Source organism: Notolabrus celidotus, chromosome 15, assembly GCF_009762535.1.
Source record: "Notolabrus celidotus isolate fNotCel1 chromosome 15, fNotCel1.pri, whole genome shotgun sequence".
In the NCBI taxonomy this organism is placed as follows: domain Eukaryota; kingdom Metazoa; phylum Chordata; class Actinopteri; order Labriformes; family Labridae; genus Notolabrus; species Notolabrus celidotus.
Window position 1 is genome coordinate 31933858 of NC_048286.1, and position 72089 is coordinate 32005946.

The 72089-nt window shown below is 40.7% G+C and overlaps 2 protein-coding genes across 2 annotated transcripts; one reads left to right on the plus strand and one right to left on the minus strand.

The window, feature by feature from the left end:
- Positions 1-3114: 3114 nt before the first annotated feature.
- On the minus strand, positions 3115-19446 carry ca8 (carbonic anhydrase VIII). The gene is made up of 9 exons (XM_034703815.1): positions 19105-19446; positions 16845-17036; positions 16458-16582; positions 14001-14096; positions 12363-12425; positions 12214-12262; positions 11828-11940; positions 6598-6792; positions 3115-3162 (listed from the first exon to the last, which is right to left on the minus strand). Exons 1-8 carry the CDS (start codon positions 19175-19177, stop codon positions 6658-6660), a joined length of 846 nt encoding a protein of 281 aa, XP_034559706.1. The 5' UTR covers positions 19178-19446; the 3' UTR covers positions 3115-3162; positions 6598-6657.
- Positions 19447-23500: 4054 nt separating this feature from the next.
- Positions 23501-60494, plus strand: rab2a (RAB2A, member RAS oncogene family). Its single transcript, XM_034703817.1, has 8 exons — positions 23501-23720; positions 37511-37582; positions 41031-41098; positions 43943-44025; positions 46931-47023; positions 47903-48014; positions 54129-54197; positions 59330-60494. Exons 1-8 carry the CDS (start codon positions 23675-23677, stop codon positions 59423-59425), a joined length of 639 nt encoding a protein of 212 aa, XP_034559708.1. The 5' UTR covers positions 23501-23674; the 3' UTR covers positions 59426-60494.
- Positions 60495-72089: the final 11595 nt, after the last annotated feature.

Below are 72089 nucleotides of genomic sequence, written 5' to 3' on the forward strand. Positions count from 1 at the left end.
AGCTGAGACTTTTTGGCTCTCTTTTTCTGAAGGCAAGAATGAGAAACAGGAGACATAAGCTGTAGTCTCATTTTGCTTTCAAACAGATCTCATGTTGTCTAGGAGACATGAATGAAACCCTTTTGAGATCTCCTCTCTAAATTTATTTTCCTATGGGATCTGTGTTTTACAGTACCAGTCTTTACTGATGAATTCACTGCAGGAGGTTCAATCAACAGCTGGCTAAACTTCTCATAGTCATCTGATCTTCCAGTGTCACTACAAGAAAACAACCTCAATAAATGGGTGATATCATCTACACTACCAGTCAAAAGTTTGGACACCCCTTCTCATTCAGTGGTTCTTATTTATTTTAAATATTTTCAACATTGTAGATTAATACTGAAGACATCAAAACTATGAAATAATCTGGTTTTGCCATAATCTGGATTACAACAGTAGTCAAATAGAGCCATCCATTGTGTCCTAACCCTACCTCTGAACAACACACCTGATGCTCTCAAACACATTAGACTTTAGACTTTAGACTTTATTGTCCCCTTGGGGATATTCTTTTCCACAGCACCTTTCTGCATTTCCACAGACATAGACAAACACAAGAACATACACCGTAGGCTCAACAAACTGTCCACAAAGACACCAACACTCAGACAGAGTTGTGTAATTCAGCGAGGCCTTTTGTTCAGGCTCGCTATAACAGCAGGGATCAGGCTCTTGCCGAGGCGATCCCTTCAGCACCTCAGTGCTCTGTACCTGCGTCCTGAGGGGAGTGGGATGAGGTGGGTGTTTAGTGGATGTGTGATGTCCTGTTCTATTGAGGTTGCGATGCGTATGATGATCCTGTGGTTTAAGTCTGTGAGGTTTGGTGTAGGGAGACGGATTATTTTAGAAGCTGTACAGGAGGATGGATTGAGTCATGCTTTGATATAGCAGCAGAAGGAGATGGGGGGCGACATAGGGTCCTTTGAGATGGCTTGGGATGGCCGACAGTCTTTGATGGCTCCTACAAATGAACTCTTGACAAGGCTCATATTAATTAGAAACCACTCCAGGAGACCACTTCATGAAGCGGACTGAGAGAATACCAAGAGTGTGCAAAGCTGTCATGAAGGAAAAAAGGGGGCTACTTTACAGAATCTAAAATATAAAACATATTCTGCTTTGTTTAACATTTTTTAAACAATTAAATAATTCCATATATGTTCTTTCATAGTTTTGATGTCTTCAGTATTAATCTACAGTGTTTACAATAATTCAAATAAATACAAACCCTTAGAGAAGGTGTCACTTGAGAGAAGAAATATGAACATACTGCAGAGTAGTTGAGTCCTAAGGCTGCTGCTTGTGTTGAATTGAATGAGCCTCCACAGTTACAGTCATGATGGAGTTGAACATACTTACAGTGACAGTAGGAACTGTTTGGTCCTTCAGTACATGAGCCTTGTGATTGTGGGTGATGTCCAGCTTTGACAAAGAAACAAACAATAACTCTCTCCTTCTGTCCACTCCACTGTCTGGGTGTGAAAGCCTTGTGAGGTGCAGCTACTCAAACCAGGCAGCTGCATGATAGTTTATAATTTACAGGAAATAATCTTTGCTTGGTAATCCCAAATTCTGCAGCATTTAATCACCAGATCATGAAACACAAAGCTGGAAAAAGATATGCAAGGTTACACTGCCTTCAACAAAATGGATTTTATCAAAAACAGAGGCTCCACAGTTTAAAGGAGATGTCAGAGCAGCAGAGGCTTTTATTTCTGTTTTCCTCAAACACATCTGACAAAAAAAGAATAACACTTCAGAGAGTTTGTGTATAAAACCTTTATTTAGCACTTTAATGCTACATTTCCAATTACATGTTTAAGTGAAGTAACGCTGGCTCTTCTACCTCCACCTCCATCTTCAACTCTGACTCATCCATAGAGACGAGTTCACTTTGATTTAATATGAAGACATTTCCTCTTCATGCTGACTTCACTCTGACAGTTTGAGACTCAGTTGATTCAGACAAAAACATAAAGTTTGATAGTCTTCCCCAAAAAGGAACAGGTCCAGCAGTGGGACCGCAGGACGTTGAGTTTGATGACTAGCTTCAGGTGTTTACATGATGTGCATGTAGCGCAGTAAACACATGTCTGTTTGTTTTACAGTGTATGTCACATTACGTCCCAGAACAGTACAATTTTGAATCTGTGTGTGTATGTAGGTGTGTGTGTGTGTGTGTGTGTGTGTGTGTGTGTGTGTGTGTTTGTGTTTGTGTAAACATGTGCCTGTTTGTTTTACAGTCTATGTCACATTACGTCCCAGAACAGTCCAATTTTGAATCTGTGTGTGTGTGTGTGTGTGTGTGTGTGTGTGTGTGTTTGTGTTTGTGTGTGTGTGTGTGTGTGTGTGTGTGTGTGTGTGTGTGTGTGTGTGTGTGTGTGTGTAAACATGTGTCTGTTTGTTTTACAGTCTATGTCACATTACGTCCCAGAACAGTCCAATTTTGAATCTGTGTGTGTATTTAGGTGTGTGTGTGTGTGTGTGTGTGTGTGTGTGTGTGTGTGTGTGTGTGTGTGTGTGTGTTTGTGTTTGTGTAAACATGTGTCTGTTTGTTTTACAGTCTATGTCACATTACGTCCCAGAACAGTCCAATTTTGAATCTGTGTGTGTATGTAGGTGTGTGTGTGTGTGTGTGTGTGTTTGTGTTTGTGTAGGTGTGTTATTTTATGTGAGTGTGAGTTTGTGTGACAAGTTGATTGCAAAGTGTCCCACTATCTTATCAGGACCTTACACACACACACACACACACACACACACACACACACACACACACACACACACACACACACACACACACACACACACACACACACACACACACACACACACAAACACACACACTTCAAAGTAATACTTTGGTCCACACAAGCACCGGGAAATGTTACATTCATGTAGACGTGTATTAAGAAAGAATGAGGGAAGGTAAAAGAGCACACCTTCATACAGGTGGACACACACACACACACACACACACACACACACACACACACACACACACACACACACACACACACACACACACACACACACACAGACCACAGAACACATTAAACAGTTTCTCTGTCAGTCTTCCTCTCTCTCCCTCTCTTTGTTTCCTCTCTCCTCTTCTGGCCTCCTCTGTGAAAAAAGAGAGAAAAACAGATTACATGAAAAGAAGAACGTAAAACTTAAAAGTAGAGACCGATGAATGTTTTCCGAGTTTCTCAGGGGATGGTATGAGCTCCCCTTTCCATCTGATATTCACATCTGCAGTGCCAAATAGAAAACCAGCCGAAAGGAAAAAAACTGATCCCAAGTCACAGAAACAGATCATGTGGAGCTTCACATGAGTCCTCTGTTTGAAGGTACAGGATGTAATAGTTAGTCCAATGTGGAAGTGCTAAAAAACTGCAGTTCATCAAGGATCCACTTGAGGCTGGCTCAACTCCGCCTCTTTACATCACAACCGCTCGCCAGCTGCAATATGGCTGCCGCAGACGATTGGCCTCAAAACAGCGCTTCAGAAACAGATGGGTGACGTCACGGATACTACATCCATATTTTATACAGTCTATGGAACAGACTTGACAGACAATGAAGGGTTTACATTAAATAATTTTCTTCACTTCAAAGGTGGTCCTAACGTAAATAAAGTGGTATAAATGTATAAAGGTAGACTTTTAATGCTAGTGTCCAACCTCTATCCAGTCCCTTCTCCTCTTTGATTCTTCACCTCTTCTCTCTAAGTCGCTTTTCAACCATTAGTAACAGGAACTTTCAGTGCCAGGAACTTCTCATTGTTTCTGCGTTTCCACTGCGGCCTGAAGTCCCATACATTTAATGCAAATCAGCAATAAGCAATATATGAAATTTCACTACACCACATGACCAGTAGAGGGCGGTAAGTAAAAGGTGAAGGGCATTTAACAAAGATGACGCCATGGAGGGCGACAGACAGGCCGAAACTGGCATGTTCAACACTACAGTTAGCCTGGTGGCACAAAGGAGATTCTTCATGTGCTGCTTTTGATCGTGCTTTATGGCTCTGCAGATGGATTCACTGGATTAACATTTGGAAGGAGACAAGTTGTTACAAAGTGGATTCAAAATGCCCCAAATTCAGGACTTCAATCAAGGAGATGGATTTAGAAAGCCAAGGCAGAGATCGACCGGTGTTACAGTCTAAAGAGCGATGCTGTTAATTGGAGACTTTCAGCCAGATGCATCCCTCACAAACATCTTTAGATGATTATTAAATATCTGATGAGGATATTTGGACATCTTAATAAAACTAAACACGGATGGATTCGAACTCCTCCTGTGTTTCAACAGCTGTTGTAAACTCCACAAACACTGACACGTTCAGCTGAAGGTCTCCAGTTTACAGGGTCACTTTTAAAACTGTAACACCGGGAGCTGATGGAGACGCATTCACACTATCAGGTGGTCAGAAGATGACTGTTCAGGAGTTATTACATCAAGTGAATTAAATCAAGTGAGTGAAATGTTATTGTGTATGATTGGTGAAACAAAAACACCAATCAGAAACATTCAGCATTGCAGGCCCCGCCCCCAAAGTACTACCCTCTGAGCAGGAACTTTTCCAGGTTGTATGAACTACCATTGAACTAAATTTAGACCCTGGTTCCTGCTGTCACACACAGAGTTCCTCAAAAGGTCCCTAGTTCCTGCAGTCTAAAAGCAGCTTTACTCTGGTCCTGTCTCAGGTGGGTTTGTGTTGGTGAGACCAGATTAGTATCCCTTTACAGATACAATGGTCTTCTGTTCTGTTCTCCTTTTTTTCCCCTGTCCGTCTTCTCCTCTTTCATCCCTCTGGCATTCTCACCTCCCTTCACAACAGTAGCCCTCTTTCTTCCTCCTCTCACTTTTCTTTCACTCTGTTTTTCTCTCTTCATTCTAAGCTTCCTGCTTTCCTCACATCTCTGCTCCTTGACCATGAACCGAGTAGGAGTCAGTGGCGAACAGTCGGGTTTTATGCTCTGTAAAGTTTGCTCTTTAAAATGTCCTCTTCATTCAACCTCACTGCTGGAGAGTAAAAACTTGTTTAAATCCAAAAATCCTTTAAATGAAGCAGATACTTTATATCATTTTGATAAATGTCACATTTCATGGGAGGTGGAACCTTCAGTTATCAGGCCCCCACCAGTCAGGGTCAGCCTCTCTACTTTTAAGATTAGGCTTCAAACTTTCCTTTTTGATAAACCTTATAGTTAGAGCTGGATCAGGCTTGGACCAGCTCTTAGTTATGCTGCTATAGGCTTAGACTGCCAGGGTAACTGGTGTACTGACACACTGGGATCCTATCTCACCCCCTTCTCCAGCAGCAACAGCTTCTACTACTCGTCTCATCACTATCACCTCTCTCTCTTATTCTCCTCTATCTCTCTTTCAAGACCCAACTCAGTCGAAGCATGATGGCTGTCTAACATGAGTCTGGTCCTGCTGGAGGTTTCTGCCTGTTAAAGGAAGTTTGTCCTCACCACTGTAACTAGCTAAATACTGCGATGTGCAATGCTCATGGTGGATTAAGGTGGGGTCAGACTGAGTCTTACCCTGTCTTGAAGTTGGGTCTCTGTTCATAATTTGACATAGAGTGGTCTAGACCTCCTATGTTTGTAGAAGCGTCTTGAGATAACATTTGTTGTGATTTGGCGCTATACAAATAAAGATTGATTAATTGATTGATTGATATCTGAATGATTTCAGGAGAAACTGATGCAGCAAATTTCACTGAGGCAGTGTTCCTCCTGTCCTTGGCGCTGTACAGAGTCCTGAGGTTCCCTGATAATGACATGACGCTTCAGGGAAGGATAAAGTTCCCCTGAAATACCATCACACGTCTTTTATTGTTCACCTCAACACGCTGACATGTGGAAAATGAACACAAAGACTTGATATCCTCGACATTTAGAAACTATGAAGTTTGAAGGTCTCATCCATCTTTATCTCCCCGTCTCCGCTCTGAGCTCCAGAAGTTCTGACCCGTCCTCCTACTGCAGTGCTGATCTGGGATCTCGTTCTACACTACATACTTTATATAGGCTATACACCCAGATTAGACACTGAACTGGGTTAGTTCTTCCAGGGCTTGATCCATTACTTTCAGGTTTCAGAGGACCCAAACTCCTCAGGGACAGTACACCTACTTTCATTTAAAGTCTGTGTGCATAAAGAAATGTGCAGAAGACTACAGAGGAGAAGGTTTGGTGATAAGCTCTTAAGACTTTCTAGACGTTGTATTAAAGCTGCATTAATCATTGCTTTTGCAATATTAACGGATTAAACGTCAACATGTAACTTGATGTGTTAGTAATGAATACGAGCACACACAACATTATTACCACACTCAGTTAGCCTCAGCTTTACAGAGCATGATGGCATCTTCTTTTGAGATGAACCAACAGTAAGGTACCCATCCTGCACCAAACAGCAGACTGACAAAGTGAGTGACCTGACTCCAAATGCAGAGAGACGTTCAGAAGCTTCAGAGACACAGCAGAGGCTGTGTCAGCTGATGATTAAATGGTTTGAAGGAGACTCTGAATATGTTACCTTTTATATTTGTATCATTGCGTCCTATCAGTTTTCTGAATCTGCAGCGGAGAGTGAAAGTCACTGGAAGGCTGCCCGGACTGTTCGGTCACTGAGGGGCTGCGTGGGGCGGAAGTTGTCCCCCAACAACCCATCATTCCCCTCCTGGAGTTCTGCCCCTTTAGAGTGAGACCGCAGCCTCCGGAACTCCTCAATCTGCAAACAGAGAGAAAATACAACTTTTAAGAGGATGAGTTCACATCATACTGTCCCACACAAAGAAACAGACACACTTTTTTTAACACATTAAGAGGAATATTTGTGATGGTTTTCATTTATATTTATACTAAACATTAATATTTATATTTAACATTACGATTCATATTTAACACAATATTTTTATTTCAAATTTATACTTCAAATTTTACATTTAGATCAAAGATTTAACTTTTAACATTTAAATTTAACATTTTGATTTAAAAATCAACATTTAGATTTAATATTTAGATTCATATTTAACATTTAGATTTGAAATTTAAAATTTAGATTCATATTTAACATTTAGATTTAACATTTAACATTTAGATTTAACATTTAACATTTAGATTCATATTTAACATTTAACATTTAGATTCATATTTAACATTTAGATTTAACATGTAACATTTAGATTCATATTTAACATTTAGATTTGAAATTTAAAATTTAGATTAATATTTAACATTTCGATTTAACATTTTGTTTTAACAATCAACATATATATTTCACATTTAGATTTATATATTTAACATTTGTATTTATATTTAACATTTAGATTTATATTTAACATTTAGAGATAAGATTTTACATTTAGATTTAACATTTAACATTTAGATTCATATTTGACATTTAATATTTAACATTTAACATTTAGATTTAACATTTAACATTTAGATTTAACATTTAACATTTAGATTCATATTTAACATTTAACATTTAGATTCATATTTAAAATTTAGATTTGAAATGTAACATTTAGATTCATATTTAACATTTTGATTTGTAATTTAAAATTTAGATTCATAATTAACATTTCGATTTAACATTTTGATTTAACAGTCAACATATATATTTAACATTTAGATTTATATATTTAACATTTGTATTTTTATTTAACATTTATATTTAACATTTAGAGATACGATTTTACATTTAGATTTAACATTTAACATTTAGATTCATATTTGACGTTTAATATTTAACATTTAACATTTAGATTCAAGATGTAACAGTTAGATATAAGATTTAACATTTAGATTCATATTTAACATTTAGATTTAACATTTAGCATTTAGATTCAACATTTAACATTTAGATTCATATTTAACATTTAGATTTGACATGTAACATTTAGATTCAACATGTAACATTTAGATTTAACATTTAACATTTAGATTCAACATTTAACATTTAGATTCATATTTAACATTTAGATTTGAAATGTAACATTTAGATTCAACATGTAAAATTTAGATTTAACATTTAGATTTAGATTTAGATTTAGCATTTTGATTTAACAGTGATATGAACTTAAATATATTTTGTCACAACAAAAATAATATGAAGATCACAAATATTGCTCTTAATGTGATAAAAAAAAGGACTTTTAACAATTCACACTACAATTTTCTGACGTTCGGGAGCTAAACGTGGATAAATTCTGTTTTCAGTGTGCACAACTTTACAAAGGGCGCCCACAGGTTTCCAATATACACTATCTTTACTACTTACCACTCCTTCTCTACTCTCTGTGACTGATCACCAAAGAGTGCATCCCCTGAATTCTATTCTTTGCAGAGTAATAAAGTAACAAAGTGTTGGATTACATTCTGGTCCCTGCAGAAGGAGAAACGATAGCGACTTGATATCTCCCTTTTCCTGTCAACAAATGCACAGAGAGTTTAACTTCTTCATTTGACTTCAAATATTGACGCTTTACTCAGGGTTTACTCAGGTGATAACATGCTCTGCTGATGGGTGACGGACCTAAGGTGTTGAGAAAAAGGATCCTGGCTCTGAGGAGATAAGAAGACTGGGACCCTGATAACATGAAAACACATTTTAATGACATGATGATGGAGTTTTTTATTATCTAAAAATACCTTTAAAAGGTATGAAGTCCTCTTATCTAGTGTTCTGCTGATTTCAAGCAGAGCATTAAATAAAGCAGATGTTTGATGTTTGAAAGGAACAAACTTATTTTTGATGGTAATATATATTTCAACTGATCTGAACATCCTCATGCTTTGCAGCTCTTTTTTTTTTTCTTGCACACAGAAAAATATGAAATCAAATCTGTGACAGAAACGAGCTTCCTGTTCGTGTGTATCTGTGGCCGCTGATGCTATCAGCGTTACACACCTACCGTCTGACAAGCCGGCCAAAACAAACACACGACTGTTCCTGTGCTCTGGCTCACAGACAGAGGATTTACAACCTGCTGTCAGAGTGCATAACGTGTATGCGTAGCAACTGTTCAGTGACACACACACACACACATTTTGTATGCACACATGCACTGTGCACACACTCTTGGTCTTATAGCAGGCAAGCAATAGCCGGATGTTGGAGGTGTGTATTCTAGGTTAGCAGGACGCTGCTGTTGCGTAACACTTGTGGCGTTGTTGACGTTTAGTCAGCAGACGGATCGTGAAATCTGTCTGTTGTAGTTCCCTCATTGTTGTTGCAGGGTTCTACATTTCCTAGAATGCATTTCAAACCTCAAGACTGTGGGAGCATGTGGGGACATGGTGGGAAAGTTGAAGGAGGATGAGGGGAGAGGTGGTGCTGAGGGGAGTTGCTTCTTATTCTAAAAATGAAAATATTTGAGTTATTTGACCTTTAAAGTCAGAAGGAACAATGCAAAGATTTGTTTTAGAAATGCACAATGCTAATATGGTATAACTTCAATGAGCCTGTTTGACAAAATGGAATAAATACAGGCCAAAAAATCCAACCAGGAGTTTTCACTCGATGCTTATTACATCTATTTCAGTATGTTGCATCCGTTTTTTCTCCCCCACAGCCCAAAGGTGAAGATAGGGGAAGTTATTGGAGGGTCACCACTTTCTTAGTTTGGTTTCAAAAGAAGAAAGAATGCAGCACAAGCAAGATTAACCCCGGGACATACAGAGCAGAGAAAAGATGGACACTTATTTATGAGAGTGAAAAAGCTGTAGCAGGAACTGGAAGTCTACTTTTTAAAATGAAACCTTGAGGCATTTCTCCTCCAAGGAGTGGTTTCACTTGATGATGAGATGACAAAAAACACCTGGTGTAAGTGTGTGATGCAGACAGTTCAAATAAATGATGATATTGCACTTTGCAAGTTTGATTAGCGTTCTGTATGGATGCCCTGTTTCTCCTGTTCATGTTTTGCATTTGTTTTTTGTTGTTCTTGTTTATTGGCTCATCTAACACATGGCCAGGGACCATCAGTAAATACAATAAAATGTCCTAACAATGCCAAGTGTACAGTGATATTAATGAATGTGCATTCTCCCATTACTACTGGGGCTGGAATGATCTATAGTCATAGTCTAAAGGACAGCATGAGGTTGCTGGACAGGCAGGAGTCTTTGTTCTCTTAATATTTAACAGGGTCAGCAGACTAACAATGAAAGACAGAAGTAAAGGAGGACATCTGTTGTCATCTTTCACAGAAACCTGCTTGAAAAGAGCCACGAGTAAGAAAGAGGCTGACTTTAAATCTGTTAAAGGCATTGTGATGTGCTCATTAATTGGCAGTGTGTGGAGGCTTCCTGTATTCTGAGTAATGCCCGAGAACCTGTGGTCATGAAAGCCACAAAAGGACCTGGCATTGATACTGAAGTCTGATCAATGATCAAATCCCTTTAAATCCCATTTCTTTAATGTTCATTCAGTTGTCTGAAAAGAAGAATGTCAGCACAGTGACTGTTTGTACAAAGCACTGAATGGTATGTCCCACCATTACTTGTATTAATTACCACTTGAGTTTATCCTCATGACTCTTTCACTGTTATGGTCCTGATTTTTGTTATTTGCCCTAACCCTCTCTCTCTCTGCCTGCAGGTTGCATGGGTAGGGGCGGGGCCGGTCTCCTCAGGAGTGAGGCTCATCAGGCATACCTGTCCCTGATTTTCTCATCAGCACTGGCTTCTTAAGCCACCACCAAACACTCCTCCAGTACCAGATTATTTTCTCTAGCCGCATGCTCCATGTCCCGTTGTAGCCTTGCTCCTGAGGAGATTCAAGCCAAGGTTTCTGTGTACTTATCTCGAGTGTTTTCCAGAGGATTGATTCCTAGTTTTTTGTTTGTGAGTTTTTTGATAGAACCTTTTCCCCCTTTTTGGGTGATTTTGTGTTACTCCTAGTTTTGTACTTTTTCTCAGTTGTTTTTACCCGCAAGACGCTTTAGTTGAACCTTGGTTTTTTGCTTAATACATTTTTTTTTCTCTGTACTCTGCATTTGGGTCCTGGTCCTGGACCTCCTGGGGGGTCGCTAGATGTCTTCCAGAATGTTATTTTTTTTTTAAATGTATCTAAAAATATTTATTATTATTATTTATTTGTGTTTATTTACCTTGTTTCCTTATGTTTATCTTCCTTTTTGTTTGAACTGTTAATTATCATAATTATCTTATTTATTGGTATTATTATTTTTGTATTTTTTTGGTATTTATTTATTATTTTTCTTCTCTTTGTTGGTTTTGAATTACTTATATATATAATTTATTAACTTGTGGTGAACAAAGAAATACTAAGAAATGCAATAAAAAAAGTTGAATGTCAGAAATGATCTTAAAATAGTAAATTTAACCCATTATAGTAATAAATATCGACAACAATAGTAGCTACATTTAAAGTAAAACCTTGAAAATATTAAGTGTAATGAGTTTTCTGCCTTTCTTGTTTCCAGGTGACTCCTAAGTTTAGGGATAGTAAACATTTAATTATCAAAAGCATCAGTAGCAGCAGGTTAATTCATAACAGCACAGGAAACACAGACACATGCTCATATAGGTAGGGTCATTTTCTGCAGACCAGCTAAATGAAGACACATTAAATCACTTGAAGGGACAGTGGGGGTCACGAGTCTTTGGCTCCTATATTTTGGGGCTCATGGGCTGAAAAGTTTGGGAACCCCTGCTCTAACTGACCAACTTGAACGAGTTTGTTTAACCTCTGAAGTTCCCCGTGAAGTAGGTTTAGTTTGATATCCGTGTTTTACCTGTAGCTGTGAGATGGTCAGAGGGTACCGATAGAGGATCCAGGTCACACTTTCACTACAAGGAGGCGTGGTCAGGGATCCTTCATACACCCAGTAGTCTCGCAGTAAAGGATCTGAGGTTCAGGTAAACATTGTAAGTAAAACACATTAAAATCCTTCCAAATGAATTCCCATGCTTTAAATCATTATCAAGATGACACACACACACACACACACACACACACAGCACACAGGTACTCTATTCGCTGCACATTGCTTGATATTAACACAGTTATAGTTATGAGTAAAAGGGTTAAACCTAGATGATCTCATGAGGGATGAAGGTATCGGGGTGCCAATTTGAGCCCCACACCAGTACAGTTCACATTTCAATAAAGCATGTTTACCTGGTAAGAGAGTGTTGGGGTTGAAGCAGGGAATGATCTTGTTCTTCCCCTGTTGGATAAACAGAACTTATAGTCAGTCTAACACCGTCTCTGTGAAATTCAACCTTATCTTGATCTAATCTCTGTGGTGTTTTCATTGGCTCTCTAACCTTGTACTGCAGGTCCTGAAGAACTTCAGTGATGGCCTTCAGACCCAGATGTTCCTTACCAATCTGATAAAACAAACACATTTCAGGCTTCTGTTGATGGAGACGTATTCATGTGTCTACTACTAACAGTGTTAAACACAATAACGGACATGAGCAGTTTTCAATAAGTAGTTTGTCAGCATACTGGATCGTAAATCAGTATCCTTGCAAGAAGGAATCAGGATATACACACGGAAGGAGCTGTCAAAAACAGGGTGTGTGGCGTTGGCTGTGTTGGGACCGTGACCTCAGGAGGTCAGGGCCGTCCAGGGTGGAACCAGAAGGACGTTATTTTTCAGTGTTGTTGTTGTTGTTTTGGGTGTGTTGTCCTGCAGTGCTGTGACTCATTACTCTCTCAAAAGTGAGGTCACTTTCTGAGCTCTGATTGGACTCATTAAAAAGAGACAGCTATGACCGGATTCATGAGAAGCTGTTTCTTTAAAAAGTGTCTGAAGCACGAACTTGTTTCTGAGTATTACTATCGCACACGAAGGCTCAAGCTTATCTAGAACGAACTTGGTCACTCATTTAGAAAAACAGCACTGACAATTCCAGGAAGGAAAGCGCTTCAAGCCAACAAACGTCAATAATTTTATGAGAGCAGTGGAGAGAATAGAGGTTGAAGATATTGAGTTGTTATATGTTTGAGTAGGGTTAGTTTAATCCCCATGATCCTCTCTCTCTCTCAGACATTCATCCTACTAAAATGAGGCTCATATTACAAGTTAAAACAGAGGTCATGGTGTTTGGACCCAGTCGAGCCAGTGGTGTCTCTCCTATAGACCTGGGTTCCATGCAGACTTATGTAAAACCCATAGTCACAAACCTTGGCGTCAAAATGGACAGTGATTTTAAACTTGATAAACAAATAAACTCAGTAGTTAAAACATCATCTGAGGCTTTTATCCAAAATTAAATGTGTTGTATCTTTTAATGATTCTGAGCGCTTGATTCATTCTTTTATCTCAACGTGTTTGGACTAATGCAATGCACTTTACACTGGTATTAAACAGGCCTCCCTCGCACGCTTACAGGTAGTCCAGAACGCAGCTGATGGACTACAAGCATGAGCATATCAGCCCCGTTCTCGCCTCCCTCCACTGGCTTCCTGTCCATTTTATGATTCATTTTAAGATTTTAATGTTTGTTTTTGAGTCACTAAATGGTCTGGCACTTCAGTACATCTCTGACCTCATGAACATCTACGCCCCCTCCAGAGCACTGAGGTCTGCTGATCAGATGCGTCTCGTAGTGACCGAGCTTTCTCAGTGGTAGCTCCTAAACTGTGGAATGAGCTACCCACCCAAGTCAAAATGGCCCCCACCCTGGATACTTTTAAATCACGTCTTAAAACTCATCTTTACTCCCTGGCTTTTAATAAAGCATGAGAGTTTGTGTTGGTCTCTGTTTGCCTTTTAATGTACTGTATTTTACATTTTACTGTTATAAATTTCTACTGTTTGTATTTGTTGTGCAGCACTTTGGTCACCTTGTTGTTTTTAAAATGTGTTGTATAAATAAATGGATTGGATTGGATTGAAGTTATTCCCTTCATGGTAATTAGTTGTTATTGGTAAGTCCACGTATATCATAATGTACCTGCACAAAAAGAGATATGATGAGGACTCCATTCTTCTTTCCCAGAGCGTCCTCCAAAGTGTTGAAGAGAGTGCTGTTCCAGTGGATGAGATGGAGCTACAGGCAGAGAAACAATAGAGGGACCTGTTTAGAGACGCTGTTATCGTTTAACAGGTGGATGAAACAGGAGTAAGAAAGAGAGCAGCAAAGCACCAGCTGCTGCTGACTGAGGGCTCCCATATGGGCTCTTATGTCAAGTTAATGTGAACAGAGAGGCGGGAGTGTTGTTCCCTGAAAGAGCCAAATATTCAAACAGAACACAAACGTTAACTTGATGAGACAGAAAGCTGCTGTTTCTCTCCTCCTGCTTCAAAACAGAGACGATGAAAAATAAATGTTCTGTGGAATATCTTTTGTTTCTGAGACGCCATCCAACGGGTTCATCTGAGACTTCATGCTGACTTTGATTTTGTGAAAAGCATATGGGAAACCTTCAATCCATTCATCCATCTTTCCATTCATCCACTCATCCATCCATCCATCCATCCATCCATCCATCCATCCATCCATCCATCCATCCATCCATCCATCCATCCATCCATCCATCCATCCATCCATCCATCCACTTACCTATTTATCCATCAATTTATCTATCAATCCATCCATCCATTCATCCATCCATTCATCCATCCTTCCATCCATCCATTCATTCATCCATCCATCCATCATTCATCCATCCATCCATCCATCCATTCATTCATTCATCCATCCATCCATTCATCCATCCATCCATCATTCATCCATCCATCCATTCATCCATTCATCCATCCATCCATCCATTCATCCATCCATCCATCCATCATTCATCCATCCATCCATTCATTCATTCATCCATCCATCCATCCATCCATCCATCCATCCATCCATCCATCCATCCATCCATCCATCCATCCATCCATCATTCATCCTTCCATCCATCATTCATCCATCCATCATCCATTCATCCATCCATCCATCCATCCATCCATCCATCCATCCATCCATCCATCCATCCATCCATCCATTCATCCACTTACCTATTTATCCATCAATTTATCTACCAATCTACTCGTCCATTAATCCATCCATCCATCCATCCATCCATCCATCCATCCATCCATCCATCCATCCATCCATCCATCCATCCATCCTACCATTTATCAGATTGAGTGCTTTGTGTTCTGGACAGACTCTAAATGAGCACCAGTATATTTTTATGGTCATTAACACTCAATGGGGCAATGCAGCGAACTGATGAGGACACAAAGTACTCTTTTGTGGGATCACTTAAACATGGGTTCGTTTTTCGAGGGGGAATGTTGAAAATATAGTCAGGCAGACTTCCTATACTTATATAACAATCCTTAAAATGTATGAGGTCTCACAAAAGAGTTGTTTTTGCTACAGAACGTTTCCACACAATTCCAGACTTGGACCCCACTCGGTGTTATGTGAATGAGATGAAGAGTAAGTGAGATGGCTTGCTCTTTAGATTCTGCTGTCATCAACTTCATAAAAGATTATGTTCTCAATTCAAGACAGTACTAATCGGGGCTTTCTAATAACATGTCTGTTGATGATGCATTTTGTTTTTAATCCATCATTTAAGCTTTTCCCAAATGCTAAATACATGTGGATTGAATATCGACTTAAAAAATAAACATTTCTTCCATTACAATACAACAAACATGTCAGCTGATACACGTTTACTATCACTCAAAAAGACACGTCAAATATCATCACAGTGGTTGGTTTTAGTTTTGACCTTAATACCTGCCAGACATTAGTTTCAGCACACATTGTTGAAGCTTTATTTACTTATCCTCCAAAACAGAGTCATGAGATGATGATGAGAAGTGAGCAAATAGAAATGTTTATCATTAAGTATTTGTGGGTAGTTGCATGCTGTAACTACTTCTCTGTGAGTATAGCCTGGAGTCTTCATACTGTCTTATTGGCGTGTTAGAAACCATTGTATCTTTTATAAAATATGTTCACATCAATGGAATCTGTCTGAATGTTGCCAAGGAGTGGAGGTGTGGAAAAGAACTCTAGTTTTTCAAGTATGTAACCTTGAAACATATTTTAACCTTTCTCAGCTACAGCTTCATATTCCAAAAGTGTTACTGAAAAAGATAAAACTGTGTTCAAGGACTCAATAAGACACAGTGCGATCTATTCTAAAGGATGAATGAAACTGAAGGAGTCTCTATAAAGCAGAAACCTCAGGTGGTGAAGTATGAAGGCAATGTAGAAGTGTGAAAAAACTGCAGTTTCTTGAGTGTCCACAAATTCTTCACCAGTGAAATATGTTAGTGCCCATGACAGTGATATTTTGGCTTCACCTTTTTACAATAGGAGGACATGGAGGTGCGTCGTCCGTGTTTCATGGCCCTATGTGAAAATGTGTGTGTGTGTGTGTGTGTGTCCATACTCTACCTCCATGGGGAAAGCTTTAAAGTTGACCGTGTGCTCTGATCCTCTCTGGTTCTCTTTGCCCCAGTGGAATCGAACCTCATGGAGCTCGTACTCGTGATCACTCGGCAGTGGACCTCCAGTAACCACTGAAAAGATCAGGAAACCCAGAGCATTTTGGGTAATGGGGTCAGGTACATACAGGAAAAGGAGTGAAATCAAAGTGGTCAGACAAGTGGAGAACAAAGAGGTCAATAAAGCTGAGCTGTTTTTCACACATCACATAATTGTGTGACAAACAGCTCACCACTGAACCACAGTGACTCAGCAGACATGCTTCCTGCTTTCTCGTCACTTCTTAAATCAAAGAGAATACTACAGTGACTGGTTGTCATGTCTTATAGGACCCACCTGACTTGGACTTGAGAATGATGCGGACTGTGTGTCCATCGTTGATGACCTCGCAGTCTCGACACACCACGTAGTTCGGTGACAATCCGGCGTCTAGAAGAGACGGGTCGTACTGGGCCTCCCTGGAGTTCAAGTTAATCGGAGACTGATACTCCCCATTGGCTGCTGGGAAATGGAGTCCCCATTCTACACCTATGAGTGGATACAGGGACACATAAGACACATTAATTGGAGCATAAATGTCTGTGGTTTAAATATCTTTATTACAAAACCAAAGCCAAGCAAAATGTGATCATCTTATATTCTAGTTTTGAATAATATAAGAACCAGAATAACAGCTTATTAAAGCTACAGTAGACGGGCACTCCACACATCTTGCTGCTTAACACTCTGAGGCAATGAGGGCTCAGAGGACACACCACATTCCCCCGTGCACAGCAACTACAGCCTTGACAACAGTTTACTTTGAGTAAACGAGAACGTTGCATTGAGGGTTTCACTGCAACTAAAATCCACATAAAAGAGAAGAGCCAAGTCTGAATTTTCCTATTCTTGCAGGCTGTAAAAGTGAGTTTTGGTAGAGAAGAAGGCAAAAGATTGGATTGCTAAATATGTGTTGTTCTTCTGACCAATTGAGGATGTAGTTGTCTTTTTTTATGGCATTACTGTATCAGAGAAATACTTGATTTGAACGTCACTTAACTCACATTTACCAAGTGGTCGAGACATAGCAGCAACACTCAGATTAGCAGCTTTTGGCTCATCATGTTTCAGGATCCTTTAAAACAGCTCACACATGAGAGTGTAGTTTGAGTGAGTGTTTAATCGTTCTCTGTCTTCATGTGTCAGCGCTGTAATTGACTGGCGACCTGGTGTGCCCCACCTCTTGACCAATGACACCTCATCTCTGCAGTACTTAACAGGACAATGATCGATAAGTGGTATAGTTAATGGATGGATTAACTGATCGATGGATGGATGGATACTTTCAGCACTCTAGCTTCTACACATCTTTTCCAAATGCAATAAAACATCTCTGGATCTCATAGTAGCCAACACCTCTTTAAAACACTCTTAACTGTTATAAGATAAGATAAGATAATCCTTTATTCGTCCCACAACGGGGAAATTCACAATTTTACAGCAGCCTTATCTACGTATAAGGTAATTCTTAACTTGTAATGTAACTTCATTGATGTTAAAAATGCAGGAAGCTACTGTCTCTGCTTTGTGAAATTGGGGAAAGAGTTATAGGTACACTGCTTCTGCAGGAGGATTTGTGTCTGTTCTCTAAAAGTTTTTAAAAGCAGATTGAAGGCACTGCAGAGGGATGGAGGAAGATGCATCAGGGTGTAGATGCTCTGACTGATGACTTTCTGTTCAGTGATCCAGGATGTGTTGACTTGTGTTTGCAATTGTCATGTGTTGTGTGTGTCTGTAACTTGGTTGCAACATGCTGATGCATGATTTTTAATCTCAATGAGGCGTTACGAGTTACATACATATTCCAATAAATAAACACACAAGATACTCACAGGAAGAATAAAGAGTTCAGTATCAGACTGCATCCCTCAGTGCTCGGCATAAGCAGCCAAAGAGAACAGAAAACACAGATACATCATAACTGTGTGATATCATGATGAGTTCAATATTCTCAAACTTTATCATTAATATTTCTGCTGTGAAATAAATTTAATTTGAGTCTTCCCACAGCTGCTGCAAACAGGGAACTGAGAGTTACTTTATGGAGCACTTTAACACCAAAGACTGGCTCCCCTGTCCCCCACAAAAGCTACCATATGATGTCTTTAGTGGTTCTGGAGGAGCTCTAACATGCCATGAGTAAGTCAGCAGAATAACCACACACTTCTTGATTAATTCATTGATTTATTCAGAATCTTTTGTCGCATGTTTTGTTCACTGACTAAGTGGGAAAGTCAGATTTGGTGCCTCAGTTCCAGAGGCGTCATAAGGTGTTAGGTGAAATAGAAAAGTGGAGCTTTGGAGGTCACAGTTAGCCTCAGTCTGTTAAACAGAGCATTAAAGAGGCAGAAAAGCTGAGTGTGTTTCATGATTTGAAAGAAAGAGAAGGGAAGCAGAAGATCTACATCATGTGTCAACTCAGCAGAACTCTTCCATAGAAGTTAACAGGCTGATGCAGAGAGAAACAGACGTATTGCTAAACTCCTTAGAATTAAGAAACCAGATCACATCCAATGTTTCCTCGCATCCCTCTGCACACTGATGAAGACCAGCCTACCTTCCTCGTAGCCCCAGTCCAGCTCATCCTTCCCCGGGGTGTAGTCTGACTCTTCATTCACGTTGTCAGCCATGGTGTTTGGCGGTCTGCTCACTGTGAGTAGAAACCAGTCTGTCCTCCCAGTATAGTCTCCCAGTCACCCTGCTTTTGTCTGGTCTCTTGGACACAACCTGAGGTCTCTGCAGTTTGCTGGATGGACGCCCAGCCTGAAACAACTCCCAAGGTCTGGCACTTTCTTTTTAAAGCTTTCTCTTCTCTTGAGTTTCCTCTTTCCCTTTATTTTTTTTCCTCCTCTTCTTGAATGTCCACTCCAGCTCTGGTCCTCTACTAACTACATACTGATCTGTGCTCAGCTCTGTCTCTCTGTATTTCTCTAAACTCTCTCTCTCTTGCTCCTCCTCTTCCTCTCTCTCTCTCTGTCTACTTTGCTCTGCTGTTATCTCTCTCTCTCTTCCTCTCAGTCTTCCTTTCTTTCTCTCTCTTTAGTTCACTGCAGGTGTGCATGTTCACCCTGGCTTTCTTCCAGATAATTACAGATCTGTATTTCTTTGTTATTCATACACTTTTCCTCCATGCTTCCTTGATTTGAGAACAAACTCATCAGAGTGTTAGCTTTAAATGTTCTCTCTCTTAAGAACAATACTAGCATTTCTCTCTTCTAGTTTGTCCCCTATTTTCTTTTAACCTTTCTGCTGTTGTAGGTACCCTGAGGATATTATTCCTGTGTGTGTGTGCTGTCAGGGAGGTTATGCTGGTGTGCCTGTTGGAGGCCACAGTCCCACCCTTTGAATGAAGCAGCAGCAGATGAGAAACAGGCAGAGAGCTGCAGAGTGAAAAAATTAAAAGTCCAAACTGCTCTCTAAACATGATGACTCCAAGACCGATGGAAAAACACTGAAACAGGGTACTGGAATCCTGAAACACACCCATATTTACTTTTGGCACATGTTTTTTATGAGGCTCAGTGGTCAGAAGCTAATGCTTCAAATGGGGCTGACTTAGCCTCAGTCATACTTAAAGGGGTGTTCAGTGTCCGCTGGAGAAGCTGGGTTTGGTTTTCAGGTTATTCAATAAGAAGCATGTGCAAAAAGTCTAGATCAATAACTAGTTCATGGTCCTCATTATTCCTCCTTGCTTAATTTTTGTCTTTATTAACCCGTATCCTCCAGGCTGCTCATGATAATTGCCCCACATTCCTCATCAGGAAACTATCCTCTGAGTAATCTAAATGCAGGCGAGCTCCCGCGCTGCCGTGTGCTGGATCTAAAAGCAGAACAGGGAGAGCAGATTACAGACAAATGGACAGGTGGGACGAGGGCTGAATCATTTCTGCAAGTACTTCTGAAAGATTGGATTAAGGTGAATGTATGAATGAAACACAGTAACAGAGCTCACTAAACCAGCAGGCAAAAACAGATCAGACACAGGTAATCTGTCGCTCTAATTTTTAACACAACAAAGAGACAGATGTGGTTTAAGGAGAGCATAAACTTGAAACCTTTTTTGTCCTGTAAGCTTGTAAAGATAGATCTGGAAATAGGTAATGATAGATGAAGAGATAGACTTGATAGACAAACGCACAGAAACAAAGAGGCTGGTTGAAATCCTTCCATCACTGAGCCAGCATCAGATGGAGAAACAAAGTTAAGTTAAGCAGGACAGAGCAGCGTTGGTGTGTGTGTGTGTGTGTGTGTGTGTGTGTGTGTGTGTGTGTGTGTGTGTGTGTGTGTGTGTATGGAGCAGTCACTGCTTGCTCTCTCTGAGTCAGGACAAAAGGAGAAATAATTGGACCCTGCTGCCCAGACATGACTGTAACATCCATCATCTGACTAGGGGGGTTTGTAGAATGCAATAATAAGTTTAAAATAAAATGAAGTATAATAAAAGCTATCCAATAATATTTTTACTTTATTTATAATGTAGTTTTATAAATAACATATTCATAATTAATGTGTTTTATTTCCTTATCTTGACTTTTGGGATTTTATGACCTGCTTGTTTTATTTTGCTGCCCATGTAAAACATTTTTACAATACAATTATTAATATTTCAGAACACAAATTGTTAGATATTGAGCATCTTGTTTTAAAAAACAGGAAAATAATTTGTTTACTAAACTGTGTATTTTAATTTGTTTTTTATTTTCGAAGCACATGCAAACACACAGTCATCTTTATTTAAAACACACATATTACATATTCTGCTCCATACTTCATGCCCAACATGCTGATTTTTCTAATGACTGTTACTGTGATGATTTACTTTATGTACAACCATTAATGAAGAGTGACACCTGCTGTTCATTATCTGTTACTACTCTTTTATAAGTAAAAGATATCAACAGCAAAAAAAAACCAACCAGATATGAGTGGTAGAAAGGGGAAAGTATGTACAGATATTTTGAAGGTGAAATAAAAAACATGCATTACTTATCGGCTAAAAGAGAACAGAGCAAGTCATCTTCTGGGAAACATGTAGTGTCTCATTGTCTTAAAGCTCTGGGGCTCTCTGGTAATGAATACAAAAAATAAAATGTTCTCAGACAAACAGTCTGTCTATATCTAACGAAAAGAAAAAAATAATATAAAGTAACGTATGTTTGACACCTCTGTAAGCAGGGGCGTGTCCAGAACTTTTTGACCAGGGTGGCCCAGCTGAGGCTCTCACATAGGCAGGGGTGGCCAGTGCATTTACAAATAAATAACATTTACCCTTTCTGTCTTCACAACCTACTTTTATAAAAGTATTAAACAGCTGTTATATTCCCTTTGACTTAAAAAAAAACATGACAAAGTGACATACATTTTCTAAGCTTAATTCTTTAAAGACTTACAAAAGATGTTTGTTTTTTTTAAGTTACATTTGAGGGCACTAATAAAGAAATCTACTGTCAGCCTTTCAACTCATCCCAAATTATAGATTTTGATAGAAACCCCACCTCTGACAAGGCAAACAGCCAATCATAGTTTAGGAGTTTGGCCATCAGCAGCAACACTGACACCTTCTCTGTTGTCATTTTGAGTGCCTAAAACCGCCCTGAGGGGGTAGGTGTCAGACCAGATGATGGACATCTCGCTTCAGAAACAGCCTTTATTTGACTGTTTTCATGGAACATAATCACATTGCCTGATAAAGTTGTCTGTTAAAAGACAACAGGATGAGGTTTTTGTTGAAAACACTACTTTTGCATGTATAGGACAAGAGATAAGAGGTATCACTTTGTCCACAAGGGGGCGCCAGAATTGATACAAAACAAAAGTTCCTCACAGCAGCTTTAACAAATTATATATATACATATATATACATATATATAAGTAATTCAAAACCAACAAAGAAAAGAAAAATAATGAATAAATACAAAAAAATACAATAATAATAATAACAATAAAAAAAGATAATTAACAGTTCATACAAAAAGGAAGAGAAACATAAGAAAACAAGGTAAATACACAAAAATAAATAATAATAAGAATAATACATTAAAAAAAAAAACATTCTGGAAGACATCTTCCGACCCCCCATTTGGGTCCCGACCCCCACTTTGGTAACCCCTGGTTTAAAAAGCTGGACAAAAGTTTACAACACCATAAATCCCAGTTATCAGGTCCTTCATCCCATCTGCAATCAGACTGTTTAACACCAGCACTGCTGTGTCCCGTTAATCATCTGTTTCTCATCTTTCATTCCACTACATGGAAGTTACTATGTGACTTGGCACATTCGCAAATAACTACTGTATCCATCTGAATCGCACTGCTCTTCATACTGTGTATGTTTTGTTTTTAAATAACCTGGTGCAATTTTTATCGTGCAATAACTTACCTTATCTATTTATCAGATAGAAGTGTACACAGTGTGTATATATCTGTCATATTTTATTTTATTTTTACTTTATTTTGTTTTATTCTATTCCATTTTATTCTATTTTATTTAATTTTATCTGTTTTCTTTTTTTTCTAATCTTATTTTATTTTATTCTATTTTATTTTATTTTATTTTATTCTATCTTATTTTATTTTATCTTATTTTATTTTATTCTATTTTATTTTATTTTATTTTATCTTATTTTATTTTATTCTATCTTATTTTATTTTATTCTATTTTATTTTATTTTATCTTATTTTATTTTATTTTATTTTATCTTATTTTATTTTATTTTATTATATTTTATTTTACCTTGTCATTGCTATTATTACTGTTATTACATTTTTTTGACTATGTTAGTACATTGTTGTATTCCCCTGTCCCGTGTTGTAAGCTGCTGTAACAAAAGAAATTTCCCCCAACGGCGGAAAAATAAAGAATATCTCATCTTATTAAAGCTGATTCTGATTCTGATTCAAAACAGCTCGATTATAAAACCGAGTTTCCGAGGGGACCCTGAACGCATCATCCTGTAGCGTGGCGAGGGCGGGCCGTGTGACGTCGAGCTTCAGTCCTCTGCTGTTTATTGTTCCTTCTTCAGCTCCGGCAGAGAAACGGGCTAACGAGCCGACACCTTTACACACGGCTCACGGTTCACACGGAGGCGTACCTGTCCAGACAGCTGACTGCACAAAACCCAGGAGCCATGGCGTACGCGTACCTCTTCAAATACATCATCATCGGGGATACAGGTAAACATCCAGCTAGCTGTTAGCTGCTAGCTGTTAGCTGCTAGCTGCTGTATTTCCGCAGTGTTGGAGAGTTCAATGACGTGGTGAAAACAGAGACTCGAGGGGTGTGATGACAGTCTACACAGATAATACACATTTATAAAGCAGCTCAAACAACCTGACAGGGCCTGACATGTTACATCTGCATCACATGTTAGTCACACACAGCTGCAGTTCAGTGGTTTCATCAGAGACTCGGATTTTTGGGGCCTTTTGTCCCTTTGCGCCGAGGGTGGGGGTGTTAGCACAGCTAGCTTACACCAGCTAAAAGCTTAGCTAGCTGCTCCTCTTAATATTTAGCTAGCAGCTGTCATGGAGTCGATGTTACAGTCTGAACTGTCACATTAAACATACAAATATTCATGTTCATGTGGATGTCTGCAGTAAGAGAGGCTACATTAGCTCAGACCTTTTCATCTGAAGGCCAAACCTCTCTCTTCAGCCTCTATTATTCCCTAAAATGGCGTAGAGACTATTTCTTACTTTGCACGACCTGGAGTCAGGGTTGCTTTTCTCTCTCTGTACTCTGCATGAGAATCCTCAAACCCTGTCAGAGACATAGTACAGGCTGTCATCTGTTTACTGCTGCCTAAGATGAAGGGCCTGCTTCATGGTGTGCTCAGCAGCCAGCAGCAGGTGTATGTGGAAGCTGTCATGTATGTAAAGGATGCAGTGTGAGGAGATCAGCTCAGATGAACCTGAATGATGTTGAAGGAATATTGAAAAACAGAGAGAAAAACAACACCTGGGCCCTCAGTCAGTGAAGCAACAGTCATATAATCATTAAGTCTTATTTATAGACACTTCCTCACATGTAGTAAGTCCAAACACAAAAACAACACCACGTTTTAAAATAGGAGGCAGGTGTGTGCTTACCACAGACAGAAAGGTTCATGTCTTGCATGTTGTTGTTTATTTGTAGAAGTAAAGGCTGAAGAGCTTTGCAGGATCTTGATGATATGACCAGTGTGTTTTAGAGGTGTAATGATTCTTTTTAACAACCATTCGATTCGTGTTTGCCGATTAAAGGACGATATCGGTTCATTTAGAACGATACAATCCAAATCGATTCAGTAACTTTTCAGCCAAAAATTCATCCAGTGTGACTGTGAAATAAATCCCTTGATACTGGACAGTCCTAGATTCCTGTTGTTGTCGTGTTGTCTCTGACTAAACATGCTGGCGAGGCCTGAGGCTTCTGCAGAGCTGATGTTACCTCATAGACTGCATAAAATATGGACGTAGTATCCGTGATGTCACCCATATGTTCCTGAGAGCTGTTTTGAAGCCAATCAACGGCGGCAGCCATATTGGAAATGCAGAACTCAATCAGGCAGAGTGTGACGTATTTGAGCCTCCTAGCCATTAGCTGTGTGTTCCCGACCGGCAGTCAAGTCAGTCATGTCCTTATTTGGGCAAAAACTTGTAATCTTAATATCTTCTGAACTGTCACGTTAGAAAAAATTCACCCCCCGTACAGTGTGTGCCGATAGAGAGAGTAGCTTCGTAGGGCCAAGCCGTTTTTGAACCAGGCTGTAAACATGTTTATTAATGCTGCAAAGATCGTCTTTTTCCCATTCATGTGTATGTGGTTTCCGGTGTTTCTGAAGCCAGCCTCAAGTGGATTCTCAATGTATTGCAGTTTATAACACTTCCGCATGGGCTTCATCGTTTGAGACCGAAGGTTGACGCTTGTGTTACCTTAATGAACGCTGCTGCAAGAGGTGCCTGGACGGGTCGGCGTTGTATGAAAATCCCATTGATATCAGCAAAAAAAATCCAGTATCGGATTTTATCGGCCTGCATCTAAAATCTCCGATGTAAGCAGTCGATTCCAGATTCCGCTCCACTACTTCTATCCAGCATGCAGAGCCCACGTGATCACAACAACAGCCTGTGCTAGGAGTAGGAGTGATATCGGCCGTGTGGCAGTATTTTTCGTTTAAGTCCTAAAAGGGCGATGCAGCTGTGGTTGCACAGAACCGGGGGAAGTTTAATACAACAAAACTCAACGCGCATCTGAAGCAGCATCACAAAAAACAGCATGAGAATTTTCGCAAGCTACCTCTGTGCGGCCACTATTGAGTGTAAGAACAATCCTTTACATTACTGGAGAGCAGGCTGAGTCATGACCGAGACTTACTCGCGGGGGCTCCACCTGGAGCCCACAGAGTTGGTCGGGTTTAGCCGGGGTCACACAGAGAGAGAGAGAGAACCAAGTTGAGAGACAGCCGATCGGCACTTACCCACACGGGTCCAACAAGTGGACCCGCTGCAGAGATGTTACTTCAGGTCACAGACAGTTGAACCGTTGTGGGAACCGTTGAAAACAGCGACTGTTCCGGCGGCGGCTGTTAGCTCGGCTACTGCTAATGACAAGCCGGTGTAAGCCGTGGCTAGGTAACCTGCTAGCTACGTTAAAAAACAGGCTGATCAAAGTGGTCGATCGCCAAAAGGTTGAAACACAAAGGAGGACAAACGGTGGGGCAACAAGGGCGCTATAGGCGTTGGTGAAAAGTTTGGTCAAAAAACTGTTTAAAATGACAATTTTGACAGCGTTGTCGGAGCCCTTCCAATCTCAACAAGCTGTCTTCTAAGGGAATAATTCAACAAAGGATACACATGTAATGTAGCCTCATACTCCTATGGTGTAGCCTACATATTAGGGCATCCTCAGGTCTCAGAGTCAGGTGTCAGACCTTAGATGAAAAAGTATCGGGTCTCCGTATCGGTTCTTTATGAACCAGCTCTCCCTCCTCCATGCATCTGTCTCATCTTCATTGCCTGTTTCTGGTCCTGCTACCTTTTTTGCTTGCCTGTCCACGGAGAGCTACGGCAACTCTGAGTGTGTAATGTTAAATGTGATCTGATAGATGTTGCTGTTGATCATACAGCAGATTTTACACCGAAGAAAAGAGAGGAGACGTCGGTAGGAGGAGGAATGTACGACCGATGTTTTGCGATACTAGCGTTGGCTTCTACGTTGGAACACTGCGGCCACAGCGTTGGTTCGATGCAGAAGTATAAACCAGGTTTTAGGTCATACTTGGCATGAATAGTAGATTCTTCTGTTGCAAGTACAGTGGTTATGTTAGTAATCATAGTCTAAATGTAAAGAATAACACAGCTGTAAGAAGTAATGATGGAGTTGTCATGAATATAGAGATGTTGACATAATCAAGGGGTGTCTTTGGTTCAGAGTGAGTCCTCCATTGTTTGGCAGATTTTGGGTTCAAGTCCTGGCCCCTCCAGTCCACATGTGGAAGTTTTCGTAGGCATGATACTGAACCTCTCATGGCTTGTCCAGACAAATGCAAAGTGTGTGAATGTCAGAGAAGTCGATTTAGTTGGATAGAAATGCAGATTCTGTTGGCCGCATTTCAGACCTACAATAACACAATACAAATAACTCCTTAAAGGTGATTCTGGTGTCGACTAGTGAGGGTTTAATCATGGAGACGACTAAATGCACACATTCCTTGTGAAACTGAAGTCTGTTAACCTGGTAACAGTAAAGATAACTGTGATTTTTGATATGCCCACTAACAGAATCTCAAAAGTTACCTTCAAGACCAGACTGTCATTTTTATTTTGTACATAAATGAGCTTCTTTCATTCACTTCAATAGCAGCACAAGCCTCAGCAAATTAAAAAACCTCAATGCTCAAGAATGGATTGATATTTGCAACATTTGTACATATCTATTTTATTTTTACTTATTGAAACTTCTTCTTGATTGTACTTATGTCTGGGTTCCTGCAACAACCGAATTCCCCCCGGGATCAATAAAGTAATATCTTATCTGTGATTCTGATTGGTCTTCAATCCATAGCAGCAGTCTGTTGTTTCTCATTAGCAGACCGTATGCTTGCAGCTGTGATCACAGACTGTGGTGGACTTAGTGTTTACATAAAGCCGCTGGAAGCAGTGTGGTCAGTTTGACAGTGGTGTGTTTACTCTGGGGAAAAACAGAAGAGACCAAAATGCCAGAGAAGGAGAAGAAGAAGGAGAGAATAAAGAGTCAACAAAACAGTAGAAAAATGTAGATGAAGACTGAAACAGAGAACAGTCTGCAGCAGTGTTTGGGGACGGATAGTTTGAAAAGACGATGCCAGCAGACCCTGACTGTGACCAGGAAGCAGAACTGGATCAGGTATGTTGCTGATTCATGCCGACCTGTTCACTAGAGCTCCTTCTTTCAACAGTGAGGGAATGTTACAATAAAGCAGTGTATGCTTTGGGCTACTTGTGATTCGCAATGGGCTACCTCAGGGACCTGCAGACTGGGATGGAGATATAGCAATGAGAATCCTCTCTGTCATCCAATTACAGTCATGTTTGGCTCATAAAACCAATATGGTGCCTAATGAACAAACTCAAGACGTCAAAGGAACTATATAAGATAAGATAAGATACTCCTTTATTCGTCCCACAACGGGGAAATTCATGGAGTTACAGCAGCAAACAAGAAGTTGTGCAGTACAAGAATTTCAACAAGAATATATATAGAAAAAGAAACGCCATCAGAGAGGACAGCTTGGCCATAATTCTCCTGTCAGCCACCACCTCCACAGGGTCCAGGACTGAGCTGGTCTTCTTCACCAGTTAGTTCAGTCTTGCTCTCCTGTATCCTGTCCGCCCACAGCAGGTGAGATCCTTCCAATGTGGCGTTAGCGTCCGGTGTTAACTCTGTTAGCATGTGTCTGAAATGCTGTCTTCATGAGGAGAAGGAACGTTTGTCTGGGGAAAAGTTTCCAGGGGTCGCTCATTCGTGGCACCACCCGTGCATCTACTGCAAGCGGTAACCTCCGGTCTCAAACGATGAAGCCCATGCAGAAGTGTTACAAACTGCAGTTCATCAAGAATCCACATGAGGCTGGCTTCAGAAGCACAGGAATCCACATACACACCCATTCAAAAAAGACGATCTTTGCAGCATTAATAAACATGTTTACAGCCTGGTTCAAAAAATGGCTTGGCCCTATGTAGCTAATTTCTCTATCGGCACACACTGTACGGGGGTGAATTTATTTTCTAACGTGGCGGTTCAGAAGATATTAAGATTACAAGTTTTTGCCCAAATAAGGACATGACTGACTTGACTCCCGATCGGGAACACATAGCTGTTGGCTAGGGGGCTCAAACTCCGCCTCTTTACGTCACACTCTGCCTGGTTGAGTTCAGCATTTCCTTTTTTTATACTTTTTATTTAGTAGTTTTCACACACAAAGAAATGAAACAAGAAAAAACAGGTATGTGGCAGCATGTCAGCATTGGATGAGTTTTCTTACATATATATATATAAGACTATCTTCTGTAAATAAACAGCTCAATTTTAACTCATCCTTGAGTATAGGGTTTGATACAGAAACACACTTTAAAGAAAATGTACAAAGAAAAAAAATCCACAACGTCCACAAGAATAAACAGAGAAAACAGAAAGAAGAAAAAAATAAATAAATAAAAGAAAAGTAAATACATAAAGGTAATTTAAATCAGATTTTATTTAGGCCTGGGTATGTATTTATTATATATGTATATACCCACCCCCCGCTTTAGTGCTTTCCACTGTTAATGTTCTTCACCATCTGTTTCTAGCTCAAATCCAATGCTCAAGTACACACATATTTACATTTGTCATTCATCTCTCTTCATGTTATATCAATGTTAGTTATTGTTATTGGGTCGGTTTCAGACAGTTTTTAGTCACCTGTTTCATTGCTGATATTGATATGGTTGAGTTCAGCATTTCCAATATGGCTGCCGCCGTCGATTGGCTTCAAAACTCCTGAAATAAACATGTCAAAGCGACCACCAGAAACACCGGCTAAAGGCTGATTTATACTTCTGCGTTGAATCAACGGCGTACCCTACGCCGGAGGTTGACGCGGACATGAGCCCCACATACTTGCGCGTCGGTGTGTCCGTGTCGCGCAGCAATTCTCCGCTGAAACGCTTGAGGGCAGTGCGGTCTCTCTGATAGCCGGCCGCCTGCTTCCGGTCCCGTTACGATCCCTGTTTACTTTTCCACAGAGATTCAGAGCGTGTTCTGTTAATCTACAGCTGATACATGTTGCTGTTTATCATACAGACATGATTACATGAAGAATAGAGAGGAGGAGATGAAATACACGGCCGATGTGCGGCCGATGTGCGGGATCCCGGAAGTGCTGTAAATGCAGGAAAGACAAAGCCGCCGAGCGGACCAATCACAGAGCTTGTGGTCCGCGTCGGCTCTGCGGGGAGTTACATTTTGGAGGAGGTGCACGTCAGCTACGTGCGTAGGCCTCGGCGTAGGTACGGGAGCTACACGGACCCCCGGCGTAGGCTACGCAGTTGATTCAACGCAGAAGTATAAATCAGCCTTAAGTCTGTGAAAAAACTATGAAACTCATCTCTTACTCCAAAATATAGAGCTGAACAGTTCCCCCCAAAACAATTCTAAATTAAGGATTATTGCATTTTATTCACTGACACAAAAAGCACACACTATATGGTGGTAAAATAATTGTAAATAGCAATATCAATTTTATTTATAAAGCAAATTTCATTACATGTAGGTTCAATATGCTTTACATGGAGAATTAAAAACACAAAACATGTTTCCAAATAGAATAGATAGAAACATAAAAACAATAGATACACCCAACATACATCAGACACAGCAATCAAACAAACAGCAGTTGTTGCTGCACATTCATCCAGTCACAACAGTCATCAAATCATTCATACGCTTGAGAAAATAGATATGTTTTCAGTCTTTTTTTTAAAGTGAAGTACAGCTGTGATGGACCTGAGGTCAGCAGGCAGTTTGTTCCAAAAAGATGGACCACAGTAACTAAAGGCCCCTTCACCGGACCTAGATTTCACCCTGGGTACATTTCAAAGACCTCCATCTGTAAAGGGTAAAAATGGAAAAAACTGAATTTGGAAAATAATAAAACAGATTTCATAGGGCCCTACATACAGCAGATTCTTGGTCACAGCAGAGATATTTCAGGGATCACCAATCACATGATGAGTGTAAGGAAAATGACCCCAGAGGAAGCTAAACAGATATCGGACCACCTCAACCAAAGAGCAAAGTAAGCGCCCCACAGATTGTAGCACCATCACCAAATAGTTTCTAAAAGTCCAGGGAAACTGGTGACACTGATGTGGCAACAAATCCATTACACAGGGGGGATTGTCTCCCTGATTGGTAGGCCTCTACTCCTGGATCTGAACTTAAAAAACTTGTCATTCTTCCTGTTTTTAAAAGATAGCAATCAAGCCAAAGGCCGGGTCTGAGGAATGAGCTGCAGGGCTAACTTCACATGTCTTAAGTTGCTGTCAGTTTTGTTGGAGGATGTTTGCTAATGCTGGATCACGTGATTCCTGTCAACAAGAAGCTCAACAGCTACTCTGGCTGACATAGTGAGGGTACAGAATATAAACTGAGGGGTTATTTTGAGGGATTAAAGAGTGTAGATGTGTCTTATTCCATGTCTTGATATCAGGGGGGGGATCTGTGGAACTGGCTGCTCAGGATCAATGCAGCCAGTCAGGTCTTGTAAAACATTCGACTGATACTTAATTTGATCAGATTATTGAGTGTGTTGTCCTCTCTAAAAGAATCCCAACAGTAGGCTTGTGTTAAATATCCTGGTTCAGTCAGACGAGGAAGAAGATCAGGAGGAAGACTTGACTGGAGAAACTTCTGATTCGAGTTTTGACTTAAACTGAAAATCAGTTTGACCGTCTTTTGAAGTATAAAAACAGCCGATTGTTTACATTTTGATCTTCATAATTTTGCTCTCCTGTCTCCTTATGTAACCTCTGGTGATCACCTTGTTACTGGTCCTTCATTATCTGAGGCTAGTCCCCGGTCTAAAGTGGTTTGACGTGTTTCAGTTGGGTGTGTCTGCCGCTGTAACTGCATTGTTGAGTCCTGATACACCAAAACATACAACAGCTCACAAGATCTGAGTCTTCTTCCAAAAAGTCTGATCTCTGCTCATCCATCCATCCAGCAGCTGATGCTTTTTTTTATTTAAAGCACTTGTTCTGTCTTCTTCTACCCTCCAATGTCACTGTTGAACCCTTTGCCCACACCTGGCTTCTGTTATTCAAGTTTTTGTGATGTTTTTAAGTTGGAAGAAGAGGAAAAATGCTGTTTACTCATGACCAAAGCATTCAAAGAATGAAGAAGTCAGCCAGGCAGGTAATGAAATGTTGAAGGTTAGTTTCTCAAAGAAGTTTGGCACCATAGACTGTGTAAATAATGGACGTAGTATCCATGACGTCACTCATCTGTTTCTGAAGCGCTGTTTTGAGGCCAGGCGGCGGCCATATTGCTGCTGTCGAGCAATTGTGACGTAAAGAGGCGGGGTTTGAGCCTCCTCGCCAACAGCTAATGTGTGCCTGTCAATCAAGTCAGCTGTGCCTCTCATTGGAAAAATTGGAATCTTAATATCTTAAAAAACTCACCCCCCATACAGTGTGTGCCGTTTTTTTTACCAGGCTGTAAACATGTTTATTTCTGCTGTAAAGATCGGCTTTCTTGAATGGGTGTGTATGTGGTTTCCAGTACTTATGGAGCCAGCCTCTAGTGGACACTCTGGGAACTGCGTTTTTTCAGCAGTTCCGCATTGTCTTCATTTCTCACAGCCGGATTAGCTTGAGTTAAACTCACTGGACACATTTGCATGTTATGTTAACTGCGTTGCATCATTGATGGATTCTTTATTCTTAGTTTATAGGCTGACTGCTCGAGTTATGCTGACATTGATGTAACTGTCAATTTTATTTATGTTAGCTTGCTGCAATACCATGTGTGCAGACCTGTATGAACGGGCGCCAGTGTTCTGTGGAATAGTGCTTCCTATCAAGCTGCTGCTAAAGTTATGTTTCCACCAATAAACTGTGTTGGACAGCTCAACTTAATACACTTAATTAAATATACTTACAGGATGTGGGTGAAGAAAGAGCACAGAGACAACTTCTGCTGTGCATTTCAAACACATTTAATGTCCACCGCGACTGTAGGACAACAGAACACTGAATAACCATGATGCATTCACTGCACTGTGGGAAACAACATCATTCTGATAAACTGAAACCCTGAATACAATTTGACATATTTTTTGTCATAAATTTTAATCAAATTATGCAAATTACCTCAACCTGAAACAAAAACGGTGTACAAACTAAAACTTCACAAAAGACCTGCTTCCTGTTAGCACCGTCTAAAAATGAAGGATTCAAGGAGCTCATCAGAAAACTAAATCCAGATACAAGTTAACAAACCGTCTTCAGCTTTCACTCAGGAGCAAAAACATGACTTAAGATTTAAATGAAATAACAATTTGATATTTATGGTGATAACATATTTGTTAATATCGCCCAGCTCTACACTCAGTGTCTCTCCTGTGGTCTTAGATGATTTGTACCAATCAGGAAGCAGAAGATGATATTAGTCTGCCAGATTCTTAAAGTTCACATGACGTACATCCTGCAGCCGAGCAGAGAGACATGAGAACATTTGAGCGTCCCACCCTGAGCATGACATCACAGGAACATAGCCCACACGGGAATATGGTGAACCACCACAACCAGAGCTCTCTTCATGAGCAACAAGTCACGTGCACATTTCCTGTTAGCCACACTTGGCGGATCCAAAGTAATGGATGGTGATGGACTGCCATGCTTGAAGGCACTTCAGAGGTAGTTACTGAGGCAGAGTTGATCCAGGCAGACGTCGTGGTCACATTCTTCAGCAGGGATTGTGGTTCAGTGTGCTGAGCTCGCTGAGCTTCATGTTACTGCTGCGTGTGAGCAGAGGAGCGCCGCGTTGGACATCTTGATTTCACATTACAGCGAGCTGAGGCGACACTGCACCTTTAAGTCGTGTCAGAGCTTTTGAAGAGAGCTCTTCCAGGAAAGTGAGAAGCAGATGTTGACCGCTGCTTTTTTTTTTTTCATGAGACCACATTTAATGAATCAGACGGTCTCTGAAAGCGTCTGTTTGAACATGTTGTGAGTTATTTCTCTCCTTCCAAATATGAACCAAACAGCAGCTGATGTTCGTATCGTCTCCTCTTTGTCAATATAAGTGTATTGTGAGCAGGTGTCTGAAGGTGATGATGACACAATTGTCGTACTTCCCTACAGCTGCCCTCCTCGTGTTACCTCCATCTCTTAATCATCTTCATCACATTATCTCTTCCCGGTAACGTCACTCCCAGGCAGTGGTTACCCTTGGAAACTGTGAGAGAGAAAGACCACGTCCCTCTCAGTCACCTCCCCCCAGTATCCATCTCTCTGGTTTGTCTTTGTGGCCATTATAAGCATCCTTCCCTCCTCCTCTCCTCTCTCCCTACACACACATCACATTCACTCCTTCTTCACACCAGGCAGTCTAAGAAAAACATCTCTGTTTTTAATCCATCAATCTTTATTTATAAAGCACCAAATCACAACAAATGTTCTCCTCAGACTCTTTCCAAACAGAGCAGGTCTAGACCGTACCCAACATCAAGACAAGATAAGATCCAGTCCCATTTTACAGACAGGACTCAGTCTGATCTCATCTTAATCCACCATGAGCAGAGCACTTTGCAGCATTTAGCAAGTTACAGTGGCAAGGACAAACTTCCTTTAACAGGCAGAAACCTCCAGCAGGACCAGACTCATGTTAGACACACATCTGCTGAGACCGTGTTGGAGAGAGGGATAGAGGGAGATGAAGAGAGAGAGAGATGATAGTGGGGAGACGGATAGTAGTAGTTGTAGCAGCTGGAGTCTGGCACGTCCACAGCAGCAGAGATCCAGAGGAACCTACGAGACAAGGGAGCTCAGGGACTCCAGAACGGTCTAAGAAAAGAGAAAAGAGAGGGAGACCAGAATAATGAAAAAGAGGAGAATAAATGTTGAAGGAAAGGACGGTAAAAGAAAAGGAGACATAAAGGATGAAGAAACATGGAAAGAACAAAGAAATAAATGAGGAAAGAAAGGAATAAAGAAGAAAAGAGAGAAATGAAACAAAGAAAGACAAGGGATGAAAGAAAGAATGAAATTAAGAAGAAAAAGAAAAAGAGGATGAAAGAAAGAAAAGGAAAGATTGGATGAAAGAAAGAAGACAAAGAAAGAAAGAAGGAATGAAAAAAGGAAAAAGAAGGAATGAAGTGAAGAAAGAAAGGAATGAAAGGAAAAAGGAAAGAAAGAAAGAAAGAAAGAAAGAAAGAAAGAAAGAAAGAGAACGAATGACAGACCCAAAAAAGGAATCTATGGCAGAGATCCAGAAGAACATACAAGACAAGGGAGCTCAGGGACTCCAGAAAGGTCTATGGTTAGTAACTTTAATGGGACAGGAAGAGTTAAAGTGAGAGACAGGCAGAGAGAGGATTCTGCAAGTTACAGTGGCAAGGACAAACTTCCTTTAACAGGCAGAAACCTCCAGCAGGACCAGACTCATGTTAGACACACATCTGCTGAGACCTACCGTGTTGGAGAGAGGGATAGAGGGAGATGAAGAGAGAGAGAGATGATAGTGGGGAGACGGATAGTAGTAGTTGTAGCAGCTGGAGTCTGGCACGTCCACAGCAGCAGAGATCCAGAGGAACCTACGAGACAAGGGAGCTCAGGGACTCCAGAACGGTCTAAGAAAAGAGAAAAGAGAGGGAGACCAGAATAATGAAAAAGAGGAGAATAAATGTTGAAGGAAAGGACGGTAAAAGAAAAGGAGACATAAAGGATGAAGAAACATGGAAAGAACAAAGAAATAAATGAGGAAAGAAAGGAATAAAGAAGAAAAGAGAGAAATGAAACAAAGAAAGACAAGGGATGAAAGAAAGAATGAAATTAAGAAGAAAAAGAAAAAGAGGATGAAAGAAAGAAAAGGAAAGATTGGATGAAAGAAAGAAGACAAAGAAAGAAAGAAGGAATGAAAAAAGGAAAAAGAAGGAATGAAGTGAAGAAAGAAAGGAATGAAAGGAAAAAGGAAAGAAAGAAAGAAAGAAAGAAAGAAAGAAAGAAAGAAAGAGAACGAATGACAGACCCAAAAAAGGAATCTATGGCAGAGATCCAGAAGAACATACAAGACAAGGGAGCTCAGGGACTCCAGAAAGGTCTATGGTTAGTAACTTTAATGGGACAGGAAGAGTTAAAGTGAGAGACAGGCAGAGAGAGGATTCTGCAAGTTACAGTGGCAAGGACAAACTTCCTTTAACAGGCAGAAACCTCCAGCAGGACCAGACTCATGTTAGACACACATCTGCTGAGACCAGAGAGAGAGAGAGAGGAGATGATGTTGTGTGACTTCTGATGGTTGTTGACTGTCCTGACGTATTTCCAAACACTGCTAACATTAGCTTGGATTTGATAACTGAATCTGAAGGTGTCATCCTCTGATTTCATAATCTGATGATCCATGCAGTCATTGTGTGTTTTGGACCAGGGTCTGGGACTGAATTGCAAAATGGATCCCACTCAGTCATTAAATGTTTAACACGGGACTTCCACCAGATCCATGTCTGGTCTGTCTCCAATCCGCTGCGGTCCGGCTCCGTTCTCTCTTGTCCATCAACAACCGCCGGTTGGGTTTTCGGAGCGCAGCACGGAGCAGGAATGAGGTTTTTCCTGCAATAATTACTGAATCAAGGATTTTCCTCCTCCTCCTCCTCCTCTCCTCATCCATGTTGTCTTTCTGGTCCTCTGAAAACCTCTGACCTGTTGACTCCAGGCCTGGCTCCGCTCATCATGACGGTTTGTTGTTGTAGTTAAGTGAAATACGATCTGGTGATAACACAGTGTTTTATTCTGAAAATTAACCGGATGTTTTCATTTTGTTTTGGTGAAACCTGACTTCCTGTCCCCGCTCCATCTGCTCTGTTGAGATTGATGCGTCATGCTCCAGCATCCTGCAAAATTAGAAGTCTTGTGTATCTGATCCGGAGGGCTCCGACCCGCCGGATCAGAGACGCAGCTGGAACACAACGGAGTGGATCCAGTGGAAGTTAACACATTGACTAGAATAGAAACCTCTCAGATCCGGTGCTGTGACGGATCGGAGACGGACCGGACACAGAGTGTTGTCAGCTCAATACAATCACAGTGTGTTTGTCTGATTGTTGATGTGTGTTTGGCTGCGTCATGAAGAACCTGTTTCAGAGAGTTCAGGTAGATTAATGTTAGTAATGAGCAGAGTCACAGCGCTGCAAGGACAAACTACAGTGGAGTCACACATAAAAAGAAGAGAACTGGTTTCAACTTCACAAGAAATTAATTGATTATTATGAAACATCATTTTTCATACTGCAAAGTGTGGTCACCTGCAAACAGCACAGGTCCTCCTCTATGAATGGATAAACAGTGATGTTGTTTGTGCAGTATTTTATTCTCAGTGCATGGGGAACCTTTGAAAACTAAGCTGGATGTTGAATGGGATGGATGTGTTGTCCTCTGACGACTCAAAGCAGTGATGTTTAAAGTAGCTGTTGATTTAGTTATTATAAAGGTGGTGATTAAAACATCTAAGCACATGTTTTTGGCAGTGCTTACCCGTGATGAATATATTTGTGTTCGAGTGCTTTCTTACCTTTTAGATTGGACAGCTAAATTTAGAATTTAAATTTCCAAGCATCTTTGAAAGTAGTTGTTTCAGCACTGGGTCACAGTCTTATATGTTCATGCTCGTATGTTTGACTCTGAATGTTGTTCCAGCCTCTCTGCATGAGACCAGCTTTGTTAATCTGTGTGTGTTTTCTTTCCAGGTGTGGGGAAGTCATGTTTATTACTACAGTTCACAGACAAGAGGTTTCAGCCGGTTCACGACCTCACTATTGGTAAGGACACTTTTCTTCTTACAGCATGTTCCACCTTTCTGTCATCTCAAATCCTCTTCTTTTCAGCCCCATGTTTTAAATTAAAGCCTTTTATTTATTTATTTATTTTTATACTTTATTGTGTCAATATTAAACATACATGAGATACATTTCTTACAGGTTCAAACCTTTTTAACACAACATTTTGTTTGAAATTTTGTGACCCTCCACCCAGAGAAAATCAGAAGTATAAGATAGAAAGGAAAAGGAAAAGAAAAGAAAGGAAAAAAATAATTCATTAATAAATAAAGAAGTATATATAAAAATAATCCAAACAAAAAATTTAAAATACATAAATAAATGTATAAATAACCAAAAAATGTAACTAATTGATTACATTAAATCAAATAAATATACATTAAAACCTTTTCTTTATTTATTTTTATACTTTATTGTGTCACAATTATACATAGGCTATATGAGATACATTTCTTACAGGTTCAAACCTTTTTAACACAACATTTTGTTTGAAATTTTGTGACCCTCCACCCAGAGAAAATCAGAAAGTAAAAAATTACATAAAAATATAAGATAGAAAGAAAAGGAAAAAGAAAGAAAAAGATGATTTAAAAAAACATAAATGTATAAACAACCAAAAAATAATAACAATAAAAATTCAATTAAATTAATACATATATATTAAAGCCTTTTTTAAAAAAAATACTTTTATTATATCAATATTAAACATACATGAGATACATTTCTTACAGGTTCAAACCTTTTTAACACAACATTTTGTTTGAAATTTTGTGACCCTCAACCCAGAGAAAATCAGAAATATAAGATAGAAAGAAAAGGAAAATAATAAATAAATTTAAAAAAAAGAAGGGTATATTAAAATAATCAAAACTAAGATTTGAAAATACACAAATAAATGTATAAATAACCCAAAAAATGTATTACATGAAATTGAATAACTATAAATTAAAGCCTTTTATTTATTTATTTATTTTTATACTTTATTGTGTCAATATTATACATACATGAGATACATTTCTTACAGGTTCAACACATTTGGTTTGAACTTTTATGACCCTCCACCCAGAGAAAATCAGAAAGTAAATTATATAAAAATATAAGATAGAAATTAAATAAAATACAAAAAAAGAAAATTTAAAAAAACATAAATGTATAAAAAAACAAAAAATAATGCCAATACAAATTAAATTAAAGTAATACATATATATTAAAGCCTTTTTTTAAAATACTTTTATTATATCAATATTAAACATACATGAGATACATTTCTTCCAGGTTCAAACCTTTTTAACACAACATTTTATTTAAAATTTTGTGACCCTTCATCCATACAAAATCAGAAAGTAAATTATATAAAAAATATAAGATAGAAAGAAAAGAAAATATATAAATAAATGTATAAATAACCCAAAATAATAATACTTAAATTAATTTAATAAATATAAATCAATTATTTTTTTGTATATACTTTATTGTGTCAATATTATAAATACATGAGATACATTTATTAAAATAAATATAAATGAAAGCCTTTTAACTTTTTAGTTACTTGAAACTAGTGATTGCTCAATAAGGCTTTTATTTTGAAATCTCATTTCCTGGAACATATTGTGGTTTTAAAATCCCCCTTTTGAACCTGTGGCACAAAAAAGCACAATCAGTTTGACAGACTCTCACGCTGAACTCAACATATCTGATGAGTAATGCTGAATATTATTAGAGTGACTTGATTAGATTGTCAAAGCATTACATTAAAGTGATGGAAGTGTACTCAGGCGTCTATCTGAGGGAGTGATCAGCTTAGAATTGACTCATTTTCTACAGACTTGTTAGAAAACTGTGAAATCAGACTGCTAACACTGCTGTATGATGCAAATACGGCTGACTTACTTACCTGTTAGGACCGAGGCCACGTTCACCACAGAGCTGTGTGAGCTGATGCTCTATTGTTGAATGAGTTGTGAAACATGAGCCGTGTAAAGCAACCACTTCAAGAAGACCACACCTGCTTAAACACACAGCACCCCAGGGTGTAGTCATCCTGATGCAGCGGCTTAAAGCTTTATTAAAACACTGGATGGTCAGATATCAGGTCCCACTCTGATCTATCACATGCACTGTTAGCATGAGTAGTTCAGACAGGCTGAATAAATCATCATCTAATACAACTGATGGAGCAGATTCAACCCAATTAAAATAATTAAAACAAATGCACTGGAGTTTATTTAAAGTGCACCAAAGACTGTGAGAATGAGGTGACACTTACATGTTGACTTTAACCTTCTTATAATTATTATTTACAGACATCAAACAGCTTCACAGAGAACTCCCTGACCTGACAGGAACATTGTTCAGAAACAGGCTGTGTTTGTCATTTCCTGTGAAGTTTGTGTAGAAAAGAAGTGGAGGAAAGAGAGAGTAGAACAATGAGAGTTCCCATTAGATGAGTAAGATATAGAAAACAACAGATGTTAGTAGTGTTGTAGTACTTGAAACCGGCTTATTTAAGATCTTGGTCTCGTCTCCAAATTGAAAGCATTTTTACTCGGTCTCAGACTGGGCGGACTCCGTATTTTATATCAAGACCGGTCAAGACCAGCACTGATGCTCTCTGTGTCCCTGTCATTACTGTGATAAGAGAGGACCTACCAGAGATGTCTGCTAAGACATTTAGTTAAGTAATAAATAGACATTCAATAACAAACTCTGGAGGCACACTGAGAGAAGGCACAGCTAAATACCTGCCACAGGATCACCACAGATCCTGTGGCATATTAGAAAATAGAAAATGCACACAACTAATGAGCAAAAAAGGCTTGATAAAATGATCCTGCTCAGCTATTGATACGACCTCCAACCTCTCCTGAGATCACAGGCAACAGAAAACAAAGTTTTAACTCTAATCTTAAGTGAAAGTTAAACTAACGACGATCAAAACAAAACTAAAGGAGTCAAAAAGACAAAACAAAACCTTGTTTGTTGCTGTTAATTGTATTTAAAGCAATCTTAAATCAAATAAACAGAAGTCTTTTATTTTGTTAACTCTCATAAGGATTTTTCATTGATCCATATTGTCTTGGTCTTGTCTCGGTCTTGCCCTACCTTGGTCTTGGTCTTGACTCGGCCTTTGTCCCTAAATGTCTTGGTCTTGTCTTGCTCTCTGTTAATGTTGTCTTGACTACAACCCTAGATGTTAGGTTGAACTAAGTAAGAGGTAAAAAACAGAAAATTAAACAGCTAAATGTGCAACAAGGGAAGAGTTTATTCTGAAGTGAGAATTAAGTTGAATCATCCTCCAGGGTTAGTATGATAAACAGCCAATCACTGATGAGCTGGGAGAGATTCAGTCAGGTGATAATCTGTACTAACGTGAATTCTTTGTTTGTGTGTGTGTGTGTGTGTGTGCCTTTGCGTGTGTGTGTTTGACCAGGTGTGGAGTTTGGAGCGAGGATGATCACTATAGATGGCAAACAGATCAAACTGCAGATCTGGGATACGGTATGTATTTATTATTTCTGCTTCAGAGCCGTCCTCTCTCACTGTGGCACTTTGTAGTACTGAGAGTATGTGTTTGTAAATATGGATTAAAATCAGTATCATGTTGTATTGCTTAACTCACCTAATAGAAAGTGTATGGGTTGTTTCTTGCATGAGTTTAAATTTGTGTTACTCGTAATGCGACAGAGGAGAGGACAGTGGATAGTGTAGGAAACCGGGAGAGATTGGGAGAAGGACATGCAGGAAAGGGGCCGCAGGGTGGAATGGATCCGGGGTAGCCCGCTACATGGGAGCGCAACTTAACCATTAGGCTAAGTCTGCGAACTTCGCTGCCGCACATTTGATGTCACACTCACTGATTAAAAAAACAAAAACAAAGAAAAGGAAGAAAAGAGGGGTAAAAAATATTCACTGATTTTAAAGAAGAAAGAAAAAACACAGATGAAAGAAAATTAAAGAAAAAGGAAAAAGAAGAAAAAAAATATTCACTGCTTAAAAAAAAGAAAAACAAAGAGAAAGAAAAGAATAAAAAGGAGAAAAAAATATATTCACAGATTTAATTTAAAATTGTCTTTTACTTTTAGAAATATTTTTTTTAAAAAGTACAACCTTTCACAAATTAATTGCTTCCTGTTTTATGTTTTTTCAAAAAGAGAGAGAATCATAAATCAGAGAAGGTAAAATAAACTTTGTTCAAAATGGTAAAAAATGGTGGATGAAAACTCAGAGGACACCAATAATATCTCTGCTTTAATATAATGTATTAAGTCTCAACACATCCTTTGATAAAGAAGGTATAAGGATTAAAACAAACCCATTCCTCACATGATGTTTTAGCATACATTTCTAGTCTCTGTCTTCTTTTGTATTAGAAATAAAGTCTATAATTAAGATGAGATATTCCTTTATTCGTCCCACAACGGGAAAATTTAAAGTGTTACAGCAGCAAAGCAGACAGTGCAAAACAGTATAGAGTAAATAAGAGCATATAAGATATTAATTATTAAAGAACATGAGCAATTAAAAAGAGTAATTTAGCATATCTTGAGAAAAGTATGTACAGAACTAAATAAGTAAATTTACAATATGTTTACAAAACCAGAGATACATTAAGAAATGTGCAGAGGAGTAACATCGGTGAATAAAAATTAAAGCAGTCTTTAATGGATCCTGATGTTTGTGAAATACTGCTTCTGCTGCTCACCTGCACACGTTCATGAACATGGAGGCTCCTCCTCCTCTGCACGCTGCAGGGGCCTCAGTGAGGGAAAGCTCTTTAGCTGTGTGAAAAATAACACATCCCCTGTAATGGCTGAAGTTGTCCAGCAGGTGGAGTAAGCGCTCCATGTAAGAACTCCTCCTCCACCACCAGCAGGAAGAGAGTGTTTACAGGAAAAGACCCACAACAATGATGTCAGTCATGCAGTTCAGACTGACACAGCTGCAGGTTTTCCTCCTCCTCCTCCTCTTCCTCTTCCTCCTCCTCTTTGCTGGTTTATTGTTTTCACCTTGTTAGTCCCTGATGGGTGAAAACTCTGAAAAGCAGGCGTGCTCTGTGATACGTCCACAAACACGACCACAGACACTTGAATCATTGTGTCGTCTGCACAGGCCATATGAATATGTGCATGCACGTGTGACCGTGCGTGAGCATGAAGGCCAGATGGCAGACAGGAACAGTGTCCCCTCTCTTTTACCATTATTATCATTTATTCACTAATAGCATTACTGACTTACTGACTGGCTGCTCTCTGCATGGCTGTTTGGTGTGACTGTATGACGAGTCCTGAGGCTGACTGACTGTTTGAAGGTCTTTTTATTATAAATATGAATTAGGAGAAAGACCGTCGTTCCTCATTCTCTCTTCACTGCTCCGTAAAAACCTCACAGTTTAAGTTCCATGTTAAAAAAAAAAAGATGTCCGCCTGGTCGTCTTGCTTGCTGAGTGATTCACAGACTGACTGTCTGTTTTTTCAGATGAGGTCAGAACAGTGTGGGGCTGCAGCTGCTAGGAGAGTGTGCTGTTTTGTATTCTTCTCTCCAGCCTGATGAAACACAGACAACTTTGTTACTGTACATCAGGCAGAGTCGTCCATGAATAGATGTTTGAGAGGGGGGAGGGGGGAGGGATGATGAAAGCACTGATGGAAGGAGGGATTCAGAAAGGAAAATAAAATGATTGATGCAAGGAAGCCAGTTTGGAGGTGAGACAATGACAAGTCATACCTGAGGAGGACTGACTGGGCGTTTAACCTGTGCTGTTAAGCTTTTTCCACACTCCCATTATCTTACAATGTGCTGCACAAACTCTTCTTCTACTCCTTCTTTTATAGTTCAGTGGTTAATTTGATCTTAGTCAGACTTTTCTTAGTTCTGTATTCATGATTTCACACTCAAACAAATCCCCTGCATGACTGAAACTACTCAGCAAAAATAACTGGTTGCTGATTCTGATTCTGGGCCAACAATAATGTATTTAAGAGAAGAAATAGGTGTAGAGTAAACTCAGGTTGAATCCAGACGACTTCACAGCTCCAGTGACCTTCCGTGCTCGTCATATCGAGGGCAGCTGCGACGCACAGGCCCGAGAGAAAGAAATGCATTTTGACGAATTCATGGAGAGAGAGAGAGAGAGAGAAAAGAGAGAAGTTCATTGTGCGGTGTTACAGATTCAGCTCTGTGCTGCCCGGGCTGAGTGGAAGAACAGGAGCTAGACTGTGCTAGAGATCTGGACTGTATAAGGATGACTTCAAAGAAAGAAGAAGTAGGATCAGAGCTGTGAGGAAACAAAGAGGGAACATCTCAAGTCAGGTTTTTAACGTCTGTGTTTGTGTGTGTCTGCAGGCCGGGCAGGAGTCCTTCCGCTCCATCACCAGGTCTTACTACAGAGGAGCAGCAGGAGCCCTGCTGGTGTATGATATCACAAGGTAATGAGACGCATCAGAAGGCCTACACACTCCGTCATGAGTATTATGTGTTTGACACTTTGTAGAGTCAGACTTCTCTCCAGCAGAGGGGGGTCATCATTGTCTTGAAGAACTCCCCGGTCACTCTTGGTGAACCTGAAAGGCCCCACTCTGCCCACTTCACTCCTTTCTTCCTGTTCTGTTGCTCGGGCCGTCTGTCAGATTAACGTCAATGTAACGAAGCCTCCCTGTCTCTTGATACTCGGGGCCAGAGCCGGCCCTAACAGACTTGGTGCCCGAGGCAAGATTCCAACTGGTGCCCCCTTGTATTGCAACCAAATCCACCAACAATCACATCACACATACACTTAAAGACAACTGACATCCAGCTTTATGTTTTACACATAAAATGGTAATAACACTGATATTTAGTAGGTAAAAAAAAGAAAACCAAAGCAATTAAATCATGAACACTTAAAGACTTCAAAAACTGCTTTGCAAGCCATTATTTTTAAAAACCCCAAAGTGAATCACAAGCTTTTAAATGTAGACTGGCATCACTCTGCAATTTAACCTCAAATTATATCAGATATAAAAATATTCTTTTTCCTATTATCTTCAAATTTTCTTCCTCACTCATTTAGGCTACAAGCAGCGCCCCCTATGGATGGCCGGCGCCACTAGCATTTGCCTATACTGTCTATGCCACGGGCCGGCCCTGCTCGGGGCCCATTATGCTGCTGTGAGGTGTCACTTTGTTCTTTGCAGGTTGAACCAAACATGACGAACAGGCTCCGTCTTGATAGTGAGAGCAGAACCAGCTGTGTACCCGAGCCTTTATGGTCAAACAATCACAACATTTTAAAGCGTAGTAAATAATCACTGCATCCTTAAACACTAAAACAAGACTGCAGCTGGTGGCACACTGATGAGGCTAAACTTAGCATGGTTCACTTACATTAGCATTCTACAACAACGATGCTAGCATGCTGATGTTGAGACGTTTGGTTAATGAACACACCTGCTGATGGACTGAATGCAAAGCACATGCATGGAAATGTTATTCGTTCAGGGTCTTGTCCTGTCGGCAGGGTGGGAAATTAACTTTTTACCTCATCTGCTATTAGCTAGTGACCTCCAAAAATGTACCGGCCAAATACTGTATATTTGGCTTCATGCTGGGAATGTGTCGCCACATCTTCCTCGAAACGCTCAAGCAAAAGGATTGAATAGAACTCCACTAGCTGACGTCACGCCGTAATCGACGTACCAAATCACAACACAAGTACAGCACGCCATGAGGGTCAAAATAGCCGGACAGTCTGCAGAAATTAGGGGTGCAACGGATCAAAAAACTCACGGTTCGGATCGGATCACGGTTTTCAGTCACGGATCGGATCATTTTTCGGATCAGCAAAAAAAGAAGACAAGACAAATATAACTTTGTCCCTCCATTTATTTTGTAGAACACTTTGCCCGTTGAATAAAAACAAGATTCAACTCAAAATGTACTGCTGTGGGCCCAGTCCTGCCTCATTCACTGCATTTCATGGCATGGCAAGTGAAGGAGCAGAGGAACTTCCAAAGTTTCACTCCATTCTTCTTTCAATCGCTGATTTTCACCGTCCACTTTTCTTTGAGCTGCAAACTGACCACACCGTTTTATTCTAGGGTCCTACAGCTGGCCAAAGTGCCAACATGCAAACTGCTCCAAAAAAGAAAGTGAAAGTTAAAAATTGCACTCGCAGCAGTGGACTCTAAGTGACCCAGTAACAGCCTGCCTGCGTATCGTTGGCATGGAGACAAGTTCCGGTAAACACGGGGTGACCCGACCAAAACACAGAGTGAAGGAATAACAGTTCGGGGACCACAAATAGACGGCCGGGTGCGGCCCGCGGGCCGCGTTTTGACGGCCTCTGGTCTAGTGGGTGCGCAACGGAATTTCATAACGTGGCTCAATCACATTCAGCATTCACTGTATTTCACAGGGAAACCAAAATGCTCCCATACATGTGACTTAAGAGATGTCGGAGGTTTTTTCAAGTTCCTCTGCTCCTTCACTTGCCATGACTACCGCTGCGCTTGACGAGTGAGTGGGGATTGAACATGCGGTCATCACGTGAACACGCGCAACTTTTTTCATCAAGCGATCCGCGGACCATGTCCGTGCCGACCCGTGGAGAGGCATCCGTACGGATCACGGATCAACGATGATCTGTTGCACCACTAGCAGAAATGGGCAAAAGTGTGAGAACAAAACCTCACATGCAATACAAAAATTATCCATCGGCCACTAGTGGGTGTTTGTTCCTGTTTTACATGCCAGACTAATTTTTTACCCGCCAGTGGTGCTCGGCGGGTGTTCATTTTACACCCTGTTCTCATGTTAGTGAAAGTTAATAACTGTCATCAAGGGGTTTCGACCAATCAGAATCAAGCATCTTACACAGCAGGAAGATCAGTAAGAGAGCCGGGTAATAATCAGTGTTGAGAATGGATAAACTAAAAGATCAACCTCACGCCCCTGATCAATCACAGTCTGTACAGACTCCTGTCTGTGTCAAAGTGACTGACTGACCAATGGACACACAGACATTTGTGTGTCCAGACTTAGAGTTGATCCCTTGGGAACACGGCATGTGAGGGGAGACAGAAAAGGATGTACCAGATAAAGAGGAGCTAAAGCAGTTCAGAGCTGCGTCTTTAAAGCCGGAGCACTATTCTAGATGGTTCCAACCGGGTCAAACGCAGAGCCCATGTGTGAGAGCAGTGTCTGTCTTAAAGGCCTTTGACTACTCATGTGTCCTGTCAGCTGAGAAGCAACACTTTTCTAAAACCTCACATTAAAAATTGTGTATTAAAATGTATGTTCTGTAAGGTAGTGGTAACGTATCGCTGACTCTTGTCTCTGTTCTTGTTTTTACAGAAGGGATACCTTCAACCACTTGACGACCTGGTTAGAGGATGCTCGCCAACATTCCAACTCCAACATGGTCATCATGCTCATCGGCAACAAGAGGCAAGATAACTTTTGCTGCAAGATTTTACATGATGATAGTTACATCCTGTGTTACACTGGACTGCACCGACACCAGCATGTAGCAGTAATCAGTTTAATCATTAGCACTGTGATATGAAGATATGATAAGGTTTAGATTTGTCGATGAAGGCTGGAATATTAATACAGTTCAGAAACTCTTCACGGCCAAATTCCACCAGATCCATGTCCGGTCTGTCTCTGATCCCTCACAGCACCGGATCTGATAGGTTTCTATTCTAGTCAATGTGTTAACTTCCACTGGATCCACTCCGTTGCCTCAATCTCAATCTCAACAGAGCAGATGGAGCGGGACAGGAAGTCAGGCACCAAAATAAAACACTCTGTGTTATCACCAGATCGTATTTCACTTAACTACAACAACAAACCGTCATGATGAGCGGAGCCAGGCCTGGAGTCAACAGGTCAGAGGTTTTCAGAAGACCAGAAACACAACATGGATGAGGAGATTGCCGTGGGAAAACCTCGGTCACATGACTCCAGCTGTCCGGCGGTCCTGCTCCGTGCTACGTTCTGAAAACGTAGACCGGTGGGTGTTGACGGATGAGAGAGCACGGAGCTGGACCGCAGCGGATTGGAGACGGACTGGATCTGGTGGAAGTCCCGTGTCAGTGTTAAAGATGAACTGAGAGTTGAATTTCAGGAAATCAGGATCAGTTGTACCATTAGAAGGAGCTGTGAACCAGCAGTGGAGGATTAAGTCTTCAGTCCTCTGAAGCTGCTGATGTCAGAGAAAATGTGTCACTTGTTCATACAATGCAAAGTAAAAGAAAAGTAAAGACACTGGCCACATGGGGAGGATCGTTGTCATGAATGCTCGTGTGTCTCGTGTGTTTTCAGTGACCTGGAGTCGAGGAGAGAGGTGAAGAAAGAAGAAGGTGAAGCATTCGCGAGAGAACATGGCCTCATATTCATGGAGACCTCAGCCAAGACTGCCTCTAATGTAGAGGAGGTAATGATACACAACGACAGCACGGCTCATACATGCACCCACTTCAACACACCGTTCAACCAATAACATATAAAACACTGAAGAGTCTCAGAACATTAAAAACGTCATATTCCCTCAAGGACTAGAGGACTGGAGCGCACCGTACACAAGACTGAAGTGCTGTAACATTGTTCAGCAGCAATCGGGTCCATTTCCTTTAACCTCACATGAACATCACAAACAATCACGTCTCTCTTTCGCATTAAAAACCTTTAGCTGGTGATTCCAGATGGCCCAAAGCGATAACAACTGCCACTGGTGTTGTTATAGCAGCGGCTCTTCATCCACACTCGGCTGTGGAGGATTTCCACTCAGGTTAAAGGTGATCCAGCCAGGATATGAAATTTCTTCATGCACTTCAGCAATAAAGTCGTACCAGCCCTTTATGAACAGGCACAGAGTCCAGGCACTCACAGCTGATAGAAGGACATCCAGTGCTGCAGGTTTTATAGGCTGATTCTGTGCTTAAAGGGCGTATACAAAAAAAAACAGTGTTCACTCAATAAACCCAGAAATGTCAGAGCCTGTCTCGGCTCCTTGGAAGAGGAGAGGAGTTTAACGATGGATGGGAGTTTGTTTTTTTGTTCTTATATATTGTTTCATTTAGAATAGCACAGAAATGAATCAGAGCAGGCCTGAACTGCTGTTTCTGCACTTTAAACAAGGCGTACAAGGACGTTAATTTAGTGACTAATGAAACATGATAATTAACAAACGCCCTAACATGATTTTCTAAATCCTGAGTGAAGATCAGACTTTGATGTCTTGTCAAATTGATGGATTGTCATGTAGTTTTGTACGGAAGCTTATAGCTCCCTAATTATTATTCATGATAAAAATACTACTAATAATAATAATAATTAACAATAATAATAATAACATTAATAATAACAGCAATAACAATAATAATAATAATAATAATTACATTATTAATGATAACATTTATATGAACTCAAATTCTTACTTGCCATCTTAACTAGTGTTGCCTGTTTTTATGTATTTATCTATTATTATAATGATTTAATTTTGGGTTTCTCTAATAATTTACCCCCCCAGAGACTTGCTTTCACTACCTTCTTCCACCCAGTTTGTCTCAAACTGCTGTCCTATTTGATACAATTATACATACAAAGAGACAAACGCCCACACACCAACACATGCACGCACTCACGCAGACCCACACACACACACACACACACATTCTCTGTAAGGTTCATTTGTTGTCTTGTCTTTCGCTTTTTGTAAATTGTGGATGGTATTGTCATGTCTCTCACCCGTCTTGTATCATTAAGCAACACTTTAATTAAAAAAATAAAAATAAATGATAACATGATAATAATAATTATTATTATTATTATTATTATCATTACTATCATAATACAAATAATAATAATAATAATAATACTTTATTTATATAGCACTTTTTAACACAGTGGGCAATAAAAACAAAAAGAAGTGCAAAGCAAAACAATAAAAATAAAATAAAATAAAAAGTTAAAAACATACAAACTTATAAAACAGACTCTTAATATCAGAGCTCAAATTAAATAAAACACACAATTAAAGCTTTCCTGTAAAAATGTGTCTTTTAGTAATGACATAAAACACAGGACCGACTCTGCAGGTCTGTTCCAGAGTGAAGGAGCTGAAAAAGCCCTGTCCCCTTTAGTTTTCAGTCGGGTCCTTGGTACAGCTAATAGTGTTCTGTCAGAGGATCTCAGACTGGGACCTGGTTTGTAGGGGGATACAAGCTCAGAGATATAGAGAGGGGCGAGTCCATGTTGTGCTTTAAAAGTCACATGTTTGTGTTGTTCATAAAGGACTCAGTAAGACTTAAAGGTTGAAGACTTAAACAGATCCAAAGTCTTTCATAAAATGAACTCCAGATTTGAAAGAGTAGTCAATGATCGATTATTTAAGTCCTTTTTAGGTAGTGTTTTGGGAGCTTTAGACTACAATACAGTAAGGACAAATATATATATATTTGTTATCTTCCTGTTCTTAAAGTGTTTATGTTGAATGTATAAAATCCAGATGATCTTGAGGAGTGAACTCTCACAGAAAAGCTCTCTTCAGCTGTTTCTCTGCAGCACCATGGACTCTCTGCAGCCTAACCTTGCCAGCCTCCACGTTAGCACAGTTAGCACAGTTAGCACGTCAGGCGCTTAGCTCCGCCCCTCGCCGAGACACACCCCTGGTGTTGTTGAGTGTAATAAATGCATGCTGTTGTCCTGGGGGACCCCGTTCTCACTTATCCAATCACATAAATAATCCCATCCTGCTCTGCACAGCAAGCCAGCCAGGGGCACCACAGGGAGAGAGAGAGAGTGTGTGTGTGTTTGCACGGTGTGGGTGTGTGCATAGTGTGTGTGTGTGCGTGTGTGTGTTTGTTTACATTGATTTTTTTTTCCTTCCCTCCCTTGCCTGGCCTATATCATGTGAGCACACACACCCACACCACTGTCGAGTGGAGCTCTCTCCAGGGTTAAGATGATGGGGGAGGGGTGTGTGTGTGTGAGTGTGTGTGTGTGTGTGTGGTATGATTAATTTGTCTCATTAGTGTCCTCTGAATCCCCCCGATACCGCTCCTCTCTTCCCGTCCCTTCATCTCCCCTCGCTCTATCCCTCCTCATCCCTTGACGTCCATCATTTGCTCTTTACCTTTCTCCCATCTTCCTTCACCTCCCCTGCTCCCACTCCCCATTCATTTTTTCCTCCCCTCCTCCCACAGTTCCCCCATCCTCTCCTCCCTCCCCCTCCCCTCCCTTTCCCCACTCTTCTCCATCATCTCCCTTTCTCTCCTCAGCAGTATATCAACCAGTTATAGTTCATACATATTCATAACCTCCACCCTGCCTCCCCTCAGCGACATCCAGCAGCCAATCAGTGCGCTTGGTTTGTTGTCAGGGTCTGTGGGTGGACACCGGGTTGATGGAATGGTCCTCAGAGAGAGAGAGAGAGAGAGAGAGAGAAGGAGAGAGAGATTCCTGTAAGCATCTTCTCATTGTTTCATCCTGTCTTCTCACTTTACATCCTCTCTGCTTGAAGGTTCCTTCCTCAGCTGTCTTTATTTTTAACGTCCTCTGGCTCCGTGTTATAATTTTTCACATCCTCTGGTGCCCTTCTCACGTACGCTCTCCTGGAAATGTCTCAGGAGGTAAGGCGTGACGTCAAGAGGACGGTGCAGGAGTCTTAACAAGATATCCAGATCCAGATAGACTTGAAGCAGAGTCAGAAGCTTTGTTGACTGTGTTTTTACTTCCTTAAAACAAAACACAGAGACAGTTTCTGAGAGGAGAAGAACGTCCAGAGAATGACGCACAGCTTCATTCGTGGTATCATATAAAGGTCATCCCTCCTGCTCACGTGCTCACCGTGAATCTTCCTAAACTTTCACTTCCTGTTTGCACACATCACCTCGTCTTTTTGTGGGACTTTCACCAGAAAAAAGTCTGGGTACAGTTGGGATAAAAATAAAAAAAGGCTATTTGTATTCAGGCATGCAGCTGACCCCTAAATGACGGGACATTTCCCAACATTTTTGCTTCCTTGAACTCCTCCCTTTAAGTGCTTTTATTTGTCTTCTCCGACCCCTCTCATACTGTTCCCCTCGTCCTTCCTCTTGCTCTTGTTTTGACTTCCCTTTCTCTCTAAACTCTCTCTCTCTCCCAGTTTACAGTCTGCGCTGACTAAACTGTATTTGTTGAGGTAATGCAGAAGCGTAGAGAGTCGTGAGGAAACAAGGGATGCAGTGATGTGTCAAAGGAAGGAAAGAGGACAGGAGCGAGCAGGACAGAGTGAACTGCAGATTACTCCTGGGCTTTCAGTCTATTTCAGACGGATGTCAGAGGAAAGTTCAGGGCATATTTTCAGTTCTTTAATGGCTCTGCTTAAGGAGTCTTCCTCCTCTTGGCCTAACAGTGAGATGTGTGTTAAGCAGTGAGTAGCTGAGTCTTATTATCTCTACAGACTGAAGTGTGTGAGATCTTGACTTCATCTCAGGACCCTTGAGATAAAAGCATGAAGACTTTCCCTGGAGACAACTGTGTATGTGTTCTACAGTCCTGTGCGTGCGTGCGTGCGTGCGTGCGTGCGTGCGTGCGTGCGTGCGTGCGTGCGTGCGTGCGTGCGTGCGTGCGTGCGTGCGTGCGTGCGTGCGTGCGTGCGTGCGTGCGTGCGTGCGTGCGTGCGTGCGTGGTAGGTCTTCAGTCATATCACCTAAGCTCATGAAGGCTGTGAAACATGTTAGACCATGTAGGTTGAGGTAGGGCTGGGCAATAATTCGATAACGATTATTATCGTGATATAATTTTTCTTGATATAAAAATAAAAAAAGGTTTGCTTAAAAATTGATATAAATAAACCTGTAATTACACCCCCCAACCACAAAAAGAGAGGAGGCGCTAGTGAGCCTTAAAAGCTAGTTTCCACCCAAGCAGCAACCTCTGGTCTAAAAATAGAGGTAGAGGCACACTACATGGGCCAGTTTGAGCTAAGGAGCAATCTCCGGCCGAGAGAATTGAAGCCAATGCGGGAGTGTTAAAAACTGCAGTTCCTCTAGTGTCCACTTGAGGCTGGCTCCAGAAGAACCGGAAACCACATACACACCAATTACAAAAAGACGATCTTTACAGCAGAAATAAACATGTTTACAGCCTGGTACAAAAAACGAGTGTAGTCTGGATAGTTCATTTTTGCAATTTTGAAGATATTGAGATTACAAGTCTTCCAATGAGAGGCAGGAACACTGTAGCTGTTGGCTAGGAGGCTCAAAGCCCGCCTCTTTACGTCACAATCACTCTACAGCAGCAATATGTCTACCGCCGACGATTGTCCTCTAAACAGCGCTTCAGAAACAGATGGGTGAAGTCACGGATACTATGTCCATATTTTATACAGTCTATGGTTGCCACCCAACATTAGACAGAAGAAGGAGACGGCATTGAAAAGCCATTCATGTCGTGAGGTGAGAGGTAGGCGGGGTTTAAAGACGTTTGGAGCAGAATGTAAACACAGCTGAAACGAGCGACAGCGGCACGGAAGAAAACTCAAAACCTACCAGTTTAAAGCAGAGTTGTTAGTCTGACACTATGCTGCCTTTGCATTAACTTTTAACTTAATACACTTCATTAAACCTGAGAAATATAAGAATCTACAAACTAAAACTTCACAAAAAATCTTACCTTACATTAAAGATCTGCTTCCTGTTAGCACCGTCAGAAATCAAGGATTCAAGAAGCTCATCTGAAAACTAAATCCAGATACAAGCTAACAAACTGTCTTCAACTTTGACTCAGGACCAAAAATCTGCCATAAAAATTAAGTAAAGTCATGATTTCATATTTATCCGTTTGCCTCTGGTGTTGCTCATGTTAGTGAAAGTTAATAACCGTCGTCAAGGGGTTTTGACCAATCAGAATCAAGCATCTTACACAGCTGGGTAACAATCACTCACAAATGCTCAACTCTCAAATCATCTTTGTACACTTTGTAAACCTTCCAGTTAGCTGCTGGTTGAATTCATTTAGATAAGCGTTAAGGTTCTCGTGTTCCTGTTTTATTATGACGTTTTAATCAGGTGAGTTTTAACATCATTTATGGTCTGCAGGTGTTCCTTTACAAATGACTTCCTGTTTGCTATTCAACAGCAAACTGACTCATATTTAGTCATCGTTTGTCCTCGGCGTTCGCATTTCAACACATCCTCTGACGCCCGTTCATCAGACAAATCACAAACGTGGAATGTTCCAGCAGCATTTGACACGCCCACATGAGTTATTTAAGAAATAATTTCAAGCTTTCAGGTGTCGTCTTCATAATGAATACATGTGTGATCGTTCTGTGAGATGATTTCACGGCAGTGTCAGGATCTCTAGGTTTTGACAGCCTAACAAGTCTTCATTGAAGATGAAGCTTTGACATTTGTCAAAGCTTGGATGTGCCGTTCAACATCTCGGGCTCAATCATGTGTTTGTGTAAAAACCGTCTCATAAGGACTGAGCAGCTGATTCACAGGAGTCACCCTGCAAACATGAATCAAATGTCCTCTCTCTCTCTCCTCTCTCTCTATCTTAGGCTTTCATCAACACAGCCAAGGAGATCTACGAGAAGATCCAAGAGGGAGTGTTCGATATCAACAACGAGGTTAGAGACACACAGCTACCCCTCTTCTTCTTCCTCCTCAAACCCTTCCTCTTCTTTCCTTTGAGCCATTTTCTCCTCTTTTCCACCCTTCTTTCCCTCACTGCTCTTCTCCTGCAGAGTGTGTGGCTCGCTTCACTCCCTCTCTCCTCCAAAATGAAAAAAAACCCAGCTTTCTTCCTTTGACTCCAACCAGGCAAAACTCCCTGCGTTCCTCCTCTCCCCGCTCTATTTTCCACTCACTCTTTTTTCCTGCCTCAGCTCTCTCTCTCCCTTTAATATCTCTCTCTCTCACTCTCTCTCTTTTTCTCTCTCTCTCTCTTGGCATTTTGCCAGCTCATAAATTCCGCACATCCCACAAGGTCTCAGTCATTCAACAAGAAAACAAACACACAGTCAGCCAGTCAGTCTGCAAGCTGTCTATCCAGCCAGTCAGTAAGTTTGTTATCCAGTCACCCAGATGGTTATCTTCTCTGTGGAACAGACACCCGGGCAGAAAAATCCAACAAGCCATGCCTGTTAACAAGTATGTACTTGTCAGCAACTTTTAGTCGCACTAATCCAAAACTTGAGATTTCAGAATCTTTATAAAAAAAGATGTTCACGCCTGAAGAGACGGACGAGTGTCCACACAGCGTCTCTGTTCCATAAACTCGTCCTTCTGCCTAGAAACGCCTCAACACGACCAGCACGTCCAGCCATTACACAAACGGGACCATTAGTCTTAACGTACCGTTATGGAACGGCCCATTTGGCCGTAGCGTTAGCCGCATGCATGACTGCAAATAATTGGCCAATTAACTATTTGCACCATGAAAGCGAGGCTGTCAGAAATAGAGACCGTCATATCTTGGTTCCATATATTCCCCAGTAGGGCCAATTCACCTCTTTCTGATGAGTCTCAGTTTCACTGTAAATAGTACGTTACACAGAGGCTTCACTCTTGCTGAAAAAGGAAGTCAGTAGTGATGTGTCGGTCGTGAACGATCCGGCCATTAAAATGTAATGCTTGGGACGCTGGAGGCCTAGCGGTCTAAGCGCCCCATGTACAGAGGCCACAGTCCTTGTCGCAGGTGTCGCCGGTTGGAGTCCCGGCCGGTCTACCATTTCCTGCATGTCTTCCCCCACTCTCCACCCCCCACATTTCCTGTCTCTCTTCAGCTGTCCTATCAAATAAAGGCAAAAAGGCCAAAAAATATAACTTTTATAAAATCTAAATAAATGTAATGCTTTGTTGGGGCGTTAACCTGGCTCATGCATACCGCTAATGGCTGGACGTGCATACCGGCCCAGCTAGCTCCTGGAGTTCCTCACGTTCAGTCACGCAGCTCAGACTTTACTTCCTGCCTCTTGTCTGACGTCACAGCAGCAGAAAACAAACCCTGTCTGAGTCTATCAAAGGTCACTCACATGTTATCTTCTGTTATCGTTTTAATGTCATGGAAATCAGGCCGCGCTCCACACACTGACTCTCTGTGTGCAGCTCCAACTTGGATCCTGAGCACACGGACCATATGCGCTAACAAACATGTGTGAACACATCCATGAATGCAGGCGGCCCGAGTGTTAAATGAACAAAAGCCCTCATGGTCCTCTCTGTCTGCGTTCACGTCTGCTCCCGCTGGATCTGGCCCTAAAGCCAGCAAGTACTCACGTCAGTCAGTCAGACAGTCAGACAGCTCTCTGCTTGGCCAGCCCGTTCTTTCATTATTGGTAACAGTAAGGCAGCGTGAAGGCAGGCCTGCCAGCCAAACCACATCAGCTGACTGACTGAGAGAGAGAGGGAGGGAGGGAGAGAGAGAGAGGGAGGGAGTGAGGGAAGCCCCACCAGAAATGTTGGCAGCCACTTTGAGAAAACACTGACACACATACATACTCACACATGGCCCTAGCTCAATAAATGTGATTTAAAGGCATACAGTGTTTCCCAGCGGCACTCCTGCTACTGAGTGTAGGAGGGGGAGTTACTCTGAGGCGGAGAGAGAGAGATATATATATATACAGAGAGAGAGAGAGGCCAAGAGTCCACTGCTGCCACAGAGAGATGATGAAACACAGAGGGGAAAGAAGTGAGCAGCACAGCACACACACAGAGAAAGAGAGAGAGCGCTCCAGTTGTAGGGATGAGAGAGATGAAAGAGATGTCTCTCTACCACCCACCTGCCTCTCTCTCTCTCTCTCTCACTCACTCACTCCTTTCTCTTCTTTTATGCTCTTCCCTTTTTTCATGTCCTTGACTTGCTGTTGGTGTTTCCTTTGCCTTTGTGCAACACATCAGCACCTGTTGCTCCACGAATGTGATCTAATGGAGTCCCTGCAGGCGACAGGCGATGGAAACTCACCGTGAAAGCAATGACACACACATTCCTCTGTTTTCATATCATTCCTCTCGGGGTTGTAAATTAATTTAGGTTTTTAAAACGCTGCCGTACAGGAGGTTAGTGCTCCTCCAATAAGCAAAACACAAACACTATTTATCAATGGTTATTTGTGTGTTTGTGTGCATGCACTGTCAGTACCAGTCAACATGAGAATCCATTCAGTCTCCCGTGACAATGGAGAAGTGTACGCTCATATTTCTGGACGCAGAGAACAGACGAGGGGTGTCCTCGTCAGTCTGACAAGTCTGAAACACAAAACATATTTGTGATTTGAGAGCAGATTGTTGTCTGCACTGATATCCAGATATCTATTTGTCTAGATTAATAAAAAGCCTAATCCCTCTCCGACTGTACTGGATGGTTTTTGGGGGATTGCATGTTGGCCAGAGACTTTTCTCTAACCATGTTAGTCCAGCTGCAGAGTAGAAACAGGATGCTTCTGCATGTCATCTCTTAACTATAATCTGCGTTCATATGCAGATGACTTATAATCAAGACTTGACAAACAAGCTACTCTACCAACAAACCAGTTCACTGGCTCCTTGTTTCACTGAGCCTCCTGACCTTTGCCTTGTAGGTTGCAGCAGTCCATCTGGCCCTCAGTGCCAGCTCACAGTTAGGTTTGGCCCAGTTGTTCGGTTCATTAAAGTTGGACGTCTGATGTGTTGAACCCAAGCTGCAACCTCCGGTCTCAAAATATGAAGCCCATGCAGGAAGTGTTAGAAACTGCAGTTCCCAGAGCGTCCACTTGAGGCTGGCTGCAGAAACACAAGAAACCACATACACACCCATTCAAAGAAGACGATCTTTGCAGCAGAAATAAACATGTTTACAGCCTGGTTCAAAAAATGGCTTGGCCCTACTAGCTAATCTCTCTATCGGCACACACTGTAGATATTAAGATTATGAGTTTTGCCCAAATAAGGACATGACTGACTTGACTCACAGGCGGGAACACATAGCTGTTGGCAAGTAGGCTCAAACCCCGCCTCTTTACCTCACACTAAGTTAGGTTGAGTTCAGCATTTCCAATATGGCTGCCGCCGATGATTGGCTTCAAAACAGCGCTTCAGAAACAGATGGGTGACGTCACGGATACTACGTCCATTATTTATACAGTCTATGGTTGAACCATAGACTCAATGATTCTAAAGCAGGACCTTCTGCTGCTATATCAAAGCATGACTCAATCCATCCTCCTGTACTGTTCCACCTGCTTCTGCAACATGTTGTCTGTTAAAAACAAGACCAAACTCACACGCATCACCACCACAGCTTCTAGAATAATCCGTCTCCCCACACCAAATCTCACTGACTTTAACAACAGGGCCATCATACGCATCGCAACCTCAATAGAACAGGACATCACAAATCCACTAAACACCCACCTCATCCCACTCCCCTCAGGACGCAGGTACAGAGCACTGAGGTGCAGAAGGGCTCGCCTCGGCAAGAGTCTGATCCCTGCTGTTATAGCGAGCCTGAACAAAAGGCATTGCTGAATTACACAACTCTGTCTGAGTGTTGATGTCTTGGTGGACAGTTTGTTGAACCTACAGTGTATGTTCTTGTGTTTGTCTATGTCTGTGGAGATGCAGAAAGGTGCTGTGGAAAAGAATTTCCCCAAGAGGACAATGAAGTCTAAAGTCTAAATAAATCACGCCCCTTGTGGAGCTGTTTATAATGTGCAGTATGTCACATGAGTGTATGATAAACACATCTATTTCAGCTCTGTATCCGGTCTTAAGTCTCGACTCTGTATCTCAGCGGTCCAAACTCTACTGTAGTCTGTTTTGGACAGAAGATTAGAAAGTGAGAGAGTCAATAATTAGATCTGTTAAGAAAATCCAGGAGACAGGTTTTGGGGCCTTTGAGAGGAAAACAAGGTTCAAATGTGAACTGCAGCTCTTACTCGCACCATCTGTTATCGCCTCCTGTACAGAGGTGGAGCTCATGGTAGCGTTGGTAGTTATGAAGTATGTACAACCAGTTTGTTAAGGCTTCCTGGTCCCTGGTTTGTTTCTCTATCAAACCAACACTCCACCACAAGGTGTATTCATTAGTAACCCAACACTTCCTTTAAGCACATGATTATGACCCAGTGAGGGAGGAAGTGGTTGTTTCATTCTGCTGAATTGTCACCAGAGTAAAGCTCACTTTTTAGATCAATCAATCAATCTTTATTTATAAAGCACCAAATCACAACAAACGTTCTCCTCAGACTCTTTCCAAACAGAGCAGGTCTAGACCGTACTCTATGTTCTATTATTAACAAAGACCCAACATCAAGACAGGATCAGATCCAGTCCCATCTTACAGACAGGACTCAGTCTGATCTCATCTTAATCCATCATGAGCAGAGCACTTTGCAGCATTTAGCAAGTTACAGTGGCAAGGACAAACTTCCTTTAACAGGCAGAAACCTCCAGCAGGACCAGACTCATGTTAGACACACATCTGCTGAGACAGAGTTGGTGTTGGAGAGAGGGATAGAGGAGATGAAGAGAGAGAGAGAGGTGTTGAAAGTGTGTCTTGACCCCCTGAATTTAGGGTGGTCTCCTTTTCTTTCATTCGTATGTTTTGAAAACAAATAAAGAAGTTTACTCCCAGATGAAATGTTTTCAGGTTGAAGCTTCAGAATAGATTTAGACTGATATAAGTAATCATTCTTGTAGATTCAGTCTCTTCTTCATGACTCTGTTTCTGTTTTGTAACATGTATTTATCTCTTCTCTGTTTCTTTGTCTCCACTCAGGCTAACGGCATCAAGATTGGACCCCAGCATCCTACCACCAACTCCACACTTTCCGGTAGCCAGGGAGGCCAACAAGCTGGAGGGGGCTGCTGCTGAAGCCCCAAAGCACACCTCCTCCTCCTCCTCCTCCTCCTTCAACTCTTCCCCTCTTCCCCTGTCTCATCCTCATCCTCATCCTCCCCCTCTCCAAACCTTCCTTGCGTTTCTACAGAACTGTCCAGACTCACTTGCAGTTTGTTAACTTCTCTCTCACACATTCTTTCATTCTTCCCTCCTTCACTGTTTTTGTTTTTGTTTTGCTCCCCCCCGCCCTCCAGCCTTGTCTTTAGACCCTCAGGTCGAGGGGCTGCGTCCCCCCCGACTGTACGTTATCCTGACTTCCTGCGGTCTCTTACAGAGTCGGCTTCACCTGCACATTTAGAAGTTCTGAAGTTTTGTTGTTTCTTGTTTTTGGGGGGGTGGGTGGGTGGGGCGGGAGATAAACAGATTTTAATCTTTTATTTAAAAAAAACACTCACACAGGATTACAGATTAATTTACAAACCTATTTTTGGGATACTTCAGTACCTCATGAGAAACCAAACCAATCTTTGAAGACGAGCTGTTGTGGTCCTGATAGAGACCGGATCGTGGGTAAGGGTTAAACGCTCTCTAAACACCTGACTGTATGGAATAAATCATGCGCTGCTGTGTTGTGTCTGTTGCACACATCTGTACATGTTTGAAGAGAGGTGACACAGCACGTTGATAGCAGGACATGTCTCCACATGTGGAGTGGATTTCCATGCTGTGCCTGTGTGTAGACCATGATATAGGTATTCCAGTGTGTCAGGAAGCATTGAAGTGGCTCTGTAATTTCTCTCCATAAAAAAACAAAGTGCAAATTATGTTAGTTTGTGCTTCCTGTCCCTTTTTTCATACTCTGTCGCTCACTCTTTGTCTCTTTTGTGTCTTTTGTTGACTTGCAGATGATTTGTATTTAATGAACACTAAAAATCTGGTTTAAGGTTTCAAATGTTTTAAGTAGTCTGGGGGGAGAGGATCAAAGACCAAACTGTTTAGTGTAAAATGTCCTTTTTTTAAATGTGGAAGTAAAAATAAAAAATATGTAAAGGGGCGTCGCCATTATGAAGAGAAGAAGTAAAGAGAGGAAGTGCATTGGAAATTCAAACGTCTTTCTTTTTTTAAACTCTATTTATCACGTACATTTCTGTGTATATATGGCTCTTAAAGTTTCTGTAGCTGTTAGGCTCTTAAAGGCAAAAAGCTCGCCGTTTTAGTAGTTTTCATCCAGTCGTGTCTTTTCGCCGGGGACGGGGGAAAAAAAAACAAAAACAGTCACGCAGCTTTTTAGAATTTTTAACAATTCTCATTTAGACCCAAAGGCGCCGAGCCGTTTTGTAGCGGCGCCCTTTTCTTTTAAATGACGAGTAAGAATGATAACAGGCTGTTCATTCAGAGGCATTCAGAGTCCCCTGGTGGAGAACACACTTGGACTAGAAATGTCAAGCTAAGATTTCTACCATGAATTCGCCCACCCGCTCTATAACATGTGCTTACGACTGAGCGCTCCATCCATGACTGCTGCGGTGTTTTTTGCTTCAAGATCCCCTGATGTAGTGGGCTCCATTTTACCGTCTTATCATATTTCAGTGAATACTTATTGTTTATCCTTCCATCTCATCCTCCCTCCTCTCTCTCTCTCTCTGTCTCCCTTTTCTCCAGGCTGTGCGATAACGTTTGCTCTGTATGTATTTTTAATGCCAAATTATTGTTTACCTGTGTTTTGTCAAACGAGAGGGAACAGACTCAATCAAGCCCCACCCCCTGTTACACGTCCTGCGATCGGCTGTCTGCCTTAACTCCACCCCTCTGAGAGATTTAGACAGCTGCTAAAATGACTCAGTCTTGCCCTTTTTATTTGAAGAATGGCATTTAACCACTATCTCACTAGTTAACGGCGCGTCACACACACGCAGAGATGCACACTTTGGAGAGACGTGTGAAGTAACAGCCTGCTTTAAAAATGTGTTAACGGATTTGGACATAAGAAATGAATCCAAGCCCACCTGCTAACTTTTCTTTTTCCCCCTTTATCCCACCCGCAAGCACACACCCCCCCCCACCATCCTTCATTCAGTATGTGCATGCATACGTGGATGATGCATACATGTACTTGTTTATCCGACCTTGCTGTTCCTCTCCAGGCTCACTGTTAAACTGTAGGAGTGTTTGGGTTTCACGGCAGTACGAGTGAATCGGTTTTCCTCTGCAGTTTGATCTTTTAGTTCTTCTTTTTTTTTATTATTCCTAGATATATTCAGACAGTAATTATTAACCTTATTATGATTATTCTTTGTAAAGCAAAATGTAGTGCGTGAGTGTGTCTGTGTGCGTGTTCGCGGGCATGTGTGTGTGTGTACGTGTGGATGTGGGTGTGGACCCAAGTGGGGGAGGATCAAGCCAAACCTGACACATCTATCTATCTATCTATGGATTGATCTATCTATCTCTATGTGGCCCTCTTCTTCTCTTGCTTTTCCTGCCTCGCCTCCTCCTCCTCCTCCTCCTCCCCCCCTCTATGTAATTTGCTGTGTTTGTTCTTTGGAAGAAATAAAACTTAAAAAAAATAGAAAATAAAAAAATGAAAATGCTATCACAGTAAACTATAATAAAACATTCTAAACTCTAAACATGTCATTTTGATGGTAATGTGGAGATGGAAAAAAATACAGTGTTTGAAAAACTATGTATTTGTATTTTCTGTCTCTTTTTGTGCGCGCTCTGCTTCCTGAGCTGCTCCTCGGCGGGGGGATGAATCAGTCCTGACGGGGCCCACATGCTGTTTTACTCCATCTGATTTATCCATTAAAATGAGCAGGGAGGGGACTTGTGCAGTCTTTGTGCCATTCGACCTTCAGCAGTCATGGAGATTGTGTTGCCTGGTGAAGGTCAGCGGGACTGAGAGTCTGCTTAATGAATGAAACATTTTTTTAACTCATAAGTAGTCGGGGAGGGTTTGCATGTTCACTTTTACGTGCAGGAGCTTTTCAGCGCTGACCTACATGAAAATCCCACATTTGCATAAAGACACCACATTTTTTAGGCTTTCAATGCATGTAAATATGTTTGCATGGGGACATTTATGAGACAAATACAAGCTTATAGGATAGCATGCACTATTAAAAACTGCTATGGCACACTCTATAAGAGAGTTATAAGTTCCAACAAACTGATTTGAAGATTTGAGGTTTTTTATTGTCATATCAACACAAGTTGTTGCATAATATGGAACAACATTTCAATTCTCAGGTCCCATATGAAGCCACAGAGAACACACAATTTAAAAGGAAGACAGCAGTACTAAATATAAAAATATAAACATTGTGCATGGACTTTAGCCAGGGTTTCATAACTAAATTATGTGTTAATAATAAACACTAAAATTAACATTTCAGCCCCTCACTTGATCAGAAGTCTGCAGCTTTATGATACTGTTCTTTGGTACTGCAGGGCTATCATGCTTGCAAGTGCATTGCTGACACTGATATTCAGAAGGTTGTGCACAGCAGTTCATTAGCGTCTCAGCTTGATAACATGCTAAACTGAATTCATACACTTGCAGTCAAAAGTTTGGAACCACCTTCTCATTCAAGGGTTTGTATTTATTCTAGTTATTGTAAACACTGTAGATTAATACTGAAGACATCACAACTATGAAAGAACATATATGGAATTATTGAATTAACAAAAAAGTGTCAAACAAAGCAGAATATGTTTTATATTTTAGATTCTGTAAAGTAGCCCCCTTTTGCCTTCATGACAGCTTTGCACACTCTTGGTATTCTCTCAGTCCGCTTCGTGAAGTGGTCTCCTGGAGTGGTTTCTAATGAACATGAGCCTTGTCAAGAGTTCATTTGTAGAATGACTTTCCTTCTTAATGTGTTTGAGACCATCAGTTGTGTTGTTCAGAGGTAGGGTTAGCACACAATGGATAGCTCTATTTGACTACTGTTGAAATCCAGATTATTTCATAGTTTTGATGTCTTCAGCAGGGTGTCACCAGGAAGTTGGGACCCCTGAATAGATATCTCAGTGGGCCCCATCACCACAGCCAACCCTACAAAATATAACATTGCTGCTATCATACCGGTTTATTTGCATTAAACAAAATGCTTAAAACTATCCTGGTTAACTGACTCAATAAGCTACACATTAATATTATTATTTTTTATACAATTTCTCCAAATGTAACTGCACATTATTGACCTTCAGACTGTCCATCTCTTTAAACAAGACTATTTGAAGCCAAGTGACTTGTTGAATAACAACAAGGGGGCATTGTTTGGCATAATCTAACTTCATGAAGTCAATAAAACTCTAAAAACCTGCAGTTTACTTGATGCTGTGACAATATGACAATTCCCCACTTCAGGCATGAGATGTGCATCTCACAGAGCCGTGGAATTCTGAGTGTTTGATTATTTATTCAGACAGTTTTAGTTATCTTATTGCAGTTATAACAAAAGAAAAGAAAAGCGTAGCAGAAAACACATTTTACCTCAGGCCCATTAAGGGGCCCCCTCCCCACTTGGGCCCTTGGTAGTCACTTCCACTCCCCCCCACTACGACGCCCCTGGTCTTCAGTATTAATCTACATAAATAAAAACCATTGAATGAGAAGGTGTGTTCAAAGGTGTGACTGGTAGTGTATTTGAGGTTGAAGAGTTTGTATAATGACTCAAAGTATAAATTAAGTTCACATTACATCACCTTCAATGGAAAGCTTTGACAGCAGGTAGGTGTTTGTTCTAATACAAGTAACTAAACAACCAGAGAGATCTTTGGTATCCTTCTTTTATCAGTAAGGAGCCGAAGCCTTCAAGATGTCTTTAGGCCTGTCAGCTAAATGCCACCAGAGAGAGAGAGAGAGAGTAACCGAGCTCTATCTATACTCTGGAAACAAGCAGAGTACAATGAGATTGAAATCAAATGAAGGCATTTTTTGACCGCAGGGACTTTACCCCTGAACTACATGCATTTCGACCGGAGGAACCAGGGTCTGAATTTAGTTCAGGGGGTAGATTATCTACCCCCTGGGGTCCCAACTTCCTGGTGACACCCTGCTGAAGACATCAAAACTATGAAATAATCTGGATTTCAACAGTAGTCAAATAGGGCTATCCATTGTGTGCTAACCCTACCTCTGAACAACACAACTGATGGTCTCAAACACATTAAGAAGGCAAGTCATTCTACAAATGAACTCTTGACAAGGCTCATGTTCATTAGAAACCATTCCAGGAGACCACTTCATGAAGCGGACTGAGAGAATACCAAGACTGTGCAAAGCTGTCATGAAGGCAAAAGCGGGCTACTTTACAGAATCTAAAATATAAAACATATTCTGCTTTGCTTAACACTTTTTTGTTAATTCAATAATTCCATATATGTTCTTTCATAGTTCTGATGTCTTCAGTATTAATCTACAGTGTGTCAAATAATTAGAATAAATACAAACCCTTGAATGAGAGGGTGGTTCCAAACTTTTGACTGCAAGTGTATGTATTCTGACTGACTGAAAAGCCCCTGCTTTTACCTTTCAAAGGTCCTGGGACTTTCAGTTGAACGTAACAGTGTTTGTGGAGTTTACACAGTTGTTGAAACACAGAGGGAGTTCCTGGGAATGCATACAAGTTTAGTTTTTATTAAGATTTCAAAATATTATTTCATTAAATTTTTTTTATCTCCATACGTCACTGGCCTGATTTGCACAATCTACCCGGGACATCAGCCTGCGGTTGAAACGCAGACAACAATGGGGGCACAGGAACCTTTTAGTTCAGGGGAAAGTAGTTCTGGGGGCTAAAAGACCCTGGAACTCTTGGTCGAAATGCACCTAAAGATGCACAGAATACGCCTCTTGGAGGGACCAAGGTGAGTCCACATGTTTTAGTGTTCCTGATACGTTGAGTCAGATCATAGAGAAGGTAAGTTCATCATGGCTTTACAATTTCTTACATTAGATTTAGAATTATAGTAAATACATGAAGTGGGATTTTAAATATTAGCCCTGATAAACTGGAGGCAAGCAGCTTGTATGATAAGATTTGTAAGTTTGCTGTTCATCATATCAAACACTGCAGCCTGTAGCTTTATGTACCGAAACCTTAAAGACTGAACTAAATACTGAGACTGAAATCTCCAAGTTGCATAACCTCGTCCCAGTGCTAGATTACAATCTTGCTCTGTCGCAAGGTAGCATGTTGTTGCGTGACAAAAAAAAGGCCTAAACTGTTTTTATCTCTCAGACAAAGCCACAGGTCGTTCAGTCTGAGTCTTATTAAGAGCAAAGCAGAGCAGCAAGGCCAACACATCCAACAATGATACACACTACCAGTCAAAAGTTTGGACACACCTTCTCATGCAATGGTTTTTAATTATTTTCAACATTGTTGATTAATACTGAAGACATCAAAACTATGAAATAATCTGGTTTTGCTATAATCTGGATTACAACAGTAGTCAAATTGGTCTATCCATTGTGTACTAACCCTACCTCTGAACAACACAACTGATGGTCTCAAACACATTAAGAAGGCAAGTCGTTCTACAAATGAACTCTTGACAAGGCTCATGTTCATTAGAAACCATTCCAGGAGACCACTTCATGAAGCAGACTGAGAGAATACCAAGAGTGTGCAAAGCTGTCATGAAAGAAGAAAGTCTTAGAAATCAAATCCACCACTGCTCGAGTCTGCAGCATCTCACTCAGACTCTCATCATGGAATACTGGTCTCTGAAGACCTCATACTGTGGTCAGCTGTGGCAGTGTGGGTAGAGCTGTGTGTCCAAGTCTGCAGCACATGTGACTTTTTGAAGGGCAGAAAGTGACGGGGGAGAGGAGGCATGCTCTCTGAGGAATTCTGGACCAGTAAAAAGTGAAAAATAACCGAGAGGACAGAGCGTGGTCGCCGCTACCTGAGTCACAACAATCCTTTCTGTCCTCTGTTAGTTCTCTCCGAGCTGCTCAGACTCTTTATGGGTGTTACAACACTGGACTGACTGACTGAGGATACAGCCTCAGGTCATAAATCACTTCTGTGATTGTTCCTTTTACTTTTGACCACATCTGAGCTCTAATAATGTTGGCGCAAACAAGTAAAGTAAAGTTAAAGCTTTGTGTTCAAAGAATGTTCTCAGACAACATTCTCTAAAAACATTCATGAAATGTTTTTATGTTAAGTGACAAAAGTGCTCAAATATTATACCCTAATGTTCTTTTCTTGTTTGTTGTTTTAAAGGTGACATATCACGCTTTCTTCATCAACATATATTGGTCTAAGAGGTTCCCAAAACATGTCTTTAAAGTTTATGCTCAAAAAAACACTTTGAAATCAGATTTTGGTCTGCCTGAAAAACCCTCTTCTTCAGTCCTCCTCAGAACACTCTGTTTTCTCTCTGACCACGCCCCCTCAGGAAGTGGATGTGCCTCGGCTCTCCAGCACGTTGATCTAATGTTTACATGTTGGCTGAATATACACGGCTGCTCACAGACCCACGTTACTTCAACCCTCTGAATCTGATCCAGAATCTGATCCTGACTTAGAGGCGCCTGTAGCAGGACCTTTCTGAAGGATTGGTCACAGATTTAGTGTTTCTTGTTGTTTTATTTGTCAGTATGTCGACGTGTGTCTTGGTACACAGCTACGACATGTAGCTATGTGGCTATGCTAACTAGTGCTAGCACTTATCCATGATAAATAAAAATCATCCACTAGATCTTCAAATCTGCAGACGTGGGGAGTAAAACCGACCTTTGTGTTTATTAAGACAGCCTACAACTAGCATGCCTCCCTCCTAAGCTCCTTGTTAGCACACATGTGTGCAGGTAATGAAAAACGGAGGAGGGGTTGAGTTGTATTTTATACAGTCTATGGGCTGAACAAGCTCCGAGCTCTGACTCCGTGACAGACCGGATATTGTTGTTACGTAACAAAAACACTGAAGTCTGAAACGGCTCGTTTCACACACATTTACAGAAAGGTGGAGAAATCAGAACAGGGGCAGAATGGATTCTTTTCATTATCGGGGGGTTTGTAGACAGGGACACATATTTCAGGTAGAGAACCATTAAAAAGTTGATTTTGCATGATATGTCACCTTTAAACGTTGTTTATTGATTTTCACATAGAAAAACAGTCCCATCCAAAATTAGAAGTTTGCACATTTTCCCCTTTTTTTTTTGGAACAAAGAAACATACAAATGACATACGACATACAAAACAACAAATACCCCCCCCACCCCGACACATACTCCCTCCAGACTAACTAGATAGAATCCAAAAATGGAAAATATAAGATAAAAAGGAAGTATAATAAAAACAAACAGATGAAAGCAATAATCTAAACATAGTAAGACACACCATGTTGATGCTGAGTGTAAAGACTTACCCTAATGTTCTTGAAACATTCTCAGCGGGAAGTTTTCTTTATGTTCATGATTTGTTCTCAGATACTGTCATCTAAAAACATTCAATAATCTGTGAGCCAAAGAGTGTTAACAAAACATCCTTTAAATGTTAAAGATAAAACATTCTATCTTCGTTCTGATTAAATATCACCAGAGTGCTTTAATAAAACATTTTGTGATTTGAAGAGCGGTCTCCTGTTTATTTATCAACATCACTTTCTAAAAATAAATAAATAAAAATCTATGTCATACAAAAATATTGTATTTATACTTAGGGCTTTCCTACAGAAGAGGATTAGGGCCACTGAAAAAAAAAAAATTAAGGTCAAATTTCTTTTAATTATTATTATTATTATGAGATTAAAGTCAGAATTCTGAGATTAAAGTCAGAATCAAGAGATTAAAGTCAGAATTCTGAGATTAAAGTCAGAATCAAGAGATTAAAGTCAGAATTCTGAGATTAAAGTCAGAATCAAGAGATTAAAGTCAGAATTCTGAGATTAAAGTCAGAATCAAGAGATTAAAGTCAGAATTCTGAGATTAAAGTCAGAATTCTCAGAGTAATAATTAAAAAAGAAAAAATTTGACTTTATTTTATTTTGTTTTCAGTGAGTTATCCTCATTGAAGCCTGATCTGTGAGGATTAAAGAACACCATTGCACTAAATCTTGATTTGAATGGTTAGTAATGGAGTTAAAATGAGATTTAAAAAATGTGTATTGGGATATTTTTGGGTTCTGACCATAGACTGTATCAAAAATGGACGTAGTATCCATGACGTCACCCATCAGTTTCTGAAGCGCTGTTTTGAGGCCATATTGCTGCTGTCCGTTGATTGTGATGTAAAGAGGCGGGCTTTGAGCCTCCTAGCCAACAGCTACAGTGTTCCCTCCCGTCAATCAAATCAGCTGTGCCTCTCATTGGAAGACTCATAATCTTAATATCTTTGAAATTGCTGCATTAGAAAAAAATTCACCCCCCTACAGTGTGTGCCGATCCAGAAATGAGCTATCCAGACTACACTTGCATGTTTATTTCTGCTGTAAAGATCGTCTTCGTTGAATTGGTGTGTATGTGGTTTCCTGTACTTCTGGAGCCAGCCTCAAGTGGATCCTCGATGAACTGCAGTTTTTAACATTTCCACATTGGACTCATATTTTTAGACCGGAGGTTGCCGCTTGGTCCCAGCACAGATTACAGAGTTTCTGATGGTGAATATAAACATATTAGGAGACATAGATTAGTATTACAGACTCTAACAGTCATCTGTGCCCTAAACCACTTCATGCAGTCTCTAGTTTTAGGACCAACATTGTCAAAATGTTGCTTCAGTGAGGCATGAAAACTTCTGTATTAGGTTAAAATATACACTACCAGTCAAAAGTTTGGACACACCTTCTCATTCAATGGTTTTTATTTGTTTTACTTATTTTCAACATTGTAGATTAATACTGAAGACATCAAAACTATGAAACTATCTGGTTCTGCCATAATCTGGATTACAACAGTAGTCAAATCGGTCTAGTTCAGGGGTTCGGCCCGCCAGAGGTTCCAATCCGGCCCGGCGGGATGACTTTGCAAAGTGAAAAAATGACAGAGAAGACATTAACTGCAATTTTTCAGTAAAAGTAACTACTATTTCAAATTTGTCCTCTGAGGGTCACATAAAATCAAAGTGCTGACTGAGCGCACCTGAACAACACTTTTTTCCAGGACTTTTTTCCTCAAAGTGAGAAAATAGATGACTTGCTGTTTGCATAATCCAGTTGAGATTCATGCAGACTTTTTAGTCTGCATACAACACCGGCCAACAAGCAAACTGTTCATGCTGGAACTGAGGGGTCCATAATAGTCAGCTTTACCTTCTTCATTATTATTATCTCTGTTCTTTTGATGTAAACATTACACACTCTGTGTCAGCTGAATGGGTAACCTGTGTGTTTGGTGTGTTCGCAGCAGGTTTCAGGGCTTAAAGAGTAAAATATTCGGCCCACTGTGAGACTCATCATTGCAAAAAATACCACAGCTGTTTTTGTTGAAAGGTAGTTCATGGAATATGAACATTTTCAGAATGTACTTGTACTTTTTCGCACTAAAACGAGAGGGAATACTTTAGAGTTGTTGTTATTTATAGGTTATTATGTTCTGATTTTACTGGCCTGGCCCACTTCAGATCAACTTGGGCTGTATGTGGCCCCTGAACTGAAATGAGTTTGACGCCCCTGGTCTAGTTGGAGGTTGCCGCTTGGTTCTGACACTTTTGGATTATTAAATATACCCCGGGTCAAGTTGACCCAGGAACATTATTGCTGATCCTGAGAAACGAACATAACAGGAGGGTTAAAGCTGTTGTGTGTGTGTTAATCCTTAATCTGCAGCTTGTAATGAATATCAAATGAATAAAAAAGGCGGTACAATATAAAGTAGTACGAGTCTAATGCACCACTTTACATACTTTCCTTGATTGAGATGAAAAAGAAAATACCTCCACATTCAGAATCTTCAGAATCCTTCAGAGCGACTCTCCTGTAAAGCCTCACCTTGAAGGTTTCTCCTCTGAACACAGCTGAGCTGTTTGAGGTCCGTGTTGGATGAAGGGATAAACATGAGGAGGCTGTGTGGAATATATTGTGTGACTAATTCAATTAAAAGAAAAGACTGAGAGTAAATGAATCAGACTGCTGCTCAACTCTGACCATCAGCGGGATACGACTACTCCTGACATGATGTGATGATTTCAAAGAAACGTGTATCTCCAGCAGATATCATGAGTACAAGGAAACACTGCTGAGACGTCTCTCTGTGAGTATCTTTGTAGACAGAGAAAGCTTTTGTCATGCCTAATCGTTTTACGTTGGCTCTTTCAACTTCATAATCAGGTTATGATATCATGACTCCGGCTCTGATAAAAGCAGAAAAAGGATGGTGGTGATGGATTTCCTTACTCATGCACGGTTCAAGTCTCTCCCTGTGGATTTTCAGAATCACTGAAATGAGCTGTGAAAATGTCAGATGTCAATAAAACCTCTGGAAATCAGCCAGAAGAGATTGGTCATGTAGATTATTTATGTTAAATTGGCTTCATAATGCATTATTACTGGATTAGTCCCTGAGAGAAAGAGTGAGTTATGTGACGTCTGTGAAGAACCCATTCATAGAGTTTTATCAGAAGTATATATCTGTATACAAATATGCTCAGTGTGTTGGAAATCATTACACTGTGCGGTTTCTGTAGAGAAGAGGAAGTCAAAAATATGTGTTTTGGAGTCTGCTGGTGGACGTGTTGTTATGATATGCAAATTACTGTGAGTGTTAGTGACGTCGGTTCACTATGTGCACCATCAGTTCATCCTTTAAGGGCAGAGCTGATACAAACCAGGAGTCACACTGCACTTCACCTCAAACTGGGAGGTAAAGTCTGAACTTGTTTTCATGCTGTTAGTTAAAGGTGACATATCACGCTTTTTTCATCAATATATATTGGTCTAAGAGGTCCCCAAAACATGTCTTTAAAGTTTATGCTCAAAAAAACATTTTGAAATCAGATTTTGGTCTGCCTGAAAAACCCTCTTCTTCAGTCCTCCTCAGAACACTCTGTTTTCTCTCTGACCACGCCCCCTCAGGAAGTGGATGTGCCTCGGCTGTCCAGCACGTTGATCTAATGTTTACATGTTGGCTGCTCACAGACCCGCGTTACTTCAACCCTCTGAATCTGATCCAGAATCTGATCCTAATGGAGAGGCGCCTGTAGCAGGACCTTTCTGAAGGATTGGTCACTGATTTAGTGTTTCTTGTTGTTTTATTTGTCAGTATGTCGACGTGTGTCTTGGTACACAGCTACAGCTATGAACATGTAGCTATGTGGCTATGCTAACTAGCGCTAGCACTTATCCATGACAAATAAAAATCATCCACTAGATCTTCAAATCTGCAGACGTGGGAGTAAAACCGACCTCTGCCAGAAAGACAGCAGGACCTTTCTGAAGGATTGGTCACAGATTTAGTGTTTCTTGTTGTTTTATTTGTCAGTATGTCGACGTGTGTCTTGGTACACAGCTACAGTTACGACATGTAGCTATGTAGCTATGCTAACTAGCGCTAGCACTTCTCCATGAAAAATAAAAATCATCCACTAGATCTTCAAATCTGCAGACGTGGGGAGTAAAACCGACCTTTGTGTTTATTAAGACAGCCTACAACTAGCATGCCTCCCTCCTAAGCTCCTTGTTAGTACACATGTGTGCAGGGGAAGAAAAACGGAGGAGGGGTTGAGTTGTATTTTATACA

Coding starts and splice junctions, on each gene's coding strand:
- rab2a (XM_034703817.1), top strand. CDS start 23,675: ATGGCGTACGCGTACCTCTTCAAATACATCATCATCGGGGATACAG. Junction 23,721..37,510: donor CATCATCATCGGGGATACAG/GTAAACATCCAG, acceptor TTTTCTTTCCAG/GTGTGGGGAAGTCATGTTTA. Junction 41,099..43,942: donor AACTGCAGATCTGGGATACG/GTATGTATTTAT, acceptor GTGTGTCTGCAG/GCCGGGCAGGAGTCCTTCCG.
- ca8 (XM_034703815.1), bottom strand. CDS start 19,177: ATGGCTGACAACGTGAATGAAGAGTCAGACTACACCCCGGGGAAGGAT. Junction 16,583..16,844: donor CATTCTCAAGTCCAAGTCAG/GTGGGTCCTATA, acceptor TGATCTTTTCAG/TGGTTACTGGAGGTCCACTG. Junction 14,097..16,457: donor TTAAAGCTTTCCCCATGGAG/GTAGAGTATGGA, acceptor CTCTGCCTGTAG/CTCCATCTCATCCACTGGAA.